The 70,949-nt window shown below is 47.4% G+C and overlaps 1 protein-coding gene across 13 annotated transcripts; it reads left to right on the forward strand.

The window, feature by feature from the left end:
• The first annotated feature begins 3,610 nt into the window (after nt 1-3,610).
• PTPDC1 (protein tyrosine phosphatase domain containing 1) lies at nt 3,611-56,973 on the forward strand. 13 transcript variants are annotated; one of them, XM_059141896.1, is made up of 11 exons: nt 3,611-3,697; nt 27,367-27,454; nt 39,917-40,088; nt 42,085-42,165; nt 42,384-42,502; nt 43,528-43,665; nt 46,006-47,246; nt 50,251-50,436; nt 52,506-52,616; nt 55,164-55,367; nt 56,787-56,973. In XM_059141896.1, the coding sequence occupies exons 2-10, from the start codon at nt 27,373-27,375 to the stop codon at nt 55,281-55,283; spliced, it is 2,250 nt and encodes a 749-aa protein (XP_058997879.1). In that variant the 5' UTR covers nt 3,611-3,697; nt 27,367-27,372; the 3' UTR covers nt 55,284-55,367; nt 56,787-56,973. The 13 variants fall into 13 exon arrangements, with proteins under 13 accessions (XP_058997879.1, XP_058997880.1, XP_058997873.1 ...); XM_059141897.1 differs by lacking the exon at nt 3,611-3,697 and adding an exon at nt 3,758-3,806; XM_059141894.1 differs by lacking the exons at nt 3,611-3,697; nt 27,367-27,454; nt 56,787-56,973 and adding exons at nt 38,391-39,463; nt 53,589-54,224 and having other exon boundaries at nt 50,322-50,436; nt 55,167-55,257.
• Nucleotides 56,974-70,949: the final 13,976 nt, after the last annotated feature.

Raw genomic sequence — 70,949 nt, forward strand, 5'->3', positions numbered from 1 at the left:
GAGGCTTCACCGACTGAGCCACCCAAGTGCCCCTAAACTGCTTTAATATTAACCAAAGAATGCATATGGCAGAAGGTTGCAAATATGGCTTAAAGATTCATACTTACATCAGAATTTTCTTATTAATGCTGTAATTCATCCACCAGGCTACTGACTTACTCCAGCCAATCACTAATTTTCAAAGATTCACATCTGGAAAGCAACAACAGCAACAACAACAAAACCCAAACAGCAGAAGTGGGGATTAAAATAAATGGAAATGCTAAAAAAAATGATCATTTTAATGTAATCTAATTTGCAACTTTTTTGATGCCCTAAGAAAAAGCATTATTTTGAAGGTGTCACCGGAGACACAGTATCACATATCAAAGCCAAATTAAAGAGTTTCCTTGCAAGTGGCTCTAATTAGTGGCCCTCCTGGAACTTAACCGAGCTGTGTCTTCATTCTGTACCACCCACGCTGTCGTCTTATCTCAACTTTACTGCTCTTTATCCGAGAGCACTGATAGGGCTCCCGTGTTTCAAAGTGAATACCCATTTGTCTGGGCAGGGTTTCCTCTTACAGAAGAATAATTAAGAAGCTTCACTGACGGATCATTAAGTCATTTTCACGCACACCAGGAAGTTGCTAGAGAGATGAGAAATAACCTTTTCATCTGCATCTTCAGAATTCTGTGTGTGATAGGCTTCTCACAAAGATACTTTTACTCTAGGGTAGCAGGGAAAAGGTAAGAAAGTGTATGTTAATGCATGTCAGTTCTAATCGACATTCACCATCAGAAAATGCATCTGCGCATAAAATCTACAACTTTATTTGCTGCGAAAGAATGACTCAGGCTCATGGGACTACATTGAGTTGATAACTAATTCTCTGATTGTGTTTTTCTTCCTTTATCAGTGTTTTGACTAGAAAGACGGCATTATTTGCTGAGAAATGTCAAAGTGCTTATAATCAGGGTTTGTATGTGGTAACCTATTATCTCACTTTTTAAAAAGTAGAATGTGCCTTGAATTTTAAGGCATCATAAGTGAAGTGCATGGACTCCAGCCTAGTTTCTGCGCCCACAGTCTCACCGGGGAGGACGAAGGACAGAGTGAGATCTTGCCATCCCTCTTCCAGCCCACTGAGGGGCGTCTTGGTGTGGTGGCCAAAGTGACCAGGCACACACGGTTTCCGGTCCATCGTCCTGGCTGCAGCTGTGGAAACTACTTCCCACATCCTCTCAAAGCTAGGTTCTCAGTGTAAATTAGGATTATGGGATTTGGAGGAGAAGAGAGCCTGGAGCACAGCTACCAGCTGTGTCTTGGAATCACAACCCTAGTGTGTCTCCAAGGTCGTTCTCCTGGACAGTTAGTTCTATTTCCTTCTGGGTGGGAGGCTGCAACCGTTTTAAGCCCTTAGAAATTTACAAACCTAAAGAATTTGTGGGTCATGTAAATAATGCAGTAGCCATGTTTCCACTAGAGAAACTTGCTTTTCCGTCGAAACCCGGGAAAAGTTGTCCAGAGAACATAGAATGAGGGTGAAATTGGATGGGACATTTGCACATATTGGTCAAAGAAAATTTTTGGTGGAACACCCCATCCGAATTGTCACAGAGAAATGATGTCTATGTAGTCCAGACTTTCCCTAACAGTGCTGATTTAAAATACTAAGTATTTAATTTTGGGTTGCAAAACATGATCAAAGTAAGTACATCTTTCCAAGGACTAAAAATATAGTCTTCATAGCCAGTCCTGAGATGTGAAAATGAACTGAGACTACAGGTTACTACTGAATGGGCTGAAGAAACAGCCCACACGATGCCTTACCCTCTGTGGTGCTCTCCATCCCAGTTTGTACACTTTTCATGAACCCATAAGGCAGCCCCCTCGCCTGCTCTCCAGTGGGGATGTTTCAACCCCTGACTCCCCATCCCACTACTTCCCCCTCTCACTTCTGGTCGACCATCCAACTAGCTTACCTTGAGTCAACTGCCCATCCATTGGCTGGGAGAGCAGAGAGTATCTCCATTAAGAATGCCACTAAGACTGCACACAAGGTAGAGTAACTCCCCCCAAAGCAAGGAGGGACCTACACTGGTGGCCATAGGAGGCAAACCCCTTAGCATACATGACCCATCATGACAGGGCACCATCTGACGCTTCAGGATGCCCTTCTAGTCCTCTGTTCATACCCAGCTGTCATATATGCGACACCCTTTCCCCTACATACTTTTGTACTATCATTCCCTACACTTAGCCTGTCCCCTCCAGTTCATTTTCAAGAACCCCATTCAGTTATCACCTCTTGCGGCCTTCTCTGATAACTCCCTCCTTGTCTCCCCTCTAGGATGGACACGTTCCCACACCATTCAGGGTTATCCTGATCAGTTCAGGTCCTCTGTGCTCCTAACTTTCTCCCCATAGACTGTGGGCTCCCTACAGGCAGGATAATGTCCAGCTTCCCCGACTAACCGCCAATGCTTACTGCAGCATCAAGTAGCGGAGAGCCATGGAAACCAGTCCTCTTGCTTATTAATAAACCCAGTATGGGTACTCTCCCTTGGACAGTGCTGAGAAAAAGCAAGCTCAGCCGTTCAACTCTCCTTCAGACCCTACTGTTTGTCCAAGACCATTCCTTTCACAATGTTACTATATTGTTTAGCCGTTGACCATATTTGTGAGGTCTGCTTCTTGAGCTAGAAGAGTGGCCTTGGCCTCATCTTGTTACCGTTGTCAGCCCTAGAGCTGCGTGGCCCTCCTCGATTTAGCCACAAAATTATATTCCCTGGTCTCTGTGCTTGTGACGCCGCACAGCAGCGGATACCGGGTCCCTCGGTAGATGTCAGAGCCCTCTGCGTTCTGGTTTGCCACCAGGTGTCTGCACCGCGGGGCTGGGAATGCCTGTCGCGGGCGTGTTGGGAGTTCATCAGGAAAACACACGTAAAGCAGCTAGTACGGGGTCAGCCCCAGAACACGCCCTCGCCCAGGACGGAATCCAGCACGTGCCGGGGAAGGGCTTGTGCGTGCTGAGCTGCGAGATCCGGGACCGAACAAGCTGCCCCACGAGACCCAGCGACCCGCTGCTCGTCTGTCGACCGCATCCTTCCCTGCTTTTCTGGAAGATCTCCCTGAGGGCAGACACGTGCTCGGACGCCCTTTCCCAGCTAAGTGGAGGCTGCCAGGCGGGGCTTCCGCAAGGCCGAGCTCCCAAGTCTCGCCCCAGATCCGCGGTGGGAAGCGCGGCCGCGAGGCCCGCGCGGAGACAGCCCGGGGCCCGGGGTCCGGGGGGCCCTGGCTGACCCTTCCTCTCAGGAGGGAGAGAGGCCGCCTTGCGGTAAGGCTCGGGCCGGGCGTCCCCGGGTTCTGTGCCACGGTCCCGCGTGTCAGCAGCAGGTGCGGGGCCGAAGCCCGGACCCCCGCCCCTTCCTTTCGGCCGCCGCCCCGCCGCCGCCGGCTTTGAAAGCGCGCAGAGTCGCTGGCGGCCTCCCGGGCCGCCTTGGGCTGCCATTGGCTGGTGAGTGTCACGTGCGGCGGTGCGCGGCGGCGATTGGCTCGGGGTGGCGGCGAGGGCGGGGCGGCGAGCGCGGCCCGGGAGCGACTCTCGGCCCTGGCGCCGGCGGCCGCGGGGGCGGGAGCGGGCGGTTGAGGGGGGAGCTGGGGGCGCGGCGCGGGGCGGCGGCGCCGGCGGCTGCGGAAGCGTCCTCTCTGCGCGGTGAGTGCGGCAGGGCGCGGAGGGCGGGCCGGTGGGCCTGGCGGGTCTCGGGAGAGATGGAGGTCGGCGCTGTGCCGCCCCGGCCGCGTCCGCCGCGGGTGGAAAGCGGGTGAGGAGCAGGGGGGGCTGACGTGGGGCGGGGGTCGTTCCGCCATCGGCTCCCGGCGAGCTGACGCCGGGATGGAAACCCAAGCCCGCCGTCTGCCGCCCCGGAGCACCCTGCGCGCGACCCCGCCGCGGGCGCCTTGGGACCGCGCCGCCCCTCGGCCCTGGTGCTGGGCCCTCACGTGCAGGGGCTCCCTGGTGTGGGTGTCCTCAGATGCGGGGGTCTCCGGTACGGAGGCTCCCCAGGTGTGGGTGTCCCCAGGTGTGGGTGTTCCCAGGTGCGGAGACCCCTACGTGTGGGTGTTCTTAGCTGCCGAGGTCCCCAGGAGCGGGGATCCCCAGGTGTGGGTGTCGCCAGGTGCAGGGTGCCCCCAGGTGTGGGTGTCCTCGGGTGCGGGGACTCTCCCCCTCGAGGGTCCCGAGGTGCAGGCACCCCAGAAGCGGGGACCTCCAGGTGCCCGCGGGGGTGCCACGCCGGCGCTCAGGGGCTGCATCTCTCCCCTGGCCTGGCGGGGACGCCGCCGCGGGCCTTGCGGGGGTCCTGAGAGGGCGCGCTAGGTCTGGGAAAGCGCTCTCGGGGTGCTCCCCGCCTCCCTTCCCTCCAGGGTGCGTGGCGCCTCCTTCCACGCTCCTCTGACCCTCACAGAAAAATCCAGGCCCCAGGCGGCTCTCTTCAAGTTCGCGTCAGACCGCAGCCCTGGAAGCCACTGCTCACCCGAGGCCGCCCGTCTGGCTCAGACATTTGCGCGCCCTGCCGCGTCGCTCTGCTGTAACCAACAGTCTCCTTCAGGGTCACAGGAGAGTGTCAGCCAGAAATCTGGAAACGGGGGCGCCTGCCTGGCTCAGTGGGTTGAGCCTCTGCCTTTGGCTCAGGTCATGACCTCAGGGTCCTGCGGGGAGCCTGCTTCCTCCTCTGCCTGCCTCTCTCCTACTTGTCATCTCTGTCAAATAAATGAATAAAATCTTAAAAAAAAAAAAAAAAAAAAGAAATTTGGAAATTATCCTGAGGACAGACACTAAATTACGGTTTTCTTTAAGGCACATCTCATCCTTTTTGCCAACGAAAAATGCCTCAGAATCGGAAGATTTTCTTTAGCTTTGAAGTAAGCTGTGCAGTAGGTGTGAAAATGTACACGTTGGGGTGTCTCTTCTCTAGTGGCTTCAGCTGTTCTTTCTCACATCGCTTCAGTCTTACCAAGAGATACATTGAATCATTTAGTCTACTCACCTTTTCTAAAAAGTTGAATAATCAAAATTTTTCTTTGCAGATATAAACTCTGTCTTTTAATGCGCTTAATGTGTTGTTACTGGAAAAAAAACAATAGGTTATTTTTTTCTGGTTCCTGTGAGGCAGCACGGAGTAGAGGAAATAATGCGGGTTTGGGTTTAAGGAAGAACTGATCTTCTAATCTCAGTTCCAACACTTGCTTGACTTTGGGCCTTGGAATGCCTGGAGGATTCTCACTTTGCTCATCTTGAAGATGGGGCAGTGTCTCCAGGGTTTTATCTGAGACAGTGGGTAGAAAACCCTTGGAGAATACTAAGACGACTGTTTTTCTACTGTTCTCTTTCTCCTTCACTGTTTTTAGGGCAGATTTGTGAGTTCCAATCGTGCTATAATATTCAATGTCATTTTCATTTTCAAAACATATGCAATTTATTTTTGAGAATCTACTCTGTGTGAGGCAGTAAAAAAATCCATAAAAATAATAAGGAGCCACCTTTTATATTTTTCATAAATTAGAGGGCATGGACTATTAAACTCCTAATCACTTTCCTTTCTATGACTAAAATCACCCATTTGTTAGTAAATACATAGGAACACTTTTTAGTATCTGGTCTTATGTTAAGTGGAGGGGATATATGGATGAGGAAGGCAAAGAAGGTCCCTGATCTTACAGAAATAGGGGGGAAAAACCAATAAAACAAGGTAATTGCAGATTGAACAATAAAACTGTACAGCCTCTGAATGTTAACATGAGGAGGAACTGTGTTTCTCACTGAGTTTAATTTGTAACAAAATAGTGGTTGGAAAATTCTAAAAACTCTTGAATCTCAATTAAGGTTGTAACAAGTACTTTGTGTGGGATGCCTGGGTGGCTCAGATGGTTAAATGTCTGCCTTAGGCTCAGGTCATGATCTCAGGATCTGGGATCTAGCCCCACGCTGGGCTCCCTGCTCAGAGGGGAGTCTGCTTCTCCCTCTCCCTCTGCCTCTCCCCTTGCTTGTGCTCTCTCTGTCTCTCTTTCTCTCTCAAATGAATAAAGTTTTAAAAATCTTTTTTAAAAATTGCAATTAAAAATATAAAAGTAGCTTTTGTGTTAGAAAATAGGAAACTCTAGGAAAATAAATGAGCACAACTGAAGATTTTTAGGTCTGAAGTATTTTTATAGTTGATCTAAGAGACGTAACTTATGCTTGTTCCATAAAAATGTCAATGCTTTGGGGCGCCTGGGTGGCTCAGTGGGTTAAGCCGCTGCCTTCGGCTCAGGTCATGATCCCAGGGTCCTGGGATCGAGTCCCGCATCGGGCTCTCTGCTTAGCAGGGAGCCTGCTTCCTCCTCTCTCTCTGCCTGCCTCTCCGTCTACTTGTGATTTCTGCCTGTCAAAAAAAAAAAAAAAAAAAAAAAAAAATGTCAATGCTTTGATAGTTCTTTGGCTTAATTTCTAAGAAGTTATAATGTTATTCTCTCTCGGAAATCATTTCCTTTAATGTCCATTAGAATGGACACCTAGAAAATTGTAACCCCAAAAATCTATCTTTGTGGTCTCTAAAATTATCTTTTTAAAAAAAAATATTTTATTTGTTTATTTAACAGAGATCGCAAGTAGGCAGAGATGCAGGCAGGCAGAGAGGAGGAAGCAGGCTCCCTGCTGAGCAGAGAGCCCGATGCGGGGGCTCTCCATCCCAGGACCCTGAGATCATGACCCGAGCCGAAGGCAGAGGCTTTAACCCACTGAGCCACCCAGGCGCCCTTCTAAAATTATCTTGTTAGAGGTTTATTTATTTATTTTAGAGAGCATGTGAGCAAGGGTAGGGGCAGAAGGAAAGGGAGAGAAGCAGGGTCTCTGGATCTTTTTACTGGAGAATGGTATTAAAATCCAGGATTTGCTCTGATGTGCTCATTGCTACTGGGCTGTCATTGTTTTTAGATCCTATGAGTGAGAAGAGCTAGGAAATAAACATATGTATATTTATTTACCTGTGTGTGCATACATTTCTATTATTTTTACTTTTACTCATCAGTTTCTGTAGTAAGCTAAATAGAAGTTCCCAATGATGTCTCAGACTCTCATTCAGAACTCCACAGTTCATTCTAGCCTTTGCCCCTTTACTTACCGGTTATCTGTAACCTCCCACTCCCAGCAGTGAAAAACCTGGCTTTTGCCATTCACCATGTTTTTACTTATTTTTTCAGCCCCATTATATGTGTTCACTATCAAAATCATTAACCAGCACCTCCATGAGAAACAGTGTTTCAACTCTAGTGGGAAGGTATAGTTCCTTTTGTTTTGTCTTTCAGTTTCCAGTCTTTTCCAAACTACACAGGTCCCTTTCTCCTGTGGGTTTATGTCATATATTTATATATTTGAAATACAATTAAATTCTTTTTTTAAAAAAGATGTATTCATTTATTTGAGAGAGAGAGAAAGCGAGCATGTGCACACATGAGCAAGGGAAGGGCAGGGCTGGAGAGAGAGAATCTGAAGCAGTCTCCACGCTGCATATGGAGCCTGACTCAGGTTCAATCCCATGGCCCTGAGACTGGCCTGAGCTGAAATCAGGAGCTGAACACTTAACTGACTGAGCCACCCGAGTGTCCCATAATACAATGAAATTCTTTTGTCATAGTCTGCCTTCCCCTTCTCTTCACTCCACAGTTGATTTTTTAATTTGCATTTTAAAATATTGCATTAAAGGGCGCCTGGGTGGCTCAGTGGGTTAAGCCGCTGCCTTCGGCTCAGGTCATGATCTCAGGGTCCTGGGATCGAGTCCCGCATCGGGTTCTCTGCTCAGCAGGGAGCCTGCTTCCCTCTCTCTCTCTCTCTGCCTGCCTCTCCATCTACTTGTGATTTCTCTCTGTCAAATAAATAAATAAAATCTTTAAAAAAAATAAAATAAAATATTGCATTAAAGTTTATTCTTCATGCTCTAAAATAGTTCTGGGGGTTTTGACAGATGGATAGCATCACGTATCCATCACTGTAGCTGCCTTCTGAATGGTACTACCGGGCCGCACTCATTCCCACCAGCAGGGAAAGAGGGTTCCTGTGGCTCTCCATCATGACAGCATTTGATATTGCTGGTTTTCTTGAGTTTTTGTTTTTTGTTATTCTAGTAGATGTATAATGGTATATCATTATGTTTTTAACTAGCTTCCCCGAAATGAGAATCTTTTTATATGCTTATTTTCATCTGTAGATCTTTAATAAGGTATCTGTTCAGATCTTTTGCCCATTTTTTTTGTTTCATTAAAGTAAAATAACAAGGTTTTATTTTTAATTTCAAAGTAAAGCTCAAACAATACAGAAGTGTATAAAGGAATAAAATAAGACAAACACTTGCTTTCTTGGTCCAAATGTAAATCTTTTAAAACTGGTGTTAGCCGATTGACCCGTGTGCTGCCAGTTTCGCCCTATGTTTCTAATTCACAAATGCATTTTTCTATCATTTTGAAAATTTGTAGTGATAAATGTAGCTAGACTAAAATTATTACCCTGCATTTGCTTTTGTTTTTTAACTTATCACTGTATTACAGTCAATTTTCCAGCTCAGTACATGTAAACCTAACTTGGTGGAAACATAACTGGTTTGTATTCCATGAGAAATATTAGAATGTGTTAGAATTTGCACAACCATTTCTTACTCTCAAAAGAATTCAAATTAATACCAGTTTCTTTTCTATAAGAAAAATACTACAGCAACCACAATTTATAAACACTGATGGCCTTTCAGGTTTTTGTCTTAAATAGAAATACTATATGTAGATACCTATATTATCTCTAATTACCCAACCAATATATGAGCAGGAAACAGTAGTAGTTAGTCCTCCTGCAAATGTTAAATTCATCTTCTCTCTATCCTGGAACCTGTCCTTCCTGCCACCATGTTCTCCTTCCCACCCCCGCCCTCTCCCCTTACCCTCTCTCTCATTGTGCCAATTTGGAAAAATTGAGTTTTCTTATTATTCAGCCTTAAAAGTTCTTGAAATATGCACTGGGTGCATGTCCTTTATCAAATGTGGGATTTGCAGATATTTTCTCCCAGTGTGTCTTCTCATCCTCTTCAGTGGCTTTCACAAAGTTCAGGGTTTTCATTTTAATTAAATCCAACTTGAAAGTTTCTTTGTTCATAAATTTGCTTTTGCTTTGTACTTAAAACTCATCACCAAACCCAAGATCATGCAGATTTCCCCCTGTGTTTTCTTCTAGAAATTTTATAGTGTCTGCATTTTACATATAGGTCAGTGATCTGTTTCGAGTTAATATTTGTGTGAGGTTTAGTTTCTTGCCTATGTACTTCCAGTGTCTGGCATCAATTGTTGAATGGCTGTTTTTTCTCTATTGATTTGTCTTGGCACCTTTGTCAAAATGGACTGTGTTTTTGTGGGTCTGTTTCTAAGCTCTGTTATGTACCGTTGATGGATGAGTCCATTCTTTTGCCCCTTTGTGGTCATTGCTTTATGTAAGTCCTGAAATCAGGTAGTATGAGTCCTCCAGCTTGGTTCTCCTTTTCTAGAATTGACTTGGCTGTTCTCATACCTTTACTTGTTCATATAAATGTTAGAATAAGGTTAAGTATGTTTCCAAAAAGCTGGCTGAGACTTCAGTAGGAATTGCATGAAGCTAAGGGAGAATTGACATCTTTAGTATGTTGGGTCTTCCGATTCAAGAACGCTGATTCTGTACATTATTTTGTTACCTCTGCACCTAGGAACTTCATTTTGGGGACTGCTATTATAAATGTGTTGTTTTTTAAAATTCATATTCCGGGGCACCTGGGTGGCTCAGTGGGTTAAGCCGCTGCCTTCGGCTCAGGTCATGATCCCAGGGTCCTGGGATCGAGCCCCACATCGGGCTTTCTGCTCTGCAGGTAGCCTGCTTCCTCCTCTCTCTCTGCCTGCCTCTCTGCCTACTTGTGATCTCTGTCAGATAAATAAAGAAAAAATCTTTAAAAAATAAATAAATAAATAAATAAAATAAAATTCATATTCCAAGTATTCATTGCTGGCATATAGAAAAGCAGTTGACTTTTAGATCACGATCATGTACTTTTCAACTTGGCTAAATTCACTTATTATGTACAGGAATTATTTGGTAGATTCTTTGGGGTTTTCTGCATAGACAGTTATGTTGTTTGTGAATAAAGACAGTTGTATTTCTTTTGTGTACCTCTTATTTTTTTTTTTCCTTGTGTGATTATACTAGCTAGGACTTTTATTATGAAGTTGAATTAGAAGTGGTGAGAGAGGACATCCTTGCCTCATTTAGGGAGAAAACTTACCTCACTATTTAATATGATGTTAGCTGTGATTTTTAAAAATAGTCTTAATATATTAAGGAAGTTCCCTTCTAAGTTTTTTGAGAGTTTTTATCATGAATGGGTTTTGAACTTTCTGCTGCATATATTAATATAATCCTATCTTTTTTATTTTTTAATTTTATTATTATTATTTTTAAAGATTTGATTTATTTGACAGAGAGCAGGAGAAAGCACAAGCAGGGGGAGGTGTGTGGGGGGCAGCGGGGAGGCACGCTCCCCAGGTCATGAGCTAAAGGCAGACACTTAACTGACTGAGCTGCAGAATCCCAATCCTGTCTTTTTTTCATTGAGTCCATTAATATGATGAATCACATTGATTGCTTTACAATGTTGAATCAGCCTTGCATTGGAATTAACCCCATGTGATCATGATGTTTTGCCCTTTTCATGTAGTCAGTTTGTTGGATTCAGCCTGAGCCAAAGGCACATGCTTAACCAACTGAGCCACCCAGGTGCCCCTCATTTCCCTCTTTTCATCGACATCTTTCCCCCAAAGCAGCGCTGGTTCCGAGTCAGGTTTTCTGTATTTAGTGGCTTTGTCCCTTGGTGCCAGGGAGGACTTTCCCTGGTTGTCCTGTCCTATATCAGAGGGAAGGTGCTTAGCATTTGGAAAGCACTTAAGGCCATAGTTGAGTAACAAGGAAGGTGAGGAGGGAGAAACTCTCAGGTATTTCCCATCTAAATTCTGTCTTCTCAAGGTTGTAAGTATTGGAAATCATCTTGAAGCATGAGCTAGTGTCACCTTATTGGGCACATCGTTTTTGCAAAAGTTTAACAGGCAATAAAAGGCAAAACTTGGGGCACCTGGCTCAGTTGGTGGAAGGTCCAACACTTGATCTCAGGACCTGATTTCAGGTTTGTGAGTTCAAGCCCTCATGTTGCATGTGGAACCTATTTTTAAAAATGCAAAACTTAAAAATAATTATACACAACAGAAAAAGTAATATGGCAACTACAAATTATATTATGGTCTCCACACATGTTCCCAGCAGAGACTCCGTGACACCATCAGTGAGTGCAACAAACTCTGAGCACTGAGGATGGTGGACACAGGGTAAGTGTCATAGCGCCCGCCGACAAGGCAGATCTGCTGAAGCTCCTGCCCAATAAAAGGGGTTCCCTGATGCGGGGACATTGGAGAGGGGTCCCCAGGTAGGGATTCTCTTTCTCACGGAATTTTAGCCACACGAGAAGCAGTGGCCTGTCTACAAGGGAATGTTTTGGTCCGGTGACCAAACATACAGACCACGACGGAAATGTCTGTCTGTCCCTGAGATAGGGAGGCTGCAGGGGATCCCCTTGGCAAACTGGAGTGGCCCAGCAGGTGCTCCAGAGTCTGGGAGCAGAGCAGTTTCCCCCGAACTGGGCTCGGAATGGGTGGGACAAGCAAAGTAGGCACTTTCTGTGGCCCTATTAGCTCTTCCCTCCCCAGTACTGGTTTGTGAATGCTGTTACGGTGTCAGGAGATCAGTGGTTTAAAGCATGTACAGTGGTAAGTACTGGGAATTTTGGAACTTCTGGTGGACAGATTGTTATTTGGCCCAAACCAGAGTTCTCCCTTTTAATCAAACCAACAATTATTAGATTTACAATATTGTTTTTCCTTTTCTGGGGCCAATTTTTGAGATCTTGGGTTAGTTTTTCCAAATTATCATTTATTATCAAATTAATTAGAATTATAATAATTATCAAATTATTCCTTTGGCCCATGATAGAGGTCTGCCTGTTGGTTTCCTTGAGAGCAGCTCCCCCTCACCCAAAATATAAGTGAGGTGGTTTCCTTTGGCCTCCAGGGAGTCATATGCAGAATGTCCAGGAATGTTAATAATGGCCAGAGCAGCCAGTGGAAATATGTCATGTAATAAATTTTGGATATAGCCATTTAAAATTTTATCTCCATTGAAGGTAAACCTCACTGTTTCTATAGTATTTCAAAGTCAAGAGTTGCTGGAAAGCATACCAGCTCTTGATGTAAATGCTTGTTATTTTACCCTTGGCTAGGGTATCAAGTCAGGGTATAATTCAGCCTGTTTGGCTGAAGTAGCCAAAGGTAAACGTGCTGCCTCAGTGACTTCAAAGGGAGTTCCCCTGGCCGACCCAGCACGATATTTAACAGTTTCCCTTTAAATAAGAACCATCAGTAACCCATTAAAAATCTGCATTTGATCTGCAGAGAAATTCCTGTAAATTGTCACAGGGTGTCAAAAGGTGATCTGTCAGCATTAAGCAGTCACGAGGGAGGGGAGAAGTGTAACAGGGTTAAGTCTATGCAGTGAGGAAGAGTAACATGGGCAGCATTTAGCAGGAGGATGTCAGGAGGTGAGGTGACGGGCTGAAAATCACTGAGTGTGAGGAGAATTCAGGAGGGCTTCTACTGCATGGGGCAGGTTAGAGGGGACCCTGTGACTGTTTCTGCAGTGGCCTTGACTACGAGGGCAGCGGCAGGAATGGCTGGGAGGCGAGGGGGGTTATACTCGAGCCATAGTCAGGGTCCCGTTGTTGGCTGTAATGCCCTACAGGGCGATGAGGGTCCCCAGTGGGGTGAGCGCTCCAGGGGGCATTCCTTCCTTCTCACAGACAAAGAGGAGAAAGGGAAGTTGATGGTTAAGATGTCCAAAGGCAGGGGCCTTATTAGGCTTTTCCTTGAAGTCGCAAAAGCTCTGTCATTCTGATCTTTCCAAATAACAGGGTCAGGTTTGTTGATTTTTCAGTAAAGCAATAGAGGTTGAGCTGTAGGAGAAAGTTTGGGATCCAGTGTTGACGGCAGTCAGCTAGTCCAAGAAAACCTCGTCATTGGGGTTCAGTTTTAGGTTTAGGCATGTTCAGGAAGCCTCAAGGTCTCCCTGGATCCAAATCTAGTCCTGGTCCCGAGATCAGGGGCTCTGAGTATCCAACCTGAGTTTGAACACACTGCAGTTTTTCTTCGGAGGTTTTATGTCCCTTTAAAGGCAAAAGTTTTAACAGATGAACATTCCCTTCCTGTGAAGAGTCTGAGAAGCGGAGCAGAAGAGCTGATCATTTCCATCCTGGAACAAAGTAGAGCCTGCAGAAAACCTTCTGTCGTCCGAATCAGCTTTTAAGGTTTATAACAGTAAGAAGGACTCTGAGAAGTCCCAGGGCATAACTGTCCAGATGGATCTTAATTCTTCCTAAGTGAAAGCAAAAAGATTTTGGCTATCCTTATCTACTAGAATACTAAAAAAATGCACTGCATAGATCAGTTACAGTGAACAATTTGGTTTCAGTGGGGTTGGGTGTCAGTATGTGAGGTATTAGAACAGCAGGGTGCTGAGGGATACCGGTGGTATTTGTTGCTCAGGTTCCTGACAGAGCTTCATCCTCAGCCACTGAGTGTTCTTACAGGTGAGCTAGAGATACTACAGGGTCTGGTGCCGGAGATAATGAGGCCCTGATCCTCGTGATCTTCTATGATGGACTTGATAACTTGAAGGGCTGCTTTACTTATGCAGTATTGGCTGGTTCTGGGGAGAGATTCGGAAGAAAGTACACTGTGGATTCTGCCAATATCTGTTGGAGATTTTGCCCGTAAGGAGAATGGCAGCTGATCTAATCGGGACAAATGGTTAGTGTCTTTGGAATCAGTTCCAATTAGCTCAGCGATGGAGCAGAGAAGAGATGCTGAAGGGGCATTTGATTTACTTCATGTAAATGGAGTTACCTGCATGTACTGTTCTCTGTCTGCCTTGTTTTCTTTAGTAATTTATTTTATCTTGCTTTTGCATCTTTGTCAAAAATCAGTTGTCCTGCAGGTGTGGGTGTATTTTTGGAGCTTCTTTTTTGTCCCATTGCTCCATTTATCTGGCTTTAAGCTCCTACTTCACTGTTTTTATTACTGCTGTTGGAAGTTAAGTAGTGTTAGATGGACAACTTTTTCTTCTTTTTCAGTGGTGTTTTGGCTACAGGGGATCCTTTGTATTTCCATATGTTTCGTGATTGGCTTTCAATTTCTACAAAAAGCTTTATGGGATTTTGGTTGGGATTGTGATGGCTCTCTTGGTCATTAGGGAGAAAACTGGTATCTTAACTAGTCTTCTGAACTATGAACACGGTAGATCGAGCCCCTCCCCACCCATTTTTCTTAGTAGTGCTTTATCGTTTTCAGTATACAAGCTTATCTCTTTTTTCGGATATATCCCTAAATACTTCATATTTTTCCATGCTAATGTGTGTTTTTAATTTTAATTTTGTTATTTGTCCTCATTGTATAAGAATGTGATCAATTTTTATATATTGATATGTATACCATAGCCCTGCTAAATTGGCTTACTATTTCTTTTTTTTTAAAGATTTTATTTGTTTATTTGACAGACAGAGATCACAAGTAGGCAGAGAGGCAGTCAGAGAGAGAAGGGGGAAAGCAGGCTCCCTGCTGAGCAGAGAGCCCAATGTGGGGCTCGATCCCAGGACCCTGAGATCATGACCTGAGCCGAAGGCAGAGGTTTTAACCTACTGAGCCACCCAGGTGCCCCTTGGCTTACTATTTCTAATAGGTTTTTTTGTGGATTGCATCAGATGTTCTATGTAGATAATATGTCATCCTTGAATAAACATAATTTTACTTTTTCCTTTCCAGTATGAAAGTCCTTTACTTTTTCTCGTATTATTGCTCTGGCCTCCATAGTGTGTTAAATAAAAGTGACAAGACTGGATGTGCTTGTCTTGGGGAAGATACATTGAGTTGAACAAAATCTCAACATATCAAAAATTTGTGGGCCTGGGGCGCCTGGGTGGCTCAGTGGGTTAATAAGCCTCTGCTTTCAGCTCAGGTCATGGTCTCAGGGTCCTGGGATTGAGCCCCACACCGGGCTCTCTGCTCAGCAGGGAGCCTGCTTCCCCCCACCTCTCTGCCTACTTGTCATCTCTGTCAAATAAATAAATAAATCTTTAAAAAAAATCTGTGGGCCCTCTAAAGCAGTGCTGAGAGAAGGTACGAGGATGGTTCAATATTTAAAAATCATTCAGAGTATCCACTGTGTCAACAGGTTAGAGACAAAAATCATATATGTATATCAATTGATGAAGAAAAGCATTTGGCGCAAACAGTGATACATTATTAAAAACTCTCAGAAAATTAGGAGTAGAGGGAACTGATTCAACTTGAAAAGAGCATTTTTAAACAGTTTGTAGAAATAAAACTATACTTTAATTCAAGCTACAGAAATGAAATTGGGTTTATGTATCAATCTTCTATCTTGCCAACTTGCTGAACCTGCTTATCAGTTCTGTATTTTTTTTCGTCAGTTCCTTAGAACTTTCTCAATACAACATCCTATCTACAAGTAGAAATAGTTTTACTTGTCAGTACAGAAGTCTTTCACTCCTTGTTCTTCCGTTATCGCACTGACTGAAGCGTCCATTACAATGTTCAGTAGATATGGTCAGAGTGCACATCCTTACCTTATTCATGATCTTGGGAAAAAGCCCTCCATCTTTCTGTGAATCATGATGTTAGTGGTGGATTTTTCATAGGTGCCCTTTATCAAGTTGAGGAAATTCCCCTCCTACTGCTAGTTTATTGAATATTTTTACTGTGAGAGAATGTTGGATTTTGTCAGGTGATTTTTCTGTCTGTTGAGATGATCGCATGGATTTTGTTTTTATTATTGATACATTACATTGATCTTAATATTGATATGTTACATTGATTTTTGAATGTTAAACTAACCTTGCATTCCTGAGATAAATTCCACTTGCTCATGGTGTGTATATATACTTTTCTATATGCTGTTGGATTCAGTTTGCTAACACTGAGGATTTTGCCTCTGTATTTAAAAGAGACATTGGTCAACAATTTCTTTTCCTGTGATAGCTTTCTCATTTTAGTATCAGTGTAATACTGTACTCATAAAATGAATTATGACATGTTCCCTCCTCTTCTATATTTTGGAAGAGTTTGAAAAGTGTTGGTATTAATTCTTTTTTAAATGTTTGGTAGAACTCACCAGTAAAACCGTCTGGGCTTGGTTTTTCTTTGTGTGAAGTTTTTGAAATTATTTAATTTCTTTACTTGTTATAGATCTGTTCAGATTTTTCTATTTCTTATTTTTTGGTAGTTTCTGTTTATGTAGTAATTTATTTCATCTTATGTTTTTTTTTTTTGCATAGTTTTCTTCATAGTATTTTCTTATCCTCTTTATTTCTATAAGGTTAGTTATAGTGTCCCTTTCTACTCTTTTTTTTTTTAATTTTTATTTATTTATTTGACAGAGAAAGATCACAAGTAGGCAGAGAGGCAGGCAGAGAGAGAGAGAGAAGGAAGCAGGCTCTCTGCCGAGCAGAGAGCCTGATGCGGGACTCGATCCCAGGACCCTGAGATCATGACCCGAGCCGAAGGCAGCGGCTTAACCCACTGAGCCACCCAGGCGCCCCAATGTCCCTTTCTACTCTTTAATAATGTTTCTTCTTGGTTAGTCTAGCTAAAAATTTGCCAATTTTCTTGATCTCTATTAAAAAACCAAATTTTGTTTTTTTAATAGATTTTACTTATTTGAGAGAGACTGAGCAAAAGAGAGAGAGAGAAGGAAGAGGGTGAGGGACAGAAGAGTAGAGAGAAGCAGACTCACTGTTGAGCAGGGAACCCAGCAAGGGGCTGGATCCCTGAACTCCAGGGTCATGACTTTAGCCAAAGGCAAGCACTGAGCCACCCAGGCACTCCTGGGAAGAATCAAATTTTGGGTTTGTTGATTGGCTCCATTATTTTTTGTCCTCTTTCTTTTATTTATTTCCTCTCTACTCTTTTTAATTTCCTACTTTCTGCTTACTTGGGTTCATTTTATTCTCTTTTTCCCGTTACTTAGGGTGAAATGGTAGATTATTGATTTAAGTTTTCTTCTTTCTTTCTAAGAAGGTACTTTGTATGTTTTAGTTCTTTTTAATTTGTCGAGGTTTGTTTTATGACTTAGCATATGGTCCACTATGAAGAATATTCTTTTTTTAAAAAAATACATACATATATAATTTTTTATAAACATATAATGTATTTTTATCCCCAGGGGTACAGGTCTGTGAATCGCCAGGTTTACACACTTAAAAAAAGGTGTCAAAATAGATACCAAGTAAGCAGTAACCTAAATAGAGCCAAGATGGCTATATACTGTATAGAATAGAGTAAGACAAAAATTGTTACTATAACCCCACCCCCCTCTCCCAAACCCCCTCCCCCCAGCAACCCTCAGTTTGTTTTGTGAGATTAAGATGAAGAATATTCTTTGTGCACTTGAGAAGAATGTGTATTCTGCTCTTGTTGGGCTTAAAGTGTTCTGTAGATGTCTGCTACAACGAGGTAGTTTATAGTATCCTTTAAGTCTTCTGTTTATTTGCTGGTCTGTTTGTTATTGAAAGTGGAATGCTGAAGTCTCCAGCTATTTCTGTTGCTCTGTGTATTGCTGTCTTCAGGTTTTCAGTTCTACTGTGTGTATTTTGGGGTTCTGTTCTTTTTCTTTTAAGGTTTTATTTGTTTGAGAGAAAGAGAAAGCACGAATGGGGGAAGGGGCAGAGGGAGAGGGAGAGGGAGAAGCGGACTCCCGGCTGAGCGGGGAGCCCAACACAGGCCTCCATCCCAGGACCCTGGGATCATGACCTGAGCTGAAGGTAGATGCTTAACCGACTGAGCCACCCAGGCGCCCTGGAGTTCTGTTCTTAGGTGTATGGATATTTAGTCATTATATCCTACTGGTGAATTGATTTCTAACCATTGTAAAATGTCCTTATTGTGTCTATAGTAACAATTTTTGTCTTACTCTATTCTATACAGTATATAGCCATCTTGGCTCTATTTAGGTTACTGCTTACTTGGTATCTATTTTGACACCTTTTTTTCTTTCAGCCTGTGTCATTGACTCTAAAGTGTGGTTTTGTAGACAGCATATATTCAGGTCATTTTTAGATTCAAATGGAATCCAATTTATATTTTTCTTTATGCTTTTGTGTCCATTTTTAAAAAGTCTTTATTTTTTTAGGGAAGTTTTAAGTTTACAGCAAACTAGAGAGGAAGGGACGGACATTACCCATATATCCCCTGCCCACACACATGCACATGTGATCAACCTCACGCACCAGAATGGTTCCTTCGTTACCAATGATGAACCTACATTGACACCTCATGGTTACCCAGACTGCTTACCTTAGAGATCACTCTTCATGTTCTGTGGATTTGGACATCCTGTAGATTTGGACAAATACATAATGACTTTATCCATCATTATAATACTCAGAACATTTTCACTGCCCTAAAAATCTCTGCTCTGCCTATTAATCGCTCCCTCCTTCCCCCAGCCCCACTGATCTTTTTATTGCCTCTGTAGTTTTGCCTCTTTCGGAATGTCATATATTTAAGTCATATATCATGTAGCCTTTTCAGATTGGCTTCTTTTACTTAGTGACAGGTTTTGAAGATTTCTCTGTCTTTTCATGGCTTGGTAGCTCACTTTTTTTAGTGCTGAATAATATTGTATTATTTTAACGTACCATAGTTTATCTATTCACCCATTGAAGAGAATCTTAGCTGCTTCCAAGTTTTATGAATAAAGCTGCTGTGAACATCTATGTGCAAGTTTTTGTGTGGACATAGTTTTCAACTCCTTTGGAAAAATAGAAATGCAATTGCTGGATTGTAGAGTATATTTAGTTTTCTAAGAAACCACCAAACTGCCTTCCAAAGTGACTGTACCAGTCTGCATTCTCACCCACAGTGTATGAGAATTCCTGTCGGCTCCACATCCTCATCAGCATTTGGTGTTGTCTTTGCTCCACAGTTTTGTTGTTCCAGTAGGTGTGAAGCTGTATCTCAGTGTTTTCATTTGCATCCTGGTGGCATATTATGTGAAGCATCTTTTCACATGCTTATTTTCCATCTGTATATCTTCTTTGGTGAGGTGTCTGTTACGGTCTTGGGCCCATTTCTGCAATTAGGTTGTTTGTTCTCTTACTGTTGAATTTTAAGAGGTTTTTTTTTGTATATTTTGGATAACAAGTCATTATCAGATTTGTCTTTTGCAAATATTTTCTCCCAGTCTCTGGCTTATCTTCTCATTCTCTTGACATTGTCTTTGCAGAGCAGAATTTTTAAATCAAGTCCAGCTTATTAATTATTTTCTTCATAGGTTGTGCCTTTGGTGTTGTATCTAAATGGGCATTACTACACACAGGGTCATCACAGTTTCTCCTGGGTTACCTTCTAGGAGATTTGCAGTCTTACATTTTATGGTTAAGTCTGCCATCCATTTGAGTTAATTTTCATCAAGAGCGTAAGGTCTGTGTCTAGTTTATTTTTTATGTGGGTGTCCAGTTGTTCCAGCACCATTTGTTGAAGAGACTGTCTTTGCTCCATTGTGTTGCTTTTGTCTTTGATCATTTGACTTTGTTTATGCGGGTTTATTTCTGGGCTGTCTGTTCTACAAACGTATATTTTTGTGCTTTGGCCAATTCTACACTTGGTTACTGTAGTTTTGTAGTAAGTCTTGAAGTTGGTTAGTGTCAGTCCTCCAGCTTTGTTCTCCTGAAGTATCGTGTTGGCCGTTCTAGGTCTTTCCCCTCTCCATATGAATTTCAGAATCATTTTCATGGTGCCTATAAAAGAACTTGAACTACCTGTAATTGAAAAAATTTTTTAAATAATATGTCATAGAAATGTATTTAAATGTGAACATAATTATGTATCCACAATATTTATATACTTAGTAAAAGGAATAATTAACAAATATTTGTTGGTTGAGATTCCAAATTATGCTGTCCAAAAGGGTGTGGTATCTGGTGCTTGACCCAAAAGTAGCTGCTGTAGGGAGTCTTTCTTCCTGCTGATCCCACCTGCAGAGCAGTGACCTGATTCCAGGTGATCACTTGGTCCAAAATAGGATTTGGGGAGCAACATTAGTACCCAGGTCTCACCCAGGAATATGAAGCTTTTTCTAGGTTTGATTGATGATGTGGGGCTTCTTAATGCATTCTGGGATTTTGTGAGGATCGACTAAGAAATTGTAAAAGGCAGGTTTTATTATTTGCCAGCTGAAGAGAACCCAGGAGACACACCTTCACAGTGACCTGTATGAACATTGGCTGTTAGTTAAATGCAAATGGCTTGCCTAATACAGCAGTTCTCAAAGCATCACTGGAAAGCAGGTAGAAATGCAGATTCTCAGCCCCACCTAGATCTACTAAGTGGAAATTCTGTGAGTAAGGCCCAGCAGTCTGGTTTTTTAAGAAAACCCTTTTGATGGGTGTTGAATCAGTAACTGTTGACATCTTGATGAGTTCGAAGGATCTGTGGTGGTGACACTGATGTGGGGTGGGTTCAGATCTGTAGGAATGAGCCTCGGTGGCTGTGGGGAGAGCACAGGGATGGTGGAAACCTTGCTTGCAAAAATCTGCTACCCCTACTGTTAACATTTTACCCATTTGTTCTATCATAATGTGTTTTCTGAAGACTCTGAACCAAACAACACGTTTCTTTAAATGATGAAAAAGAAGATCCTGCTCTGGTGTTGTTTTTCCCTGATCTGTGATGAGTCTCCTGAGAGCCCAGGGGCCTTCCCTGAGGTGCATTCAAGGTGTGAGATCACAGAAGCGGTGAAGTTCATAGCAAACTGTCAGACATCAGTATATAGAAGGCAGCCCTTAGTCCTTTCTGTGAGGACTTAGCTTGCTAGAAAGGCTGGAGTGATGTCAAGAAAGAAAAAGCATTTTTAAAAAATATTGCCTGCCTGCCCCCAGGGGTGATTTCAGGAGGAAAAGAATTTTATCTGGTTTCCTCATTTATTTTTGAGGTGCAGATTCAGAAGGGAGGATGTTTCCATTTAAAAGATATTTGCGGGGGGAGGGGGGTTTGCCTGGGTGGATCAGTTGGTTAAGCATCTGCCTTCAGCTTAGTTCTTGGTCCCAGGGTCCTGGGGTGGTCGAGCCCTGTGTTGGGTCCCTGCTCAGGAGGGGTGTTAGCTTCTTCCTCTCCCTCTGCCTCTGCTCATGTGCTCTCCGGCTTACTCTTTCTCTCAAGTAAATAAATAAAATCTTAAAAAAAGAAAAAAGAAATTTTTAAAAAAGAAAAATTGGGCTTTTTGTTTGTTTATTTTTTTATTATTTTTTTAAAAGATTTTATTTATGTATTTGACAGACAGAGATCACAAGCAGGCAGAGAGGCAGGCAGAGAGAGAGGAGGAAGCAGGCTCCCCGCTGAGCAGAGAGCCCGATGCGAGGCTCTATCCCAGGACCCTGAGATCATGACCTGAGCCGAAGGTAGAGGCTTTAACCACCCAGGAGCCCTGTTTTTTTATTACATGTGGAATCGTAAAGATTCCTTAAGGACAAAAACTAGTGTGTTATCAGGAAGCTAGGTTTTATAACACCGGAGCCACTAGGTAAATCTTTAGTCAGCCCTACATGATAAGGGGATGTAAGAGAATGGATAATTGGTATTAGGGAAGCCATCCTAAAGCAGAGAAAATCTGGGCAGAGTTGAAATTAAACAGACCCACCCCTCAGTGAATTAGAAGGAGCACACGTCTGTCAGGTTGAAGACCTGCAAGAAGTTGGAGATACACATATGATCAGAAACATTAAGATAAGGAACGTACCACTCCTTGCCTTCGCATGGTGGTGCCGTCGTGTCATTCCGTGGTCTCAGCAATAGCCTTGGCATAGGGAAGGCATGCTTACTGCTTCCCCTTTGCAGATGAAAAGGCTGAGGTTTGGTGAGATTAAACAGTGGGTGGTAGCGGCAGCTGCCTGGACTGAACAGGAATTTGTGCATTCCTTCCGCACCTCTTTACTGAGGACCTGCCGTGTGCCAGGCCCTGTTTTATACAGAAGCTGACAAAGTAGACAAAACTCTATGCCTTCCTGGAGCTGACCTTCTGGTCATGGAAGGCAGACAATAAAAGGGATAAATCAGTAAATTATGTGCCATGTTAGATGTGTTTTCTTCAAAAGTCCTGAGGGGCACAATGAAACAGGGAAGGGGAGCTGGTTTGAATTAGAAACAGGTTGGCTAGATGGGTTTTGAAGAGAGGGGGAGCATGACCTGGCTACAGTTAACAAGGACACTCTGGCTGCTCTGTTGAGGAGGGACTGAATTCCATTACGGTCAGGCCCAGAATGAGTCTGTGCGCGGGCTTGCAGGTCACCTTTGCAATGACTGTGGGCAGATGTGAGGCTCGGAGATGTTGGCAAATGTGCTTAAGATCATAGAGCTGGTAAGTGCCAACTGCTCTGTCCATGTGTGTGTGGATTCATGACCATACAGTCGGACCAGCTGCATTTCTGTTAGAAGGAGGAGGCCAAAATGTGTAAAGGGAGTTTGTTCTTGACTCTTGTCTTTGGGGCAGCAGTGACTTAAGATTTGGATAAAGGATTAACAAAGTGCACAAAGCAGAACAAATTTTAAAATCTTGCTGTGGATAGAGAGGCCTGAAAAGTTTCTTGCAAGCTAAGGAATTATCAGTGTAGCAGAGTTAAAATGCATACAGTGATACTGAAATTTCTTTTATCCAGTTTGAGTCTTTCCTGTTGAGAGGCTGTGTGTGTGGTGGTGGAGAGCACAGATTCCGGAGTGAATGGTGTGAATTCAGAGCCCAGCTCTGCTATCTAACAGCTGTGTGACTGTAGGCAAATTATCTAACTTCTCTTTGCCTTCATTTTCTAATCCATAAAATGGGAATAATGTATGAAACTAACCACATTTTTAGCACATGGTTCAGCAGTCATACTCCGTGGTGTTCTCGTAAGAGCTGAAAGACCTATGCACACGACACCCGCACGTGAGTATGCATGGCAGCTTCATTCACAACTGCAAAGCCTTGGAAGCAAGTTTGATGTCTTTCAGCAAGTGACTGGTAACTAAACTGTGATTCCTCTAGATAATAGACTATTATCCAGCACTAAGAAGAAATTGACTGCCAGGCCATGAAGATGTGTAGAAACCTTAAATGTATATCACTAAGTGAAAGGTGCTAATCTGAAAAGGTGACATGCCATGATGCCGCTAATTTGACATTCTGGAAAAGGCCAATCTGTGGAGACAGTGAACAGATCAGGAGTTGTTGGCTTGGGACAGAGAAGGGGGTGACTGAGCAGCAGAAATTCTCTGTGTGATCCTGTGATGGCAGGTGCATATCTTTATACATTTATCCACATCCCATAGAGCTCCAGCACCAAGAGTGCTCCCTAAGGTGAACTGCGGACTGTGGGTGATGACAAATGTGTCTGTGTGGGCTCATCCACTGTGTCCAGTGTCCTGGCGGGTGCGGGGGTTGATGGTGAGGGGGTCTGTGCGTGTTGGGGTGGGACAAAGGGTACAGAGGAATCCTCTGTACTTTCCACTTAGTTTTGCTATGAACCTAAAACTGCTCTAAAAATACACTGTCTGTTTTCTTTTTTAATTGGAATAATAATAGTACTCCCCACACGGCGGTGTGGTGAGGATTGAGTAAGGCAGAGAAGGGACTTGGAACACTGCCTGGCATGGAGTAAGCTTATGTGTTTTAGTTATTATTAATGTATTATTTGTGGACATAAAAGTATATAGCTTTCGTAAGTTCACTCACATACTTGGAGATCTCTATTTTTGCCCACACAAACTTAAATTTTTCAACCTCAAATTCTTCTACCACGATTGCCATGGAGAAAGCAATCCCGTTGGACTGTATCTTTAATGTGGGCAGAGGGCCTCTTGCAGCGGGAGGAGGTGGAGGGCAGGTTGACTCCTTCCCAGATGTCCCACTCAGACATCTTGAGCCTGATGGCCGCGGAGCGCAAGTGATCTGCACACCGCGGAAGGAGGCTGCTGCGCGCCTCCCTGCAGGCCCGTCTAGCACGGTCCCCACCCACTACGCCCAAAAGTACACGTGCAGGCTTTTTGTCTGGAAGGGGGAAGGGAAGGCAGTGTCCTCAGAACTCTTCAGGTCACTGCAGAGCCTGTCTCTCATGTGCAATGGCTTTTTTATGAAGGAGAACATTCTTTTTGTCAGACTCTTACTTCGTGATGACTCTACAGTATGAGTGATCGTCCATTCCTGTTCTGAGTTTTAAGTATTGGGTACTAATTAGTGAGCCTGTGATTAATCCTAAATGTTGAGTCATTTTGAGGAACATCTTGGGATGAAAGCAAATTGTAGGATAGAGCGAGCAAAATATCTGTCATTAGCAGCAGGAAATGAAATTAAAGATGATCGTGCAGTGAAATGACAGGATTACTGTTCAAACCCCGTTTCTCCTGACTCTGCAACCAGGCACATGAAATGAATTCAGTTGTGAATGAAGTTGATGTTTCGTAAATCTTCTTGAGAAAGTCAACCATTACTACCAGCAGGACTGTTTTCTAGGTAGTCAAGGGACTACTTTACAGTCTTACAAAATACTCTGATGCTGGTTTGCAAATCAAAATAGCAGTAATATATTGGATACATGTATGCCAGACATTGTGCTAGAAATACACACGCAATTGTTCTTTATCCTCACAAGAAGCTGAGAAGGATACGATAATCCTCATTTTACAGAAAAGAAAATTGAAGCTCAAAATGGTTCATACAGCTGGCAATGAACAGAGTCAAGGTTTAAACGCAGAACTTCTGACTGTACGATACGGCTCTAGCCTAGCGGAACCACGTGTACTCGGTCCGTTACCCACAGCTGGACGACACATCCCTACTTTCACGCAGAGTCAATGCGCAGAGAACACTCGCAGACTTCCCGTGGATGCCAGTTATGCAGAGGCGGCCAAGGGGGTTTCTGCTTCCAACCACAGGGAAATCGCAGAGACCAGGGTTACACTTTTGCCTTAAACAACTAGAAAACCAGATAAAATATATAAAAATGGGGTTTTGCACAGTGGAAAGCAGGCAACTTAGGACAGTGATCCCTGAGAGGAGAGAAAAGACATGGTGAGCCCCAGACTGCACTGTCTGCCTCCCTGGAAGCAGTTTGCACTGCCGCGTGGGAGGACACCTAGAAGGAGCCTCAGATGCGCCGAGAGCCAGGGTGAGATGAAGGGCACCGGGGAGAAGAGGGTGGCACCGGAGGGCCGTGGACACACGCAGAGGGCCTGCAGTCTCCGCCGGCCTTGGAGTTTGACTGAGGGCTGGTCTGTCACACTACTCAAGCCGGGGACAGACGCACGGGAGAGTGGACAGTCCCATTCTCAGGGCTCTCAGAGGGGTGGGAGTGGCTCATGTTCCCACCAGCCAGAGAAGAAAGGCCTCGTGGTCCGCAGAGAGGCAGGTAGAAGCCTTGGAAAGATGTCACGTTAGTGATGGGACTAAATCCGCTTACAGGGAAGGCTGCTGTCGAGCTGCCGTGCCACACTGGCCACAGAGTTAGTCTGAGGAGACAAGGCAGAGAGTCAGTGGTCGAGGTCTACTGGCTGAGGAGTGGGGGTTTCCCGGAGGAAGCTGGAATGGGCCGCGGGACAGGAAGGGGACTGGCGCTTGGTCAAAGCGGAGGGCTGTTTACTGTGTCGGGCAGTGGAGCTGGGGGGCTGCGACACTGTTTAGATCAAAGCCGGTGGTGACACCTGCAAGGAGTAGGAAGAGGAGCCCGCACTGATGCTTTCGAGTTGTTGTTTTAACTCGGAGACTTTGAAAGGTCTGGAAGTCCCGCTTCCCAAACCGATGTTTATGAGATGTCACAGATCTTTGAAAATGAATAGTTTAACTCTAAGCATATATTAACTCTCAGGTAATTAGACCATTAAAGAAAACTCCATTTTCCACTGTTTTCTTAGTGTAGAAGAATTACTGTTTCATAAAAAGCATGTATTCGTGTTATTTTATTAAATTAAAATTTAATATTTAAACAATACAAATGTAAATGCTTTACAAATAAACATAGCTTTTACTATTTTTAAGATGACTTTTATAGTAGTATAGTCATATTTGGATACATATGATTATTTTTTAAGATTTTATTTATTTATTTGACAGAGAGAGAGAGATCACAAGCAGGCAGTCAGGCAGAAGGAGAAAGAGAGGGAAGCGGGCTCCCTGCTGAGCAGAGAGCCTGATGTGGGGCTCGATCCCAGGACCCTGAGATCATGACCTGAGCCGAAGGCAGCGGCTTAACCCACTGAGCCACCCAGGCTCCTCTACATATGATATTCTTTGAAGATGGGCCATCTTTAATTTTGTAGATTAACTATTATGTTTTAGCAATACTGTCAGCCTGCAACAAAGGGATGGCATTTATCTATTACCTATTATTAAATTGGGATTTACATGTTACTTTGGAGAAACTCTCCTTTTTAAAAAAATATATATTTTTTTATTTTTATTTTATTTTTAAAAAGATTTTATTTATTTGACACAGAGAGAGAGAAATCATAAGTAGGCAGAGAGGCAGGCAGAGAGAGGGGGGGAAGCAGGGTCCCCACTGAGCAGACAGCCCAATGCAGGGCTCGATCCCAGAACCTCGAGATCATGACCTGAGCCCGAAGGCAGAGGCTTAACCCACTGAGCCACCTCAGTGGCTTTTTTTTAAAGATTTTATTTATTTGTCAAAGCGAGAACAAGCAGGGGGAGTGGCAGGCAGAAGCAGGCTCCCCACTGAGCAATGAGCCCGATGTGGGACTCGATCCCAGGACCCTGACTGTGATCATGACCTGAGCTAAAGGCAGACACTTAACTGACTGAGCCACCAGGTGCCCTAGTAAGTTTTAAATTTTAATTCCAATAGTTAACACACAGTGTTATATTAGTTTCAAGTGTACAATACAGTGATTCAACACTTCCATGCATCACCCAGTGCTCATCATGACAAGGGCAGTCCTTACTCCCCATCACCTGTTACCCCATCCCTCCCCCATGTCCCCTCGGTACCACCAGCGTGATGTCTGTAGTTAAGAGACTGTTTCTTGGTTTGTCTCTCTCTTTTTCTTTGCTCTTTGTTTCTTAATTTCGGCACAAGATCGCATTCTTTTTAATGGCTGGATAGTACTCCACTGTGTGTGTGTGTGTGTTCATAAATGAACATCCCATAGGCAAACTCTCAGAAGCTACTCTTTTTTTTTTTTCCCCAACAGACTACCATGCCTGCAGGAATCGTACCTGGAAATGAAGAACCGTATTCCACTTTAGTGAGTAGCAGTGCATATGCTGCAAACATGAAAGGTGAGAGTGCTTTGACAAACTTGTTGCTTCTTTGTGCAAAGCGCCATCTAATACAATGGTGTGAGTAGACATGACAGAAGGCTCGAGGCCTTATACTGGGAACCCAAGTGCATCTGCTGTTTATGGCTTTTGTTTATTTCTGCCTCCCTGTTTTGACCTGTTGGAATTCCTTTTCAAAATCTGGAATAACGGGTCTCTTGAGAAGGAATGTTGCAAACAGTGTCTCCTGCATCGTCCTCTCAGACTGAAATGATCTGTTCCTGTCATCCAGCACCTCCTTGTGAGTCACGCTTTCCTTTCTTTCCTCTCTCCTTCCTCGCAAATGTCACTAGACGCCCATGCAGAGGCGTGGAACCCTGTGCCTCCCGGTCTGTTTTCTCTCCTCTGCCCCATCCCGGGGTTTTGGTCTTTTCATGGTAGCCCCGGGAAGGGAGGGTGCTGACTGGGGCTCTTGCTGCCACACGTGCCCTCACTCCTTCGCGCTGCCACAGGTGCTAAACTGGGGGCACACCCTGACTTCCTGCCACGTTGGCCCCGCTGGTCCTGCTGCTACCACCAGCAGTGAGCCAGATGTTGAGTCATTTTTCTTGGCAGTGCCCTTTGCATGATTTTCCTGCTGCCTCCTCTAGGTTTTCGCTGTTCACTTCAGTGTTCCTGTGCAGGGAACTTTGACGGACTGACCCCCGAAGTGGCATTAGATGATGTGAGGATCTGAAGATAGTAACTGGCACTGGGTGGCTTGTGCTCTTGTAAAAATCCAGCCACACCACCAGGGGGAGCTGTCGTTTTACCAGGAAAAGGAGTGTCTCCTGAGACCTTGCCCAAATGCCAGGTCCTCGCAGGTCCTCCTTCATCTGTCCCTGCTGTGCCTGACTCTGGGGGCACCAGGGCGACTGTTGACTGCCTTTTGTGGACAGCGTCTGTGTGCCAGACTTACCGTGTGTCAGCTTCCGTGGTTTGAGAAGGAAGCACTGTCTAAAACCAGTGCAGGAACAGTGCCGACTTGCTGCTTCCTTTGTAGAGTGATGTGTTTTCTCCTAAGGGACTCTCCAGCTAGCGAGCCTAACAGTCAGACAAACCTTTCCGCCTCTCCCTTCTTCTGTTGAAATGTCCCCTCTTAGCCGGGGTTTCCCACCAGGGATTCTCTTGGCTTCTGAAGCAGGGAAGTCTTCAGTGTACAGGAGAGCGCCGGGTGCAGCAGACAGCATCCCTGCATCCCCCGTGGCATCCAGTCGTGCCCCAGACTGCAGTGACCGCCAGTGAGCCTGACACGCTTCCAGATGCCCAGGGAGGGCTGTACCGCCTGGGTGCGGTCCTCTCACTGAGCCGTTTTACCTTTCCTAAAACCGTCTTTGTCATTGAAATTTTCCCATTGTATTCATGTAGCAAATTTTTAATTAGGAAAAATCTGAAAAAATAAGAAACTTTACATCTAACTTTTTTTTTTTTAAGATTTTATTTGTTTATTTGACAGACAGAAATCACAAGTAGGCAGACAGGCAGGCGGGGGCGGGGGGAGGAGCAAGCTCCCCGCCGAGCAGAGAGCCCAATGCAGGGCTGGATCCCAGGAGCCCAGGAGCATGACCTGAGCTGAAGGCAGAGGCTTAACCCACTGAGCCACCCAGGCACCCCTGCATCTAACTTTTTTAGAGTGAGTCTCCTCTATAAAGGTAGTCAGTTATACTCTATTGGGTTAACATTGGGATGGGAAGTATTTTGTTATTATTGGCTAATGAATCTTGGAGAAATTAGGGGATATGTAAGTAAAGTTTTTAAATTATTTGTAAAGGAAAGTGGAAAACTCAGCAGGAACTATCTTTGGAATGAGACAAACCTAGATTTAAATCTTGGTTCTACTTTTCGAAAAAAAAATTGCGGGGAGGCAGAATTTCAAACATTCATGAAACTATATAGAATACTATATGTGGAGGTCCTGATCTTTTTGGAGGTACCACCCCCACACGTGGGTGCCATCCCCCATGGAGGTGCCACCCTGCCACCGAGGTCCCCTTCCCTCCCATGTGCCGTCTCCCAGCTTTAACATTTCTGCTCACTCACTTCCTCCCCTCCTTTCCCGACTTCCTATTACTTCATTTCATTCCTTAACCATATCACCATTACCATAATTTTAAAAATTTAACACTTGCTTAGCATTATCAGTATCTAAACATTGCGCAAATTTCTCTCTCATAGATGTGTGTAGTTTTGTTCACTTCAGACCCCAATAGAAGTCAGTATTTTAGAATTGGTTGGTATGTATCTTACATCTCTCTTGCATGAGGGTTTCTCATTCTTTCCTTTAATTTATTTGTTAAAGAAACCAGGGGTTTTTTGCCCTATGGAGTTTGCCGCAATCTGTATTTTGTTGATTATATTCACACGTTGTTTCCTATAAACTGAACCGGCAGAGGGACATAGAGTCTAATCAAGTTTTCTTTACTTACAAGAGTCTAATCAAGTTTTCTTTACTTACAACCATATTTGATGAAAGGTCTATATTCTTCCATCAGAATGCCCGTGGTGTCTGGTTGTCTCTCTTGTGACGTTAGTTCTTTTGAAATAATTTCAAAATCACAGAAAAGCATAAAAAAATTTCCCATATACTGTTTACCCAGAGACCCTCATTCAAGTTTTATAAACTGTCCCAATAATATCCTTTAATAGCAAGAGGACACTTGTCATGTGTTTTCAGTTCCTTGCAGTGATCGGATGCTGCTGGTTCTCTCTGGACCTTCAGGAAAATTCCAGGCCAGTTCTGTTGCGGTATGTTGCTCACTTGGCGTTTGTCGGCTCTTACACTGTAGTAACATTAAGATCATACATTTTTGGCAGAAGCATCCCAGAAGTGATCTCGCTGCATCCCATCGGGAGACCCAGACAGTCCCTGGAGGCGTTAAGTTTGATCACTCAGAACAGTGGCGTCTGCTGAGATTTATGCGTTATGAATCGTGCTTTTTCGCTCACAGCTCCTATTTTGTGGCAAGGTCTTGGAGAGTGTCACCACCCCACTTTGTCCAGCTCTTGCTCGGCGCTTTGAGGCTCCTCCTGAATTAACCATCCTGATGGTAGATAATGAAGTGGGGCGTTCCTGATTCTGGCATTGCTTCTGTGTGTCTCAGGCGGCACTTTCCTGTAGGGAGGAACTTTGTCCTCCCCTTTCTGGGTCCAGTTGTTTCTCCATTGCAGTGTGGATTTGTGTTCTGGTCAGGGAAATGGATCAGTTACTGTCGTTTGTTTTCATGTTCAGCTGTACCACACTTGGCCCGGAAGAGCCCCTCCCGGCAGAGCCGTCTCTGCGTGCCTGCTTCCTGGCCCAGCTCCCTGTCCTTTCCCTGTCCTAGCCCTGAAGTCACCTCTATCTGCAAGGAGCTCTGGTCCTTTCAGTGGGGAAACCCACAATTTGCTCACTGCTGCAAGGACGTTGTGGTTGCCGTGCTCCCTGGGGGACAGAGCTAGGAAGTGTGTGTTGGTGAGTGTGCACAGATGTCTGCCTGCTTTTACATGTGTATTTGTTTGCATGTGGTGGAAACTCTGAGTTCGTTCTGGTACTTCCCATTCTCTTCCGACACTATACCATCATCCTACCCTTTCCCATTAGTAAGTTTATAACTCCCTTCTTCAGGAATGAGAAACCTCATTGTCATTAGCCCCAGCTTCCTTCTTTCCTCAGGCCTCCTTCTCTTGAGCAGTCTCCCTGCCATGGCTTGCCTCAGCTCGCCCGCACAGTCTGCAGCCCGCCAGGCTGCGTGCCGTACTCTGCGGCGGTTGACCTTTGGGCACATGGGGGTGGGGAGCACTGACTGCAGTGCGGAGGCAAAGCCACAGATAGCTTCTGGCGGCCCAAGAACTTACCTACTAACAGCTGCCTGCTGACTGGGAGCCTTACTGATAACCACTGATTAACACACATTTTGTGTATCACATACTGTATTTTTACAATAAAGTGGAGAAAAAATATTAAGGAAATCACAGGGAAGAGAAAATACATTTACGACACTGCACTGTATTTACCCATAGACGTGCGTATAGGTGGACATGTGCAGTTCACACCCGAATCGCACAAGGGTCGCCTGTAGTTACCTTCCTTGTGTTGGGGCTGCCCTCTGGTACATGGCCCTCACTTAGGCCTGCCTCAGAGCTGTTTTTGTTTTGACTATGTATACACTTTTAATTAAAATTTTGAGATAATGGTACAGTCACATGCAATTGTCAGTCATAGTAAAGACCCTTCACTCAGTTCCCACGACTAGTAACATCTTGCAGATCTCTAGTGCCATATCACAGCCAGGATGTCGATGTTATTTCAGTGAAGATACAGGACAGCACTTTGGGGGGCCCAGTCAGTTACGTGTCTGATTCTTGGTTTCAGCTCAGGTCATGGGATCGAACCCCATGTCGGGCTCTGTGCTGGGCATGGAACCTGCTTGCAGTTCTTTCTCCCTCTCCCTCTGCCCCTGCTCACTCATCACTCAGACATTCTCCCTCCCTGTCTTCAAAAAAAAAAAAAAAAAAAAAAAGGATATGCAACAGCACTGTTGATACAAGGAGCCCTCCTGTTGCCCTTTTATTGCCGGACCCATTTCTGCCTGTGAGTCGGGCCCCTAACAAGTACTGTGACAGCAAAAGTACAATCAACACAAGAAAAAAAGAGATAAATCTGACTTCATCAAAATCTAAAACTTTTCTGCATCAAGAGATGCCATCAGCAGAAAGGAAAGTCATTCTGCAGAATGGGAGAAACTGTTTGCAAGTCACATATCCATCTAATTAGGGGCTAATTTCCAGAATATAAAGACAATCCTAGAACGCAGTGAGCAAACACAACCTGATCCAGAAATGACCGGAGTAGATGCTTCTCTGAAAGGACCCAGAGAGGTCCAATATGGACCTGAGAAGCTTATTTTAACCATTGTAAACTTGCAGACCAAAACCACGATAAGATTCCACTGCCTACCCGTTTGGATGGCTGTTACCAAACAACCAGACCAGAAAGAACAATGTTGGGAAGTAGGTGGAGAAACCAGAGTCCTAGTATGTTGCTTGGCATAAATGATGCAGCCACTGTGGAAAACAATATGGCAGTTTCTCAAAAAATTTAATAAAGAATTACTCTGGGGATGCCTGGGTGGCTCAGTCAGTTAAGTGTCTGCCTTTAGTTCCAGTCATCCCAGGATCCTGGGATCAAGCCCCGCGTTGGGCTCCTTGCTGCACAGGAAGCCTGTTTCTCCCTCTGCCTGCCTCTTCCCCTGGTTCTGCTCTCTCTCCCCACCCTTGCTGACAAATAAATAAAATCTAGAAAGAAAGAAAGAAAGGAAGGAAGGAAAGAAAGAAAACAAAAAAATAATTACTCCATGACCCAGCGGTTCTACTTCTGGGTATATACCGTAGGACAGAAAGTGGGGACACATGCCAGTGTCTGTGCACCCACATTCATAGCAGCATTCGCAATAGCCGAAAGTGGGAACCAGTGCACAGAGGTGGGCACATACGTGCAGTGGTTAGGATTCAGCTCAAAGAAGCCGGACGCCTGCTTCAGCGTGGAGGGACCTTGAGGACACTACGCCGAGTGAGATTAGCCAAACACAAAAGGATAAATACTACATGAGCCCACGTCTGTAAAGGACCCAAACGGTCAGATTCATAGGGACAGAAAGTGAAGGAGTGGGTGCCAGGTACTGGGTCGGGGAGAGATGGAGAGTTAGTATTTAATGGGGCCAGAGTTTGGGTTTAGGAAGATGAAAAAGTTCTGGAGATGGACAGTGGGGATGTACTCATAATGCCAGTTAAAGTACTGTACACTTAAACTTGGCTAAAATGGCCTATTTTAAGTCATATATATTTTACCACAATTAACAAAAGGGAAAAGGAAGGCGCTTTCTCATCTTTTTCTTTTCCCTTTCTTTCCTGAACAAGTCAGTCCCAGGCCACGGGCAGGGCCACAGGAAGTAGGCGCGCACACCAGTGGGTGAGCGAGGCTACAGTGCTGGAGGCCGGCAGAGTGACCAGGACAGCCGTCATGAGGCCGCACGGGACAGCGGGTGTGCAAGGCTGGCCCCACTCGGGTGTTAGAGCCCTCAGGGTATCGGAACACAGGCAGGGCATCCACACAGGTCGTGGCAACAGCAGCCTGGCTGGGCTTTTAGAGCCCACATTGGGAGGGAATCCATATGGAGGAGGGGGCAACAGCAGTGTGGGGACATCAGTCACATAGAGGGGCCCAGGTAAAGGTGACGGTAGCAGGGTTCTCACCATTACAAAAAGATGGGGGACCCGTGTTTGTTGGGTTGGAATTGGTAGTGTAGGGTGAACTCTTGGTTTTCTGTTTGTATGTATATGCGTGCATGTAGAAATAAACATGGACGTGAACATGTGGAATGTGCATGTGCGTGTCTACGGCGCACATGTCCTTTAGCTGTGTCTGTTGAGGAGGGCTCCCGGCAGCAGCGTGCTCAGAGCCACGAGCACACCTGGTTCCCAGACTTCCTTCCCTGGGGCCATTCGGCCACGAACACCTGGGCTTCTTGGGTCTCATCATGCGGAAACAGATACATTCTGCAAAATAACGGGCCTGCACCCTTCAGGAGTCCAGGGAAGACCGAAGAGCTTGCTCTGGAGTGAATGAGTGAGACACGAGGCACCCAGTACAACATGTGGCTCTGACGGTGTGGCACGATTCACCATGAGGAGCTCTGAGACCATCAGGGAAGCTCGAGCGAGGGCTGAGGGACAGAAGAGACTGGTCACTATCAGCCATCGTCTTCTGATTTGGGGGAGTCTAGAGGATGTCTTTATGGGAAATAAATGTTAAATTATTTGAAGTTAACAGGGCAGCGTGTCTGCATCTTATTCTCAGATGGTTCAAGAAAAAATATCTTTTTCTGTAAGTTTGAGATAGCTTCAAAATAGAGGGTAAATTCTTTTCCAAAAATTTTTTTAAACTAGACCAAATTGTCTAACCATGTTGCATGCTGCTAAGTGGTCCACCAAAACAGAAACTCTCCGGAGGCCATCAGAGATCATGGAGCAGTTGCCGGTGGGTGATGGAGGCAAGGACACAGGTTGGGCTGAGACAGGTGAGGTGCCAGTGGCCACTGCCGTCGCTGTTCAGAGGTGTTGCTGTGAAGGGGGACCAAGGGCTCTCTGAAGCAGGGACTGCGGTGAGGGGCGTGGAGACAATGGTGTATGCAGGAATGCTTGGACAGTTAAGAAGCTATAGCCCAGGGGCTCCTGGGTGGCTCAGTGGGTTAAAGCCTCTGCCTTTGGCTCAGGTCATGATCCCAGTGTCCTGGGATTGAGCCCCACATCCGACTGTCTGCACAGCGGGGAGCCTCCTCCCCCTCCCCCCGCCTGCCTCTCTGCCTACTTGTGATCTCTCTCTCTCTCTCAAATAAAATAAAATCTTTAAAAAGAAGAAGAAGAAGAAGAAGCTATAGCCCAAGTAGGGCGAGTTGTGGAGAAGTTCTGTCTTCAGATATTTGAAGATCTTGCAAAGTCAAAGAGATGCTTCGGTTTAGTTTTCGGAGGAAAGAAGAGCCAGTGTCTACAGAGCAAGGGGCTCTGACTAACGCGTTGAGCCATCCAGCAACGGAGTGGTTGGTGGCCTTGCATGAAATGAACTCCTGTCACAATCAGTGGCAAGCAGAAGCTGCTGCTCCTGGAAGGGACTCCTCTGGTGACATAGGGTTGAGGCCAGGTGGACCTCCAGCTCCCTCTGCACGCTCGGGCCCATGGTCACGGTCACCTGGGTTTGTTCAAATAGGAAGTTCCCAGCCCTTTTCAAAATCTTGAGTCTAAGCGGAAATGACCGGTGCTTGGGGTTCTACATCTGCTCTTACCACCGCGTGTGGGGCTTAAGGAGGAAAAGACTGAGCTGTTGGCGTCCTCTCAGTGGATTTCTTTGTTGCTTGCTGCGCTTACCACAGGGGTGGACAGTCTCACGCTTGCAGTGACCAGGGAACCCCTTGGATCCTTAAACATGATTTTGAATTGGGGAAGGTCCAATTGCTGCCTGCAGTCAGGCCAGTGGCCATGAAGGTGTCAGGGCATGGAAGCCGGAGCACAGTCAGGCCAGTGGCCATGAAGGTGTCAGGACATGGAAGCCGGAGCACAGTGCCCTCCTCCTTTGTGCTTCCAGGGGCCCTTTGTGTGTTGTTGGTGACAGGATTGGTCACAAGGATTATCCTTTGTATTATTTTCCTGCTTTTTCTTGGAGCCTGGTTTCTTTGTAGAGACCGTATATTTGGAAGTGAGAAGGGTAAGCACAGTAGCAGGGTAGCGCACCCCTGAGTTTGCATTCGTGGGACGGAGAAAGCGGGCATTTGTCTTCTTATGTATCTCGAAGACTGTGTTGTCAGAGGAGTGAGAAACAGTTGAGTTATTAGCAGGTAAGTGGGAAGATAGCAGTAGTGTGGATTTGTGTGGACCACAGATATATTTATAACTGTGGAGGGACAAGGAATTTAGGAAACTGACGTTCTTTCTGTAGCTGCCAGAAAAAATACTCTACCTTTTAAGTGTCTGCAAAAGCATGACCCTTCACAAAATTACTCTAACTCTGGAACACTCCATTTTATGTTTCACAATATCACATGAGATAGGAATTAAAATAGTATTGTGGCTCCTGTTTATCTGAAGAGAAGGCCTCTACTTTTTTTATCCTGCTGGTAATTTATGTATTAAAATATTACTTGTAAGAGTCTGAACAACTCATCATTAGCAACCTGTAACTCATCCCAACTTAAATTTTATAGTGGATTTTTAGGTTGTTCTACAAATTTGCTTTCTTAACGAATACAGAAAGACCAGTTTGGTACAAATATAATATCTTCTTTTCTGAGAATTTGAAAATAATCTCTTTAAAGTTATTTCATGATTGTTTTCTGGCAACATTCTGTGAACAAAAACATGGTTTTCGAAGGCCACAAACTGAGGAGATGTGAGATTTTGGAGGTCAGGGAGGTTGAAACAAAGCTTCTTGCCGATAGCTTTTCTCAATCTTTATTTTAATGCTATATTTCTCTATGAACTCAGGAAAAAAACCTGTGTTGAGTTTTTTAAAAATATTACCTCTTTTAGCGTCTTCGTACATAGTTGTTGAAACCTGTAAAGACTCACCGCTATGAAAATATGAGATTTGAAAATTCTGCTTGCAGCCACCTCAGCCCTAGGAATTTGCTGAAGAAGAAATGTGGATATGAAGATTTGGGTTCTGAGATGTTTAATGTCTTTTTTTTTTAAGATTTTTTTTTTTAATTTGACAGAGATCACAAGTAGGCAGAGAGGCAGTCAGAGAGAGAGAGAGGAGGAAGCAGGCTCCCTGCTGAGCAGAGAGTCCAACACGGGGCTCGATCCCAGGATCCTGGGATCATGACCTGACCTGAAGGCAGAGGCTTTAACCCACTGAGCCACCCAGGCGCCCCTAATGTCTTATTTTTAAATAAGCTCATGGTTTATGGCCTAAATGTCCAATAGCAAGGGAATGAGGACACCAGTTTAGGTGCACCCGCTTATGCGTGAGGATCCTCGTGCATCCATTAGAGGAGAATTGTGAGACACAGAGCAAACGGGAAGGTGTGGCATCTGCTCAGAAAAGCAGGAAGACATGTTCACAGAAAGTCCACATGTCTGCAGACAAAAGCAGGAAGAGAGGTCAGTGCCATCTTAGGGGTGGGACTAAAGGCACACTTCCCTGTTGGAAAGCCAGTTAGCATCAGTGAAAACTGGCTTTCAGAGGTGGATTTGGCCACAATTCGGGCATTTTGCCAGTGAGTAGTCTGGAGCCTAAGACTGGGTGACAGTCCTGCCATGGCTGGGGGAAGGAGGCATCCATCCCGCCTGTCGTGCCCACACCCGCAGGTGGACAGGGCTCCTCTTGAGCAGCAGGTGTGCCCCCGCACTCTCGAGTCAGGGGTGAGCACTCGAGGGAGGGTACAGCTGCCTTTCAGACTCCTGTCCGCCTTTGGCGCCACTTCCCTGAAGACCTGCACTCAGGGTCCCTAAGCGTCCAGTGATGGAGTCCACGGAGTGGTTCTAGGTGTATGGGAGGTCAGCCCCGTGTTTAAGATTCTATAGCAGAAATTGTTCTTGAGATGATACATAGCCAGCCCTTCCTCAGCATCAGCACACAAGGCTGACTGCCATCAAATTTATTTTAATTCTCGGAGCCTTTGAGAGCAATGCCACTTGGGCCCTGGGCCATGGACGTCCTTAGAGCTGCGGTCGTGGGGCATCTCCCACTCGCTGGTGGAGACTTTCCGGCCGCTGCCTTACATGCTTCTCAGCTCCGCTGGAGCTCGCTTGCCGGGTTTCTCCACGGGCTGAGTGAACCAGCTTCAGACAGCTTGTTAGCGCCCTGGCTGCCATCTGTCCACTCCTGCACTGTCTCACACCTCGATTAAATCCATTCACACCGGCACTGTCCCAGCAGACCCCGGTCCCTGGCTCCCAGCCCATGAGCCGCCGCTCAGAGACTTGCTTGGAACTCCTGCCCCACATAGCAGATGCGGACCCCCGAGTTGGAGTACTCAGGGCCGTCGGCCTCCAGGCACCTGCTTGCCCTTGGTGTGGCATCTTCTACTCCTCTCTCTCCTGTGAAGCTCTGTGGAAGCTTGGCTTTCTGGATTGTAACATCAAACAAAATGTTTTCCATCACAGTATGTGAACAAGGACATGCCCCAGGGCTCAGGTAGGAATTTAGGCACCAAATGAGCTTCTCTGTCTGTCTTATCTGACAGAGCCTGTTCAGTTGGGATTGCATTTTCAATGTAGCGTTACTGATGATTAAAATAAAACTGAGCAGACAAAAACGAGCCGTACCTGTGGCAGGAGGTTGTTTCTGTCTGCACATGGCTGAAACACTGTTTGGAGAGACTGAGAGAGACATGGAGACACAGAGACGGGGTGGGGCGAGCCTGACATTCACGAGGGAGGAGGCGGACGTCAGTGTTAGATTTTCTGTGTTCTTTGTGTCCTTTATCCTCGAGTCGCAGCCGCCTCCTCATCCAGCTCCTGAGAAGAATGTGACACTTAGTGCATTTTTTCCACATGCCTCCACTAAGACATTCCTGAAGCTTCGTTTCCCCCACAGGCAGTGACAAAGGGCACAGAATTGCATCTTTGAGTGAGAGGCACGGCCGGAATCTGTGTTTTCACACTCTGAAGGCAAAAGTATGGAAGCCCGTGTCTTCTGATTGGATCAGCCCTCCAGATGTCTTTATGTGTTCTGTCCAAGTATTTTTTTAGAATAGTTCTGTCGGGAAAATCATAGGGGACTTTCTGGTTTTGAAGAGCTGAGTGGTGTTTTAATACTGTTATGAGGTGTGCTACACATTCTGCTTCATTACAGTTCACTTCCTGTCCACCCTGGTCCAGGGAGGAGTAGAAAGAGAAGTTTTTTCGGACTGTTCAGAGAATAGATATGAAAGGAATAACAATTGAAACCTTTCAACATGTGTATAAAAGACACAAAATGTGTCATAAACACATTTTTCTAAATTCATTACAGTGCGTTACGTGTCATTCTTTGAGCTGGCAGATCTTTCAGCTGTGTATGAGAAACATAACAGAGTAGTTGCAATTTAGTATAATCTGTTTAAAATACATGTTCCTCCCTCTCTTTGAACAATCTGTCCAAAATGCAATCCATTCATGTGGGATTTTGCCTGTACAGCCCTGAGTGGGAATCAGTAGTTTCTTTGTTCGTCACTATGGAAACAAGTCAGCCTATCCCCGACGGCTGTCAGATCTCGCAGGCTGCCGCTGCCATCCACTCGGCCACAGCTCTTCCCGCTGGGAGCCCAGCCATGCAGGACCTGCCCCGGCGGTGCTCGGCCCTGCCCTTCCTCAGCGCCTTCTTCCAGGGCCGCCGGCACTCATCCTCGGACCCCATCCCGCAGCAGGGCCGGCGCGGCTCGGCCGCCCAGACGCTCTCCTCGGCCTCCCTCCAGGTGATGGTGGCAGTGGCCTCTGTCAGCTGTGCCGAAAGAAACCCAACTTGCCTCCAGAGAAAAAGTAAAAGCCTTTTTCCTCCTTAAAGATTCCCGCAGCTTTGAGTTTAAATTCAGGCTGTTGACAGTTCATTCTACATCGTACTTTTTACTGTCTGTTATACTAAGAGCTCCAGTAGACATGTTATAGGAGATAAAGTGATTGAATGTTTTGTGCTTTTGCATTGAAAATGTAATTTTTGAAAAAACTCATTTCGTTGTAAAAGATGTGCTTTTATAGTTTCTTCTTCTACACCACCTGTATGACATTGTAGAGATTACTGTGCATGAAAGCCTTTTCTGTATTAAGAGATCATGCACTCAGATGAGAAGGAAAGAGTTTTATTTCTGACAAAATGAAGGGAATGTAGCACCAGCTCGTCCTCTACAGTCCTGAGAGAATATGGAAGCTGTTTCTCATGTTATTATTCCACACGGAGAGTGGAATTTTGAATCCTCCCGTCCTCGTGTGTTCTAGGAAATTCAGGACGTCCGACACCGAAGTATACAAAAGTCGGAGAGCGTTTGCGGCATGTGATTCCTGGACACATGGCCTGCTCCATGGCGTGCGGTGGCAGAGCGTGCAAGTATGAAAACCCGGCCCGCTGGAGTGAGCAGGAGCAGGCCATTAAGGGGGTCTACTCGTCATGGTAAGTGCCATTAAGGGGGTCTACTCGTCATGGTCAGTGAGTCCGCGGCAGGGAGTGGCTGTGGAGGAGGGAGTGTGGGGGGCTGCAGTCCCACCCAGGACCCCACACCCCGCACCCGGCCTTGTGGTTTGATGAGCTCACTCAGGTACTCAGACCCTCATCTGTAAAGTGGAAATAACAAAACCAACCCACAGGGGTTTTTTAATTAAGTGAAATGATTACGTAGAGTACCTTAAAGAAATGGTGGTGAGATAGCTCTTAAATATCAGCAGTCACCAGAAATAATCTAAGAAGGCAGGAGGTTCATACGTGGTTTGTCAGCGTCACACAGGTACACGTCAGCCTCATTTTTCTGTTCCCGTCTTGTGTATGAAAGGGCATGCTTCCCCGCAGATACACCGCCCGCGTGCCTCAGTAGAGAGCCGTGCGCGTTGTTGGCTCAGCAGACAGCATAAGGTGCCTGCGTGGTTGGTGGGACACAGATGTGACTCCTGTGGTGAATCCTTCTGCTTCTTGTTATTCGTAGTAAACTGTCAAGTAGACCTCTTTTGATGCAGTGATATCTCTGATGAATTCTGATAATCAAGCTAAATCACCTTTGTTTGTTTTGTTTTTTCAAGATTTTTCATTTTTTCAAGATGGCACAAGTGGTGGGGGCGGGGGGAGGAGCAGAGAGAGAGGGAGGAGCAGACTCCCTACTGAGCAAGAAGCTCAATGTGGGGCTCAATGCGGGGCTCGGTCCCAGGACCCTGAGATCATGGCCTGAGCTGAAGGCAGAGGCTTAACCGACTGAACCACCTGGGCATCCTCCCAAATCACCTTGGAAACCCACAAAGTGGAATTCATGGTTTGAAGAACTCTAGTAGTGAATCATTTTCTGTAGCAAGAATCCATTTCCAAGCTAGACTTTTGTCGACCGGCCTACCTAACTTGAAGCCTGTGCGTGGTGTTAGAGTTGGGGTCTGTGGTCCCAGCCATTCCCCATAGATCGTATTCTAGTCTAAAGAGTATTGTGCGAAATCAAGCAGTAGGCCTGAGGTGTGGTCAGACTGTAAATTACGTATAATATAGCTTAAGATCACAATAATATGTTTGGTTTATTGTTGACCAAACATCTGAGTCTTTTTCATCTGTCATGGTTTCATGGTACTTCTCTCCTCATCTTATGCTAAGTACTACTGAATCTGGGGGAGTCCCCAGCGGGGGGCGTGATATCTTTGGATTGTGCTCTGCTCAGCTGATGTCTCTGTTACTCGTCAGGCTCATGTGACCCATAGCTCCTGACAGACTGCCTGACATGTCTTTCACCAGACTCCTGAGGAGGGGCAGCTGTCTGTTGGGGGGCCTCTGTCCATTTGTCCTCAGGCCAGGCACTGTGCTAGACACTGTCAAATTATTATGTCATCTTCATAAAGCTCCTGGAAAGCAGACGTGGTTTATGTCATCTGTTGATGAAGGAATTGAGGTCCAGAGAGACTAAGTAACCTACTATCCAGCCAGAAGTAGAAAAGCCAATATTTGAAACCAGTAATGATTCCAAAGCCCATATGTTTTGCCGAATTAGAATAACTCAGCATTTATTCATCACCATATGCCAAGATTTGTGCTAAAGGCTTACACCCACATTGTGTTGAATTCTCATGCCAGCCCTGTGAGGAAGGCGTTACCCCTACTTGACATAATAGGTAACTGAGGGGCAGAATTACCTTTGGTGCCCAACGAGGTTCCTCCACCATACCCACTAGAGTCTCTTGAGAGTCCTTGAAATCACACTGCCAGAGTCCATGAATACTTTATATCCTGGAATTTTTCCCAGAGATTCAGGAGCCTTAGAGCCCTCATGATGCAAAATTGAAGCCAGAATCTGTATAAGAAAATTGTGTCTAGAATTGTTAAAATCAAAGAAAAAGTAGGGACTTGATATCTCATTCTCTTAGTTTTTAGAACTGGAACATTCCAAGTTTTGTGCGTCTCACCAGCCCCTCCCCCCTCCTAGGGTCACTGAGAATATCCTGGCCATGGCTCGCCCGTCCACAGAGCTCCTCGAGAAGTATGGCCTCATTGAGCAGTTCCAAAGGTAAATGCCATGTCGTTGACACACTCGCTAAGCCAGTTCTTGTTTTCTAGTCCGTTGCTTTTGACTCCAAATAGTCGAACAATAGGCTGTGGAGAGCTTATTTCAGTTAGGAAATTGAGGTTTTAAGAGTGATTAATAATGTTTATTAATGCCAAAAATGCTTGATTTTTTTAAACATGTGCTCTCAGTATGATGACTTTTTTCTTTTCTCCTGTAAGTCATGGCATAAAAACAGTCATCAACCTGCAGCGCCCTGGCGAGCATGCCAGCTGTGGGAACCCTCTGGAACAAGAGAGTGGCTTCACATACCTTCCTGAAGCTTTCATGGAGGCTGGCAGTAAGTCCCTCCACCTCCCCTCCATGAGGTACCAAGAAGGGCCCCCAGACTTGTCGGCTCAGCTCTTTCATCACAGGGTGATAGAATGACCACTTTTGGGGGCTGGGAGGGCACAGTGGGGGCGGCGGGCTCCCTCCAGGGAAGATGAGCTGACTGATTCTAGATAATGCCACCGTTCTTCTCGTTCTTCTCGGGTGGTGCTGCTCAAAGTACAGGATTTCTTTTGTCCTGGGAGAGGGATCTCGGGAGGAGCCCCATAGAAACAATGCCCGCATTAGTTACCATAACAGGACACTGGCCCTGCTGCTCGGGCCCCCCCACCTCCAGGAGTCCCTGTTTTTGCTTCACACATGGGCCTCGCACGCTTAGCGAGTTCCCACTTGTCCGGGTCACACAGCGTACACCCAGCAGCAGGATTGGAACACAGGACTCACTCGTGCTTTCCCTGCTGCCCAGCTCTGATTCTGGGCAGAACACGGGGACTTTTCATGCAGCAGCTCCAGAAGTCCCCGTCTTGGGAGCCTGGGACCGAGCCACCGAACATGTGCCATTCAGAACCAGGCTGGGAGGGACCAACCCTGGCCGCTTTTACAACTTGTTTTTAAGAACTGTGTGTTTAGCTCTTTTTGTCTCTGCTGGTGGGAAGTCTGAGTGTACCCACCTTGTGCCATTTATCAGTCCTTTGAACGCATTTCCATGCTTGAACAAAGTGCCATGCTTTCTCTCTGTAGCTGAGTCATTTGGGCCAAGGTCATGGACTTTATTAATTTGCAATCCTGTTTCACCTTAATTCTTTCTGGCTGAGTTTTAGCAGGAAATATCTTAAGTAATATAGAGTGTGCTTTGTAAGAAATGTTAACAATGAACTTACTGGAAATATAAAAACCCTATTATTTTAGGCCTCTGCAACTAGTCTTACAGCTTTACACTTTTCATGAATTCACTCACCTTCTTCAGATGGCTATGCAAGTACTTTTCCTGTATGTTCATTGTTTTTTCCTGTTTTCTTTTTTTTCATTGCCCAGTTTATTTCTACAATTTTGGATGGAAGGATTATGGTGTAGCATCACTCACCACCATCTTGGATATGGTGAAGGTGATGACATTTGCCTTACAAGAAGGAAAAGTAGCGGTCCATTGTCATGCAGGGCTTGGTCGAACAGGTAAATAAATTCTAGGAAGTAGATGTATTGTCTTGTAGAATATTTAAACATGTAAAGAATAGTATTTCATAATTCTAGAGGATAATATTTTTCAGAATCCTATCAAAGTTTTGGAGTCAAATGGTAGAAGCCACTGAAAAAAATTGGAAATATCTTAAATAAGTAGTTGCAGTGATCCTTTATTTGTGAGAGTGTTTTTGAGAGACTTAAGCCAGAAAAGTCGTCATATTTACTGAACAGATGGATTTTTACAACCTCACCAAGTGACCACCCTGGTTTTTCTTCTTTGAAGGAAACAACCCTAACGCTTTATTTATACTAGGTAATGTCTTATAAAAATGTAATTTTCCTTAACCAAAATAATGAAAATAGAAAGCATTGTTTTAGTTGTTGTGTTCTAAGCACTTTACACTCGCTGGTTTTTTTTTTAAGTCTTTAACAACGTGAGTTTTGAAGGAGGTTAAGTAATTTGCTACATTGAGTAAGTGACAGAGCCAAGATTTAAATTCACGGCTGGAAGGATTTTATTTGTGGAGGGAATCTCTCTGTGCCTAAAATTCTATATAAAAATCCATGAGTTTACTTACAAATACAGCACGTCTCAGTGCAGTGCTGATACAGGGACAAAAATAAATATCATGAGGTTAGAATATAAATTGTTATCGGGTGCAGCCAGACTCCTGAGCTCAACACTGCCCACAGTGTACCTGTGTACCTGCTTCCAGGCCTCCCACCTGCTTGGGAGTGTGTTTGGGGCCGGGGCTCAGTTCTGCCCGAGAACAACAGCTCTTAGGGTCCAGCGAAAACCTCACTATTCCTGGCGATTCCACGTGACAGCACTGCGGATACTTCTTACACCAAAGTGCCAAGTCCTGGTGAGAAAGATTTGTGGCACGATGCCCCTGCTGGGAACCGTGCAGTTTGCAGAGGTCCTGATTTTCATGTGTAACGTGATGAACAAACTTGGTGAATCACACAGATGTCTGCTGATTTGCCTTTCATCTTGATATTAGTTAACTGTCAAAGTTGGGTTAATTGATTAATCATCACCATTATGTTATTCATTTTAATTTAATATTAATTAACAAGAATAATGTTTATAACATTAAGGTTGTCTCCTTTAGTAAAAAGTATTTATAGAATAAAGTTATATCTTGGTCTGGAGAAAAGCACTGTTAGTATAGATAAAAGTCCAGAAATAAACTTCAATATGAATAATCCCCAAAGAAAAAAATGCCTGAAAAGGAAGAATGCCAGGCTGGGAATGTGGCAACAATTCTGCAAAGATGGCAGAAGTGGAAAGTAAGTGTGCAGTCAGGGCCGGTAATGGAGTGAACTGTGCTCGGGCTCCTTGTCCTCTTTAGACCAACTTTAACAGGGGTGAAAGCAAATCCTGCTCTATTTCCTGCTCTGAATTGCTTTTAAAATATTCCTTCCAGTCAATCCATACCTTCCCCTAACCCCCTTTCACTCCCTCAGGCCCTCACCCCACTTTCTGTCTCATCGCCTCACCACACTCCTTCCTTCAACACCTCACCATGTCCTCTCCCGCATCCCTTCACCACACTCTCTCCCTCAACTTCACCATACTCTCCCTCTTCCCCTCACCCCTGCTCACCCCTCATCCCCCTCACCACACTCTCTCCCTCATCTGCCTCACCCACATACTTTCCCTCATCCCCCTCAGCACACTCTCTCCCTCACCACTCTCTCTCTCTCCCCCACCCCCTCACCTCCTCTTACTCCCTCATCCCCTCACCATACTCTCTCCCTCAGCACTTCACCACACTCTCCCTCATCCCCCTTACCCACATTCATTTCCTCATCCCCTCACCCCTGCTCACTCCCTCATCCCCCTCACTACTCTCCAATCCCTTCACCACACTCCCTCATCCCCCTCACCTTATTCCTTCCCTCATCCCCCCACACCCTCTCTCTCAACACTTCACCACACTCTCTCCCTCGTCCCCCTCAGCACACTCTCCCTCATTCCCTCACCACTCTCTCCCTCATCCCCCTCACCCCTGCCCACTCCCTCATCCCCCTCACCACACTACCATTGCCTTACCCCCTCTGACTCCCTCATCCCCCTCACTACTCTCCAGTCCCTTCACCACACTCACTCCCTCTCAGGGTACAGAGATAACTGTGGGTTCTCGGGGGAGAAGGGACATATAGACAAGTGAATAAACACTTGTACAAGAAGTCAGTAAGTTATAATTGTCCTTAAAATGGTCCTTTATATGGTTTCCTAATGCATATTCAAAATTTAAATCTTAGAGAGTGGTAAATAAGTAAGTTATAACTTTTTCATACCAGTCTTCTCTTCTTCACCCCTAGGCGTTTTAATAGCATGTTACTTGGTTTTTGCAACAAGAATGACCGCTGACCAAGCAATTATATTTGTTCGGGCAAAGCGACCCAATTCCATACAAACTCGAGGACAGCTGCTCTGCGTCAGGGAGTTTACTCAGTTTCTGATTCCTCTTCGCAATATATTCTCTTGCTGCGACCCCAAAGCGCATGCCGTGACTTTAGCACAGTATCTTATTCGCCAGCGGCATCTGCTTCACGGGTATGAGGCCCGACTCCTGAAACACGTACCCAAAATTATCCACCTCGTCTGCAAATTGCTGCTGGACTTAGCCGAGAACAGGCCAGTGGTGACGGCAGAGGTGGCAGAAGTGCCCAGCCTGTCCGCTGAGATTGAGAAGACGGTTTCTGAGATGATCACCCTGCAGCTGGATAAGGAGTTGCTGAGGCAGGGCAGCGACGCATCCGACTGCTTCCCCGCCACCGCGGTGGCCACGGATTTTGAGAATCAGGATGTGATTCTTTCCAGCGAGCAAGGGATTGACCCTCTCTGGAAGAGGCGGAATGTCGAGTGCCTTCAGCCCCTGACTCACCTGAAGAGGCGACTCAGCTACAGTGACTCAGATTTAAAGAGGGCCGAGACGCTTCTGGAACACGGGGAGACTCCGTGGACGGGGCCTGCCCAGGCCTTGCTTGGCCGTAACCCCAGGCCGCAGAAGCCCGTAAGCCACTGTTACACCCCCCAGTCTCCACAGCTTGAGCCAAGTAAGGAAACACTTGTCCGAAATACATTCTCTTTCTGGAATCAGGCGAAATTTGGAGGCCTGGAAGGACTCAAAGATGAGGAGTCACCGCTTTTCCATAGGGAGACTGTTGCAAAGGAAGTACAGCGGAGTCGAACCTTCTCTTCGGGTGTTTCAGGTTTATACAACCCTAGGGAGCCAGTTACACCGAACCTTGCAGATACCCCGACGGAATCAGACAGTTCTCCCCAGCAAGTGCCCCGCTGTCAGTATGAAACTCCCACTGGTTGCTGCTCCGACACGCCCCGCAGGCCCCTGGACTGTGGCTTCAGCCCCAAAGCACCCTTTTCCGGCGGACGCAGCCAAGCCCAGGACAGCAGAGATGTGTCCGCAGCTGCTGCACACAGTGTTGTGCAGTCTGGACTGAGTGCCGAAGCCAGGAGAGTACTGGCAGCCAAAGCCCTGGCAAGCTTAGATGAGTTGGCAGAGAAGGAGGAGGTGAAGAGGAAGGTAGAAATGTGGCAGGTACTTGTATCTCATTTAATTATGCATGGGGGGTACTTATGTCAGAGCAAAAACGGAATACGTTTTACCAAATTGAAGGGTTGTGGGAATTTGAAGACCTGTTTTGGTAATACCTGACTTCGGAACCTCAGGTTTCTCAGTGTCTGTGTGAAAGAGAGCACGCAGTGCTTGGCACTTAGCCGGGTCCTCCGAGCAGGGCACTGATGCCCAGGCCTGTGGCGGCTTCTTGCTTTCCTGCTGGCTTTGTGGGACAGACAGACCACAGCAGACAGCTTTAGGAACTGACTTGAGCATCTCTAACCTGGATCTGGGGTGGGGGCCATACTTGGAGAATCACTGACAGAGAGACATGAGTAAAATCAGAGAAAACTCTTGTCCAAAGTCTCCAACGCAAGTGTTGAGTAAGGTCAGGATGCGCGATGGCTGCTGTCTGCTCGGCTCCCCTTCCTGCAGACCTCCCGGCGCTCCCGTGTGGCCACGGTCAGATTCCACAAAGCACTGGGAGCGAGCCGCAGAGTACCTTTGTGTCGTTAGTTTTCTTAAAGAGATGTTATTTATTTATATAGCGCGAACGAGAGAGGTGTGGGGGCAGGGGCAGAGCGAGGGAAAGGGTCCCAGACTCCGCGCCACGCCTGACCTGGGGCTCCGTCTCATGAGCCTGAGCGCACAACCTGAGCCGAAATGGAGTCAGAAACTGAACTGTCTGAGCCACCCAGGCACCCCTGTGCCATTTGTTTTACCCAAAGTTGTGTCTTTGGGGTCCATTCCTGGGCTTTTACTTACATTAGAATGTACAGTTGTAAATTTTAACCCCTCTTTATGGTATATTTTCATTAGAAACAGTCTTAAATCAGTTGTGCTCTTCACCCTGAATGAACAACTGGTGTACACTAAAGGTCTTAACCACCTAGTTACCAGAAACTAGTCAACTCTCCAAATGGTGGGGCTGACCTGGGCAGGCCTGGCTCAGTGAAATCTGGACTCGTCGGTCTGTAATGTCCTGCGAATTATCTATGTGGCTGCTCCTCTGTATTCTTCATTAATTAAGCAAGATGTGTACACTTTTTAGGAGGGTCAGAACCTTCCAGATGCAGAGATGGGAAAACTAGGCCAGAGCCTTGCACCCACCTACAGCTGTGGGACTGCAGAGCACGTGCACGTCTGTCAGAACTGCAGGTGTTCGCTGAGCAAATACGTAGAGATACTGACTTCCCACAACGTGAAGTATTTTTTCTTATTCCAAACGGAACAGGACTTTGGGTCCTTCTGGCTGCTCAGTCTGCGAGCCCTTCCCTTGCAACACCGTAGCCAGGAGAGCTAGTGGTCGGACCCCTCAGAGGTCAGCCTAGTGGGTGGGACTGTTGGAGCACAAAATACAAAAGCATTTTCCAGAGGTGAACATGACCCTTTTGTTTGGATAGGCTTGCCCTTTGCTACACTGTCTGGATTTTATTATGAGTCTTTCAGCAGTAAAACAACCTCGCTGAGTTCTGGAAGGAGTCCAGAGCTATGATTTGGGCGGCACCGCGCTGCCTGTGCTCCTGCTGGGACCTCTCTTGGCTGCTCCGTCACCTGCTCTCACGGTGACCTGGAGGGCAGAGGATACCCTAAGATTCTTCCTTAATCTTCACAACCCTTATGAATTAAGGATCACAGATAGGGAAGCTGAGGGTCACAGGGGTCAAGACACGTGCTCAGGATCATGTGGCCTGAATGTGGCTGGGCGGGGATGCAGCTCATGGGTTTAACGGTTTGCTCAGCCCCCTGGAGGATTTCAGAAAACAGAGTAACCAGCATTTTCCTTGGAGGGCCTTAGTTGTGCTGCTCTGCCGAGCTTCTGGTTACTGCAGAGCCGATCGGCTGTTGTGTGACCCATGGGGACCGGGGCCTCCACACAGCTAAACACAGTGGCTTCTTTATGAGAGAATAAAGAGGAACCAGAGGAACCCAGAGCCAGAGGACCCTGGCAGCAGGGCAGGACCATCACGACAGGGGTCAAGCAAAACCCAGGGAACGCCGCCTGCACTGTGCTGCTTTGGGCTCCTGGCCAGGTTCCCTCTTCCCTGGGCCCGCACTTCTGCCGTCAGGGCCCTGCTGCGGGTGCTGTAGGAATTGGATCGGCCGCCTGCTACAGGCTGTCCCGGTCTGAGTCTTATGAACGACCCGAAGCGTGAGTGAATGAATGTGCAATTCTGATGCTTATTCCTGTAGCACACATACACTTTATTTAGAAGTTATTAGAAGAAGTTAGAATTCTTCCTGTTTGCTGCTCTCTGCGAGGTAAACTGTTAGGGCCTCCTGCTTTTAACTTGTCTCGAGCATTTGGGACATGGGCCAGACTCGCTCGTCCCCTCTGCTGTCCAGGCTCAGGGTGTGGGGCTGACTCTGTGTCCGGGCCTGCATGTGACTGTGGAAAGGAACGTGAGACAGGTGTGTCTGCCACAGTGGCAGACTTCAGCACTTTTCTGGGGCCCGTTTTGAAGGTTTAGTCAGCTTTTCCTCGTCCGAGGGTAATTTGTGAATGTTGCTGTATATATGCCTTCTCGTCTGCCGTTCTGCTTCCTCACAGTATGTCTGTTTTTGTTCCACGGAACCTAAAAACGAAGGCTCCCTCTTCCTGAACAGTATCTGTGGTTTCAGAGTGGGGAGAAAGCTTAGCATTTAGGCCAGCTGAGCCCCCTCTCTGAGGGAGCTTTAATGCACACGTGGGGCCGGGGTCAGCTTCACAGAGGGAAACTGAGGCTTGGAGAGACTCAGCATCTCAGCCTATGTGCCACCTGGAGGTTGGGGGCACTGGGAGGGGTCCCTGTCCATGCTGAGCCTAAGACTGTCACTCGTGGACAGCCTGAGGGCCATCAAACCTCAAATGGTGCTGCCTCCCTGCCCCCCCCCCGCTCACCCCTCCCCCTTCTCCGTGCCCTCCCCCTCCTCCTCCCTCCGTCTCCCCTTTTCCTCCCCTCCCCGCTCCCGCTCTCCCTTTTCCTTTTTCTTCCCTTCTTTGTAGAAAGAACTAAATTCCCGAGATGGAGCTTGGGAAAGAATATGTGGCGAAAGGGACCCTTTCGTCCTGTGCAGTCTCATGTGGTCCTGGGTGGAGCAGCTGAAGGAGCCCGTGATCACCAAACAGGACGTGGACACGCTGCTCGGCAGCCGCGCGGACACCGCGGACGCGCTGTCTCTGCTAGAGAAGGTAAAGAGGCTGTGGGGCGGCTACCGTTAGCCACGGGCCTTAGCACAGGCTTCGTGCACAGAAGTCCATTCTAAAGAAGGGGACTGGGGCGGAATCCCGTGTCTGGGCCTGATTTAGGTTCTTCCAAGGTAAGAAGAAATGCACGCCCAGCATCACATGTTGAAGATACAAAGCCAGATGAGAACACCCGTAAGCCCAGCGGCCCCACCGTGAACATCTGCAAGTCCTTTCTGTCAAACTTAGTGCATTTGTTACTATGGTCAAGGAGAACCATATACTTCATTTTTTTTAATGATTTATTATTTTTTATTGACATATAATGTATTATTGGTCCCAGGGGTGCAGGTCTGTGAATCGCCAGGTTTACACACTTCACAGCACTCACCATAGCCCATGCCCTCCCCGGTGTCCATAACCCCACCACCCCCCCCCCTCCTTCTGGCTACCCTCAGTTTGTTTTGTGAGATGAAGAGTCTCTGATGGTTTGTCTCCCTCCCCGATCCCATCTTGTTTCATTGATTCCTTTCCTACCTCCCCAACCCCCCATGTTGCCTCTCAACTTCCTCCTATCAGGGAAATTATATGATAATTGTAATTGTCTTTCTCTGACTTATTTCACTTAGCGTAATACCCTCTAGTTCCATCTAAGTCGTCGCAAATGGCAAGATTTCATTTCTTTTTTTTTTTTTTTAACATTTTTGTTATTTATTTGACAGAGAGAGATCACAAGTAGGCAGAGAGGCAGGCAGAGAGGAGGAAGCAGGCTCCCTACTGAGCAGAGCGCCCAATGCAGGGCTCAATCCCAGGATCCTGGGATCATGACCTGAGCTGAAAGCAGAGGCTTTTAACCCACTGAGCTACCCAGGCGCCCCAAGATTTCATTTCTTTTGATGGCTGCATAGTATTCCATTACATATATATACCACATCTTCTTTATCCATTCATCTGTTGATGGACATCTAGGTTCTTTCCATAGTTTGGCTGTTGTGGACATTGCCGCTATAAACATTCGGGTGCACGTGCCCCTTCGGATCACTACATTTCATATACTTCATTTTTTTAGACACAGACACGGATGCTCGTACACATGCACACGTGCCTTCACAGATGAGGATGTCCTGGATCCAGAGTCTGTTTCGTAGTCTGCCTTCTTGCCCCTGTGTGAGGGAATGAGAGAGGTCACCCCTGGGGCAGCGGCCAGGCCCTCGTCAGGTCATAATTTCTGTTTTCCCTTCCGTTTATCTCCACGGCCCAGGATGAGGCCCTCTCTCAGGAAAGGCAGGCAGAGTGTGTGAGAGAAGGACTCGAACTCCGGTGGCTCTGCATGCAGCTCGCACCCGTCTGGCACAAGGCGCCCACCGCACCTTCCCCATCCTTTACCCCGACCCCCACACGTGGGGTGTTTTCATCATTTCAGCTTTTTACTCTGGTAGCCATCCCTGGAGTGACCACTTGTGCTTGCAGGTTTTCTGCGTTTCCGGTTAGGCCCTCAGAGTAGATTCCCAGAAACATAGTCAGTGGTGCTTGGGCGAGTGTGCCAACACGTGGTGGCTCCAGAGGTGAAGGGTTTCTTCTGCTTCTCTAAATCAGCACAGGGAGTCGAGTCGGACACGTTCCTCGGGCACCTTTCCCTGAAGTTCTGTCCTCCCTCTGCAGCTCTTGCCATAGGCAGGGCGTGCCCGTACCGACGCTGGCCACCCGCCACTAGTCCGTGTACCGCCGTGGCACGTCAGCATCCGTCAGCGGACCCGAAACAGTGTGTACAGAAACGAGTGGGTCCTCTCATCAGTTCACTGCAAGGAAGACGTTTGGTTTGAGATTGCACTTGTGTTCGTATCCAGTTATGCCTTATGTACCAACTCAGCAGCTTTGATTGTATCTCCCCGAAAGCTTTTCAGATTGTATGAACACGTAACAGGAAGCATTGGCGGAACCCTTGGTAGAGAGTTTGGTGTTTGTGGTTACGCGTACTTGGTTGCACATCAGCTCCTGGCTATGCAGTTCCTTTGAGCTTATGTCTTGAGGCATTTTTCAAACCACTTGTTTGATTTTAATTTCTGCAAACACAGGGCCAGCACCAGACCATTCTCTGCGTGCTGCACTGCATTGTGAGCCTGCAGGCGATCCCTGCTGACGTGGAGGAAGCCATCCTCACCCGCGCCATTAAAGCCTTCACCAAGGTGGGTCACATGCTGCTGTCGGCATAAGCACAAATCAGAATCCAGAGGCCCCTCACCTGCTCTAAAATAAAATTCAGTATGTTTTTCCATAATGGAAATGTGTTGGACACTTCTCAAACGTAGTCGTAGACATTGGCCAAAAAATAGTAGTTTCTCAACAGTGATATTAGAAAAAACTGAACTGTGGGGGTTTTGAAGGAGAACATTGAAACAAAGAGCTTTCATACAGAAACAAGTGGATGTGGAGAAAATGATTTGAAATCATGTGCCAAGTAGGAGAGATTCTTTTCTGGGTGAGCCCATTCTACTTTGGGCCTAAACACATAACTGACCCCTGAGAACTCAGCATCAGTGACCCGGGACCCTGCCCTAGTTGGCAAATCAAAGCAGAAGGTAATAAAAGAGTTTCTTTTCTGTGCACACCTTTTGGCTTGCAGCAGTCCGTCCTGGCTGAAGCAAGAACCAGGGCTGTGCCGGGAGAAAAGGCTCTGGTCAGCCTTTCAGTCTGGTTCCTCTCATAGGGAACGTGACCCTGTCCTGAGGCCCAGAGCCCAGCTTCTCCCCATCTGCGGTAAACAGGAGTGAGGCTGCCACTTACTGTTCGTGCAGCTGGCTGCGGCTCCCCCAAGCGCTCCAGAGCGTGCCCTTGCAGGCGTCCGGCAAGCGTCGGGGTCACTCTCGGGAGCTTTGCGGCTCCAGGTCTCTCCTCAGCAGTTTCCACAGCCAGCAGCTCAGTTGTCCTCTGCACCTTACCCGGATGTCGTCACAGACCGCGAGGCCACCAGCCCTTGGGGAGGGTTGCAGTTGGGTGCTTAGTAAAGTGAACGATTCACACCATTATTAATGTTAATGAGAGGTTTTTCAGGTAGGATAAACAATGTAGTGAAATTTCTGAATTTAATTGAAAAACTCCTTAGTATTGGTTTCTCTGAATGTGGTAGGAATTCTTTTTCATTTCTGTTGGCCTTTTAGGGGGATCCTGATAGAAAGTTCAACCTAGCAGTTGTCCAAATCCAGCTTTGAAAAGGTTGGGAGACATTTATGGCCATTTGCCCTGTACACATCTTATGAACAGAGAGCCTGGCCACTCTCGTTCTGCGCCAGCTCTTCAAGGAGGCTGTACAGCAGCTGCTTCCAGTGTGACAAGGGTCCTGTTTCCCTTCAGCCAGAGCTTCCCAGGCCTGCGACCCCTCAGCAAACACTGGGGTCACCTGCACTCGGAAAGACTAGCTAGGATGCAGAGCCCCTGCTTGTGTGGCCCACAACTCTTTGGGGGACGGGGGGCTTGGAGGGCGAGGACAACCGTGTGATTGTGACACACATGCTGTCTGGTGTCATAGAGTTTTTTGTCTCTGACCCGGCTGTCTTGTGTCCACAAACATGTTGGCCAGGCCCAGACCCTCTGCAGCACTGCCCAGGGAGCCACAGTTTCTGTTGGAGTGGGAGTGGGCAGACGAGTGGGAATTGCTCTGCTTCTCTGTCCTCCTGTCACTCGACCCTGCAGCCTGCTGAACTTGGGCCAACAGCCCAAATACAGGGACTCAGTGTGTCCCCACTCTAGAGCAAAGCAACGAACTTCCATGAAAGATCTCTTTGGCCAGCAAACACGTGAGCCTCTCATGTTCACAGCTCCCAGAAACGCCAAGGCGGTGGGCATTGTGATGTGCACGTCACAGAGGTTGGGTGTGAACCGGGCTGGCGGAAAGCAGGGCTCCGGGCGGGGGTTGCCACAGGGCAGCCCTTACAGCTGGTGAGTGTTGTTTTGATAGATGCCTTCCCTTGTGCCCGCGGCCGTTAGTCTCCAGACTCGACACTCTGCCCTCACAGCTGCCTGGCTTCATGACGACCTATGAGGACACATGTCCAGGCTGGGGGTTTCAGTTTTTGAGTTTTCGTTCATGAGTTTGGTATTGACATGATTGGCAGTTCTAATATAGTCTTTCAATTAGTGTTAATGTGTGAGCTGTGTTGTGTATGCTGTGCGTTGTATATAATTGTGTTTGGAAGTCAGAGTTTTTCTCCACCTTCCTTTCTTTTTTTCTTTTTTTTTTTTTTTTAATTTAAGATTTTATTTATTTATTTGAGAAAGAGCATGAGAAGAGAGAGGTCAGTGGGAGAAGCAGACACCCTGCCTAGCAGGGAGCCCGACATGGGACTCGGTCCCAGGACTCTAGGATCATGACCTGAGCCAAAGGCAGTCGCTTGACCCACTGAGCCACCCAGGCGCCCCTCCACCGTCCTTTCTCTTCTCCCCAAATCAGCTGATTAAAATTCTGCTACTGTGGGGCGCCTGGGTGGCTCAGTGGGTTAAGCCGTTGCCTTCGGCTCAGGTCATGATCCCAGGGTCCTGGGATCGAGTTCCGCATCGGGCTCTCTGCTCAGCAGGGAGCCTGCTTCCCCCACTCACTCTCTCTCTCTCTCTCTCACTCTCTCTCGCTCTGCCTGCCTTTCCATCTGCTTGTGATATCTCTCTGTCAAATAAATAAATAAAATCTTAAAAAAAAAAAAATCTGCTACTGTGTCCTGAGTCTATTCATTCTTTGTCAGCAGGTTAATTTTGACTCTGAAAATGGACCAGTAGTTTACAACACCCTAAAGAAAATATTTAAGCACACACTGGAAGAAAACAGGAAAATGATGAAAGCTGGCCCTCAGCCTGATGTTTAGTGACGCTTCCCGGCGCTTCCCTGGTGGCTGGCGGACACCTCAGACCCGGGGACCCAGATGGCTTTTCTGCGCACAGATGAGCAGGTTGGAGCCTGGAGCCACTTCGTCTCATAGCACTTTATCTCAGACGCTCTTGGTTTGGTTTGCTGGAAGCAACTATTTATTTTAAAATATCCTCAAGCTACATTTTTGTGCTGAAAAATTGCCGTAACGTTGGTGCCACTTTTTTATATTTATTTAACTGAATTAATATTGTTTTATTAATATGTAAGTATGTGGTGTTTACATCTTTATTCTTTTTGACATTTTGGAAACTGTTGTAACTCTTTTTTTCCAAAACAGTTATTTTGTCAATGTAATCCTTGCTGGAGCTTTTTACCAAATAGGTGATTCTGGTAGTAAAACCTCACTGTGGATCCATCCCCCTGATCCAGGACCTAAGGACGTCACAAAGTGTCTTAAGCTGTTTTGTATTTGTTAATAAGAAGGCTATTGATACGACATTTTTTAAGGATTTTTTTTTAATTTACAGATTTTTTGTTTTTTCTTTTTATAAACACATCATAGGATTTCTCAGAGTGATTTAATGATTTAGTTTTGTGTTGAAGGTTGACTGAGGTGGTGGGATTTTTTACGACAGGAAGTAGACTTGCTCTTGGTTAGGCTTCCAGACCCCCGTGCCGACCCCCACTGTCACAGGAAGCAGGAGTGCCTCTGAGCACCTCCAGCCCGATGGCCACCAAACAGTATCTTCACAGAGGAACAGGGGCCACAGTGGGCGGTGTGGGCAGCTGCTTCGACTCCGCAGGGAGGACCAGTGGGCGGGGACAGGCTCAGTGCAGCAGTGTGACCACCAGCCCACACCTCCCACATCTGCCCTTCAGGGACCCCGTGATCTCAGGGCCCTGTCTGCGGCCACTTGTCACTCGGAGAACTAAGAGTCTTAAACTAAATGTGGTACATGTAGACCGCACTCACCCTTGGGCCCGAGATAAGAAACAAGTGAACTAGTTACAGCCTAACTAGTTCTCTGTGGACTGAACCGTCTTTCAGCAGTGGAAGCTGTGATGAGTGTGTGCAGTGCCAGAGGTTAGGTCACAAGGAGGGCCCTCATTTTTCCCAGTAAATGTGATACTCATCTAACTGATTTCATACTAAGGCAATGACTTAATTTTAGAGACAGAATTTCGGGGGAAGCGAGCCTAACCACGGATGAGTCTGCCCACCTCCTGCACCTCCTAATCAGGCGCTGGCGCATCAGGAATATCGTCATCCTTGGCGGTCTTACGAACTCTGGTGGCAAGTGCTGTTGCCTCCCACACTGTTTCAGTTTTCTTAGGAAACCAGATCCAGTGAATTTTAATGAACCGGTTACCCGTTCCTGAAATGTCTCATTTTTAAGTGCCTGAAAGGGAAAGGAAGAAAAGATTACATTTTATCCAAAGGTACATTACAAAAAATGGGTTTTTTACCCAAAAAGATATTTACTGTCATTTCTGTCAGTCTCACATGGGCAGGTGCCAGCACGGCTCATTGGACAAGTGGCTGTTGGCCTGTGTGTCTGAGATGGTCCCATGCAGCCCCGATGTGACCATGGCATTGCGCCAGACTGAGGAAGAGAGCTGGTGGGAGAAGCGAATCGGCTGTCTGCAGGCTTTGTATGTATTGGAATAAAAGTGAAAAGAACAACCCACAGCCCTCGTATATCTTTAGCTTGGAGCTCCTGATGACACAGTTGTGGCTGGTGACGGGACGGTCCTGATGGGCGGACTGGGTCATGGGCTGGACGTCAGCCAGGCTCTGGTCGGTCCCAGCTCTGTTGTCCAGATGAGCAGGCGGGGACGGGAGGAGGGAGGAGAGCTCAGGAGGAGCGGGTGCGCGGAGTCTGTAAGGCCCGCAGGGTTCCTGCCTTTCTACATTTGAGTGGGTGAGTTCTCTGCAGCCCAAAGGATAGTTCCACTGACCAGAAGAACTTCGGGATTCAGCTCAACAGAAGTGTGAGGGGTCAGGAGCACACACTCAGAACTGATGGCCATGGGCGTGCCTGTGCATTGTCTGGGTTCCTTCCGTACCGGCGAGAAGTATTGTTCATACGTGCCTATTGAAGGAGTCCCAGACTGACGACTCCAGTCCTGCCTGTCTCCCTCCCAAGCCACCTGCCTGTCTCTGGTGCTCCCGACAGAGGGCCCAGCTGGGACAATGGGCCCTGTCACTCTTGGGCTCTGTGGTGGCTCCCTAGAGCATCGTGTTCTTTGTCACTTAGTGAAAGTACCCATCTTCTCTGTCCTCTGGAGCTGGCTGAGCTGCTGTGTTACTGTCGCATGATCTCAACCTGTCTCACTTAGGAAGTGCAGGACTTGAGGCCACTTACGGTTTTCCTTCTATCTGAGAGCTCGCCGATGCCCTCTGCGCCAAAGTGCTGCTGACTTTGAGGTTGCTTTATCTGTTTGCAGAGCTCAGAAACGCCCTGTGATATAGTTGGTCGTGTCTTCAGCCAGCTCCCCAGTCTTATCTCGGGAAGCGCGTGTGCTTCCATCATGCCAGAGTCCATGCAAAACAACGTGTCATGCTTCAGAGAAGTTTCTGCTTTCTCGTAAATGGAGGACTCCTGCTCATGAGCTTGCCTGCGGTTTCAACCAGTTCTCTAGACATCTGAGGACATCTCTGGAGACGATATGCTGCAGAAAGAGTGCACACCCCAAGTTCCCAATATCTGAAGGTGATTTTCGGGATCGATTAAATCTGACAGTTTACTTAGGACATCTTTGTTCTTGCTTCACATGAACAAGGGTTGATATATTTTCGGTGCAAGTAAATCAAGAATGACATTCCCTTTGGTGCTTTTTATGAATATGGCTCAAGAGTATCACCTTTTCTAAAGGAACCTACTCGGGACGCCTGAGTGGCTCAGTCAGTCGTTAAGCGTCTGCGTTCAGCTCAGGTCATGACCCTGGAATCCCAGGATCGAGCCCCGTGTCAGGCTTCCTGTTCAGCAGGGAGTCTGCTGCTCCCTCTCCCTCTGCCCCGTCTATTTCTCTCTCTCTTGCTCACTCTCCCTCTCTCTTAAGTAGATAAATTTGAAAGAAGATAAAGGAGCCTTCTCAATGCTAGATGGTTGAAAATTGTTTACAGATAATGTGGCAGGAGAAAAATTTAACAAATCCTGGGACGCAGTTGTATGTTCTGTTTTAGTTATGCTTTTCGGCATGAGCTGGCCTCTGACTAGCGCAATACTGGCCGTAAAACTGACTTGTGAGCGATCATGATGGAGGCCTTGAGCAACGTGGCTTGGGTAAACCTTAGCTGTCAGCCATCTCTGAAAACATCCAGTCGTGCAAGACCATGTCCAAACCAGACTTTACGATCATAAGGCCTTGTTGTGCACTGGAAATAAAAGTTTCCTGTGTCCATGGCCTTGTTGTGCACTGGAAATAAAAGTTTCCTGTGTCCACGGCAGCTCATATCACAACAAAAGGCTGGTATGTGCTTGCCTCCTGGCTTTGTTGATTAAACTGAAAAGACTTTTTTGACCCTTAAGAGTGCCTGTTTTGGGGAGAAGTTATATTTTTGGAATAGTTTCCTATTTACATGGCCATTTGATTACAGCCTGAAAATACTCCTTGGCTTTGATTGAGTGAGCTGCTTTCTCGTTTTCTTCCTTCTCTTAAAAATAAATTAAATTAAAATTACTCAGACATTGAATTAAACTGAACCATGTGAAATAACCTGCAGGTCAAAAATGATCAAATGTTGAAGGAGATCATATGATAGTTGTCTTTCTCTGCTTGACTTATTTCGCTAAGCATGATACGCTCTAGTTCCATCCATGTTGTCGCAAATGGCAAGATTTCATTTCTTTTGATGGCTGCATAGTATTCCATTGTGTATATATACCACATCTTCTTGATCCATTCATCTGTTGATGGACATCTAGGTTTTTTCCATAGTTTGGCTATTGTGGACATTGCTGCTATAAACATTCGGGTGCACGTGCCCCTTTGGATCACTACGTTTGTATCTTTAGGGTAAATACCCAATAGTGCAATTGCTGGGTCATAGGGCATTCTATTTTCAACATTTTGAGGAACCTCCATGCTGTTTACCAGAGTGGCTGCACCAGCTTGCATTCCCACCAACAGTGTAGGAGTGTTCCCCTTTCTCCGCATCCTCGCCAGCATCTGTCATTACCTGACTTGTTGATTTTAGCCATTCTGACTGGTGTGAGGTGATATCTCATTGTGGTTTTGATTTGTATTTCCCTGATGCCAAGTGATATGGAGCACTTTTTCATGTGTCTGTTGGCCATCTGGATGTCTTCTTTGCAGAACTGTCTGTTCATGTCCTCTGCCCATTTCTTGATTGGATTATTTGTTCTTTGGGTGTTGAGTTTGCTAAATTCTTTATAGATTCTGGACACTAGTCCTTTGTCTGATATGTCGTTTGCAAATATCTTCTCCCATTCTGTCAGTTGTCTTTTGATTTTGTTAACTGTTTCCTTTGCTGTGCAAAAGATCGGGGGGCTTAAGTGGGTAGGAGAAGAATCAATGAAACAAGATGGGATTGGGAGGGAGACAAATCATAAGTGACGCTTGATCACACAAAACAAACTGAGGGTTGCTGGGGGGAGGGGGTTTGGGAGAATGGGGTGCGATTATGGACATTGGGGAGGGTATGTGCTTTGGTGAGTGCTGTGAAGTGTGTAAACCTGGTGATTCACAGACCTGTACCCCTGGGGATAAAAATATATGTTTATAAAAAATAAAAAATTATTAAAAAAAATTATCAAATGTGGCCATTTTCTGTGGTCCAACCTAATATTAAATTTAATGCTCCTGAGACAAGTAGGTGACAGTTCCTGAATTACTTTAACAAAGTTTTAATTAGGTGACCAGTTATTGTCTAACAATATTCTATATGCTCATAGTGGGCTTCAAAACAAGTGGAAGAGACCAACACGAAATTCCTTTCAGCAGGCAAGGCCGTGCCTCCTCTGTGTGTGGTGCTCCACTGATGCTGGGACACACAGGGTCCTTTTTTCAGTCATTCGTCCTCTGTCAGGACCCAAGTTTAGCACATGCTTAGAACTAGTACTGGAATCCTAATTCTCAACATTGTCACTCACTTAATTCTGAACACCCTTCAAAACTCATCTCTAATTCCTTGGAACAGAATGTGTTAATTGTAGTCAAATTCAGCTACTTGACATACAGCCCAAGGAGATAGAGGGGTATTACAGGCTGGATTAGGTCCTGCAATTCATGTTGAAGTTCTGACCTCTGATACCCTATAGTGTGACTATATTTGGAGATGGGGTCATTGCAGATGGAAGATGAGGTCACTAGGGTGGCCCTAATCCAGCATGACCAGTGTCCCTCTGAAGAAGAGGAGATGAAAACACAGACATGCACAGGACCATGACCACATGAGGACACAGGGAAGATGGCCATCTACCTGCCAGGAGAGAGGCCTCAGGGAAACCTCTCCTGCCCACACCTGGACCTCACCCATTTCCAGGGCCATGAGAACATAAATTTCTATTGGGTCAGCCTGGGCTGTGGTGTTTGTTAGAGCAGCCCGAGTGGACCAGTGCAGTCCTCAGTGCTTCCGCCATCCCTTGTGTGTGTTTCTCTGTCACATCACCTCAAACAGCACAGTGCTTGGGTTTGCATGTCTCTCAACATCATACAGATTGCAGAACGCAGTGTGTGTTCTGTGACTTGCTCACATTTGTCCCTGTTGGATAACGTTTACCCCTCCCCGTCTCATGCTCTGGGGACTAGGACACAGACCTAATGGAGCAGGGGGAAGGAGGGTGGCGTGATTCCACTCACCACACCTACATATGAAAACTACAAAATATTTCCAAGAGAGACTTAAAAAGATGGAGAGATACACCTGTCCGTGAGTTGGAGGAGTCAAGATTGTTAATATGCCAGTTTCTTTCAGATTGATCTCTAGAGTCCATACAATCCTAATCAAAGTCCAAGCGAGTTTTTCTTGAAGAAACTGACAAACCGATTCTGAAATTCCGTATGGAGAGGCAAGTGACCTAGAACAGCCAAAAGAACTTCGAAAAAGAACAAAGTTGGCAGGGTAACACTACTTGATTTTGAGAATTATTATAAATCTGGACTAGCCAAAACTGTGTGATTCTAATACAACAATAAGCAGACACATCAGTGGCACAGGATAGTCCAGAGAGAGACCCCCACACACATGGATTCCTGAGTTTGGACAAAGGTTGAAAAGGCAATGAGGAGAAAGGACAGTCTTTCAACAAATGGTGCTGGAACAACTGGACAGTTATAAGCAAAATAATAATGGAAAATCCTTGGATCCATATGTTGCCTTATCTACAAAAGTCAACTTTTAAATGTAAAGTCTAAAATTATAAAATTTCTAAGAGAAAATATATGTGACCTTAAGTTAATCAGAAGTTTGTTGGATACAACACCAAAAGGACAGTCCATTAAAGAACAAGCTGATAATCTGAGCTATATCAGGATTAAAAACCTTCGCTCTTCAAAAGACACCGTGAAGAAAATGAAGGCAAGCCATAGACTAGGGGAGACTCTTTCTCAAAGCATGTGTCTGATAACAGACTATCTGAACCCTCTCAAAACTCAACAAGATAAAAGAAAAGTAGTCCAAACTTACAAAACTGCCAAAGATCTGAATACCCACCAAAATTACAGGATTGACAAATATGTGAATGAAAAGATACTAAGCAATATTAGTCATAGAGGGCGCCTGGGTGGCTCATTCTGTTGGGCATCTGCCTTCAGCTCAGGTCATGATCCCAGGGTCCTGGGATAGAGCCTCACATCAGACTCCCTGCTTAGTGAGGAGCCTGCCTCTTCCTCTCCCTCTGCTGCTTTGCCTGCTTGCGCTCTCACACTCTCTCTTTCAAATAAAATCTTTAAAAAATATTAGTCATAGAAAGCCAAATGAATCTGCACAGTGAAGGAAACAAAAACTAAAAGACAACTACAGAATGGGAGAAGATATTTGTAAATGACATATCTGATAAAGGGTTAGTATCTAAAGTGTATGAAGAATTTATATAACTCAACAGCAAAACAATCCAATTTTAAAATGGACAAAAAATAGACACATGAAAAGATGCTCAACATCTCTTGACATCAGGGAAATACAAATCAAAACCACAATGATACCATCTCACACGTTTCAGAATGGCTAAAATCAACACAAGAAACAGCAAGTGTTGGCGAGGATGCGAAGAAAGGGGAACACTCTTACACTGACGGTGGGAATGCAAACAAACTGGGGCAGCCACTCTGGAAAACAGTATGGAGGTTGCTCAAAAAATTGAAAATAGAGCTACTCTACAACCCAGAAGTTGCATTACTAAGTATTTACCCACAGAACACAACACTAATTCAGAGGGGTATGTGCATCCCTATGTTCATAGAATCACCATTCACAATAGCCAAATTCTGGAAAGAACCCAACTGTCCATCGACTGATGAATGGATAAAGAAGATGTGGCGTACATATCCAATGGAATATTACTCAGCCATCAACAAGAACAAAATCTTACCATTTGCAACGACATGGATGGATCTAGAGAGTATTATTCTAAGTGAAATAAGTCAGAGAAAGACAAATACCATACGATTTCACTCATATGGAATTTAAGAAACAAAACCAAAGGACAAAGGAAAAAAAGACAAACCAAGAAATAGACTCTTCACTACAAAGAACACACTGCTGGTGTGGTCACCGGGTAGGTGAAACGGGTGACGGGGAGTAAGGAAGCACTTGTGATGAGCACTAGTTGACGTAAGGAAGTGTGGAATCACTTTATGGTACTCCTGAAACTAGCAGAATACCCTATGTCAATTGTACTAGAATTAAAAGAAATGCAAATGAAAACCACAAAGAGAGAACACTACACACCTTGTAAGATGCTGACAGTGCAGAAGCCGGGGTACCCCAGGTGTTGGTAGGGATACGGAGAAGTGGGAGCTCGCACTGTGAGTGGGGACATATAGTGGGGCGCACTTTGGAAGCAGTTTGGCTGCAGCTTCAGCGGGGGGTGACCCAGCCATTCCGTTCCCACACGTGTGCATCCCAACAAAGACTGGTACAGCAGTGTCTGTAGCAGCTGCGTGTGGAATACCCAGAAACTGCGACGGCACAAATGTCCATGAACAGGAAGGTGGAAAACCCCATCGTGGCAGATCCACACGTGGAACGCCATGTGGCAATACAATGAGCGGACTCTGATTCACGCGACAGCAGGAATGACTCAGCCTCACGGCTCTGAGCGGAAGAAGCCGCACGGAAGGAGTAGGTGCCATGTGACCTCCTGTACACAAAACTAGGGAATGCAGAGCAGTGTGTCGTGACCAGGCACAGATCCGGCCGCCCAGGGCCCGGGGTGGCCCGGGAGTGTGGGGGGATGTACCTCGTCACGGTGGTGACTGCGCCCCTGGGTTCGTGGGTGAAGTTCATGGTTTCATGTCAGAAGGTATCAAGTTGCACACTTTAAATACTGTGTGCCAATTTTTCTGTTCCAGAAAATAGACTACGTTTGTACAAGAGGAAACAGTGCCTTGGAAGGAGGAACACTGGAGTGGTCATGCGCGTTTTCTCTGGGAGGGGACAGGCGGGCCATCACGTTCCAGGGGCACGGGAGCTCTGACTGTACTTGAATTTCTATAACACGAGTTTGCTCACAGCGTAACCGTGCTGCGTTTTCCACGTGAGAAAGCAGCGGCTCGCTCCCAGCTGGTCTCTGGCGCTCGCCGAGCTGGACCCGAGAGCCTCGGAGTTGCCATGTTTTTGCAGGGGGAGCTCTGTTTCTGCAACCTGAAACTAGCTTTGCATGAAGTGAAATGCGTTTCTCGTGTTAAATGCTGGTTTCCTGAAGATTTCTAAAGGACTGATTTGGGGAAATCTGCTCTTTGACAGATGTCCCACACTCCCTGCTGCGCGGCTGCACGCCGAAGGCCGCTCTCGCCTGACTCCAGCTCCGGCATGGACTTCGGCCGCCGCCCCTTCGGAGCGCTCTCTCCTGCCAGATGTTTGTCTTCCTGCTCTCTCTGGGTGAAGGTTCAGAGGAGCCTTCGCAGCCCTAGCCACGTAATTACTTTTTCAACAGTTAAGAGCTTTGGCAGCTGGCATCCGCAAACTGGTGTGAAGACGCGGAACCCGCAGTTTAACCACAGAGCTTCCGAAGCCTCTGGAGCGGGTTCGGGCCGCTGCCCACCGCCTCCCCCCCCACAAGGGCACTGCCGGTGCCCCGGGAAGTCGCCCCCGGGAATTCTGACAGCCTCCTGGCCGCCGCCCAGGGACTGTGAGTCATGAAGAAACCCCGTGTGCAAAAGAAACCGCTGGCAGACAAGAAATGGCTCCTGAGAAGGTCTGTGTCTGCGCGGGAGAGGAGGAAGTTGAATTCAACACGGGACCGTGTTCATTCTTCCCCCTGCCATCCCTCACGCCGGCCTCCCCGCGGCCCCTTCCAGCCCTGGCCCTGGTGACACGGATCCAAGGCCGTCCCCCTGAGGATGCAGGTGGCCCCGGGAGGCAGGACCGACTCTTTCTGGGGAGCGGTGGGCCCTCGGAGCCAAATTTCTCTGGGAAGAGGGAGGACACGGGCTTGGCCTACGGCAAGTTGGGAAATGGAGGGACAGGAATTCTGGACAAGGTGGCAGGGTGCAGAGGTGCTTCTGGCCCGTTGTTCTGAGAACAAACCCTTCTTTATCCCTGGACTGTTGGAGGGTCTGGGGTCATTCTGCTGCCAAATTTCAAAGGGTCTCCCCCACCCTGTCCAGTATTTTAAATCCACAAGCACAGGGGAGCACAAACAGCCTATCTCTTGACTTTCTTTCCTCAGTGTGGCCTCCAGGCCCTCGTCTTCCCCAGGCTGGGCCCCTGACTGTGCCCAAGGTCCTGGAGAGGCCTGGGCCCCCTGCGCCCCACCCCCAGCTGCCACAGGGGCTCCGCAAGCCTGGAGCAGGCACATGTCTCCCCTGAAGATACTGAAGTGTGTCCTGGAGGCCGGCCCCTCGCCAGCAGGCAGGGCGCTGCTGTCCGGCCAGGCCAGGGCACGTCCCTCTCCGAGGAACCGGGGAATCCAGATGGACGGGGGTGAGTGATGTGGAGCGGGACTCCAGGCAGGTGGGGCCTGTCTTCTCACTTGGGATCCTCCCTTGACCCCGAGCCGAGGCTAGCTAAGGAGGTGGCTCTTGGCACTCGGGGGAGAGGGGTGGGGCAGGAACCATGGCCCGCCTTGCTGAGGATGTTATGGGCTTGGAGCGCTGACAGGGTGACCAGAGGAGATGGAGCACCAGGGTGTGTCCCTGCCCAGCTCCCAGGGCCAAGCCGGTCTGGAGGAGCCCCTCCCCGACATCCCCAAGAGCTGGGCCTGGTGGTCCAGCCCCTCCTCAGCTCCGTAGCTCGACCACCTCCCCCGACCCAGGGACTGCTTGTTTTAAAGGCAGGTATATTGAGATGAAGTAGTCAAATGCCCTTTCACATTCTGAGTTTTGCAAACACACAGTCCTGTGGCCACCACCACGGTGGTGGCTGGTGCAGGAGGTCCCCGCTGTCCCCCACACAGCTCACCGCTCTGTCCTCCGGCTTTGCCTTCTTAGCCGTCACACAGAAGCAGGCTCTGAGCCCCCACCGATGTGCCTGTGCCACTGCGTGTATCGGCAGTGGCTCCCATCTGTGGCTCAGAAGCTCCTGCTGCATGAACCGGCCACGGCCTTGGGTCCATTCTCCCAGGAACCCTCAGGTTGGTGCCAGTTTGGGCGATTGTGACTAGGACACGATGCCCTAGCCAAGCCCCAGCAGGCTCTCCTGGGAGCTCAGCCTGGATTTCTGTTGGTGAAAAGTCGGGGCTTTGGCTCCCTCTGTGGCCCCTGCCTCGCTCCTCGTCCACAACCACCATCCATTTCCTCTCCGGCCTGTGGCCCGTGTGGTGTGCTCCATCCTCTGGTGCCCGTCCCCACACACTCAGCCTTTCTAAAGAAAGTCTCATCACATCCTCTGCGTCGCCCACACCGCTGAGTCCCTCCTTCCTTCTTCCAGTGACATTTATCCTCCTGGGCCCATCCCAGGGACCCCCACCCCAACTCCTTGCATAGCTTCCCAGGCTCCAGGCCGAGTGGCCTCTGGACCGGTTCTCCTAGGACAACACTCATGGCTGCGGCAAGGCCTGGGGGTCTGCGTGTTGGTGCCCCCACTAGACTCTGGGGTCTTGGAAAGCAGGGCACCTTCTGATTGAAATCTGACTCCCAGACCAGCAGGCACCTGGGGAACACAGAGAAGTCTATGCCACAGAAAGGGGCTGGTGTACCGAAGGGGCAGAGGGAAACCCCACAAGCCAGAATGCCTCGAGGCAGGAGGAAGGACAGAGGGGCAGAAAGGTGTTGGCCTTTCTTAGGTTGGCACCTGGGCCTGTCCCCACAGTGCACACTCTTGCTGCTGGCCTCCACGCACCATGCACCCCAGAGGCAGCATGGACCCCTGCCCTCTCTCCTCGGTGCTCTGTCTCCCCGACCCTGCCTGCCCGGACGGGCTCACTCTGCTGCACCCACACCCTCCAGCCCCCAGGATGCCCCCTGAGTGACTCGGCCCTGGAGGCTGTCCAGCCTTCTCCACACACTGTTCCGTGGGGAACAGTTTCAGTTTGGGAAGACGGGACAGCCCTGGAGACAGATGGTGTGGATGGCTGTGCACTTACAAATGGCCCAAACGGCCACTTCAGGGGCACCTGGTGGCTTAGTTGGTGAGCATCCTGACTCTTGGTTTTGGCTCAGGTGATGATCTGAGGGTCGTGGGATCCAGCCCTGCGGATCCGTGCTAGGCACAGAGTCTGCTTGAGGTTCTCTTTCCCTCTGCCCTCCCCCACCTCAAATAAATAATTTTTTTCATTTTTAAAATTTAAATTCAATTAACATATACTGTATTATTGGCTTCAGAGGCAGAGCTTGTTGATTCATCGGTCTTCTGTAACACGCAGTGCTCGTCACATCCCGTGCCCTCTTCATGCCCTCACGGTTCCCCCATCCCCCCCCACCCACCGCCCCTCCACAACCCTCCGTTTGTTTCCTGGAGCTAAGAGTCACTTAATGTTGGCCTCCCTCTCTGGTTTCATCTTGTTTTTCCCTCCATTCCCCTTCTGTTTTGTTTCTTAAATTTTAAATTTCTTAAAAATTAAATTTCTTGACCCATTTAACAAATAAATCTTTAAGGGCTGAAGGCAGAGGAGTGGCAGGAGAAAGGAGAGCCCGCAGAGTGGCAGCACCATGGAGCCCACATGGCCGTCACATGTCTGCGTGTTGGGTGCCAGCTCTGTGCCTGTCGAATGAAGGCCAAGGGCTTACGGTGGGTTTCCATGGCTTTCTCCCCGCTGCCTGTGGTCCTGCAAGCACGCTCAGGAGTGGGAGAAGGCCGTGCATCTCCCCGGGAACGCCCCCGTCTGCAGGCCCTCACTCGTGAGCAGTGCAGCCTGTCAGAGGGCAGGGGAAAGCCTGCCCGGGACCCCAGCAGCCGGAGCCAGAGCAAGCAGCCGTGCACACGAGGTGGGGTATGTCCCGCGGTGTTCTTCTGCATCAGAGAGGTCCACAGATTCACTAAAGAGCTAAAAGTAAGGACTTTAGACTTTGCAGGCCACATATGGTCTCCGTTACATAGTGTGTGCTCCTGTTTTTGTTTCTTATTGTGTCTTAAAAATACAAAATGCACCTGCGTCCAGTGAGCTATACAGTAGGAAGCTGCAGGTGGGCTACGGTTTGCCCCCGATACGTGCTGGTGCCCTTGGCGTCTGGGGGACAGCCCTGGAGGAAGCCTGGCATGTGCATGGTGATGTGTCTCTCATGGCTGTGTCCGTGGCCTGATGTAGAGGCCTGGTGGGGCAGGCCCCGGGCGCCGTGCTGTGTGTGCGTGCCGCTGCTTACACCTGTGCTGCTCCTCCTCGGCTCCCACAGGCGGGTACCAGGGCACAGTCTGTGGTCCTGGGGTCAGAGAGACGAAGGTGTGGGGCCCTCAGTGGACTCTGTATTTTGTCCTGTGGGCAGTGGGGAGCCAGCAGTGTGGACCTGGGAACCATAATCCACGCCACACATCCGGTGGGACCCGATCTTCGTCTCTCCCCCGAGCTGGAGCACAGGAGCCACGACTGGGGCTTGTCCAGATCTCTTCGGTATTTGTGGAGGGAAGGAAGGAAGAAAGGCAGATGGAACGGATCACCCGTGAGCAGAGGGTGACCTATTGCAGACGGGGGCCGGCCCTCAGTAGTCATCAGTCGGGCATGGGGGAGGGGTCGAGGTTGCCGGCCAGGGCAGTGGTTGCAAAGCACCAGATGCTTGGATTTATTTATGCTTTTCATTTTTCAACTTGGAATTTTCACTTATTTTGTATTTGTTTTAAAGCTCTCTCAAAGTAGCACATATCAGGCTGAAGAGTCAACCTTAGAAAAGATGGAGCGCAAAAGCCATGGCCTCTGCTCTACCTTCCCCCATCCAGGCATCCCCTTGGAACTTGTTCTAGAGAGTTCTTCCTGTGGTACCTCATAGTACTAAATAGTGTGCTCAGTCCTTAATGTCCCACACCCCCAGCTGTGGGCATGGCTGGTGCTGGCTTCCTCTGCCAGCTGAGCGCCCGTCTGGGAGGCTTCACACCACCTCTGGTCCTGCCGGTGTGGGACTAAGCCACACGCTGAACAGTAGGGACAAAGGGATTCCCTGTAAAACAAGGTTTCGCCGATGTTTGTCCACCAGACTCTGGAAGATCGAGGGTGCTCACGCTGGGCCTGGGTGTGGGATGTCCCCCAGAGGAAAGCATGGGAGCAGGGCTAGCCCAGACGGCCGGGGCATGCTCATGTGTTATGTCTAACTAGTTTCTTCCACGCAGCGTCTTTCTCGGCTTCTTTGTGCTATGTCTCAGCCGTTCCTCTTCCCGCTGCCGGGCCCCCGTGCGCGCACACCTACTACCCACTGGCCTCCTGACTCGAGCTCCCCCCGACCCCGGGCTCAGTTACTGCATCTCCTCCAGTGAGACGCAGATGCACATACTCGCTCACGCCAACTCCCAAGTGGCACAGGTGGGAAGAGCAGCTTTGCTGGTCTGGCTGGAGACCCGAGGGTGGCTGTGTGGCATGTGTGTCCTCCTCAGCGTTCAGAGCCCTGCCCCGAGGGGGACCAGGTTGACTGTCCCCTCCCCTCTCACTCCCCATATAGCCCACCTGAGGGAAAGTGTGCTGAGCAGGTGGATTCTGAGATGCTGGACTGTGACGGTGGCACTGGCTCGTCTGTTGTGCTTCAAAACCTGTTTTATTACTAGTCAGGGGGCAGGTGGCAGGAGGCCATCAGATCAGAAGGTAGCTCGCTACCCACAGTCCCCTGAGGGGTGACTTTGCCACGGGGGGCCACATGGTGAAACGCTGGCGTCAGCCAGTGAGTTACCTTATTTCCACGGGAAGGAGCAGGCAAGGCAGAGTGCAGTAGGTCTGGGATTAGTGGGTGAATGACCTCAGCGGGCTCTGGGCCCAGGGGCTGGTGACCCTGGGTGACCAGGGCAGGCGCACTGACTGGGGGGTGAGCGCTGACCGAGGCTGTGGTGTGGCTCCGTGTGGGCTGGTCTGCACGTGGAGGCAGCCCCGAGGTGCGCCCTCCACCATCCCCATGCATGGCCCGTCTCTCCAGGGTCTGCCAGACCGAACGTGGCAAATGAGAGATGCAGTTAATACACTTGGGTCCTCGGTGCCTAGTTGAGGCGCCCTCTCCTCAAGGCTGCAGCCCTGGTCTTCGCGGTCACCCCAGGAGACCCACTTCCTCCCTACCCATGCTCCCCTGTGCGTCATCGTCACCTGGGAGCATCCCCAGCAACAGGTGGGGCACAGGCTACCCAGGAGAGGGCTGGAGGGCAGTGTCCCCTCCCCATAGTGACATCACAGTTGGTGATGGGCACTTGCCACAGGCTTGCGCCTCTGTGTGTTAGCTCGTCTCTCTGAAGGAAAGGGGAGGAAAAGAGTCGCAGAGGGACATGCTGGCTGGAAACGTGCAGGGCAGGTCTGAGGAGGGGCCAGAGACAGTCCCCACCATGGAGCACAGCCAGCTCGCTCCAGTGTGCCAAGAGCATGGGGACGCCACCATCCCGGTGCCCAGTTACAACTTTATTCTTGCCAAGGTGCCCAATGGCCAAAATCGCTCAGCAGCCTTACAGCTGAAATCAGGTGTTTGCTGAGGAGTATGGCATCAGATTCCTTTCCAGAAACATTCCACACCCGCGCGGACGACCCTTCGCTCCTCACACTGAGCCCAGGGACGGGATGCGCATGTCATTCTGCCACGCATCCCACGGCAGGATTTAGGGGACCACAGAGAGCGGGGCTCAAGCAGTTGGTCTGACGTTCGGAGGATTTGGCTGCCCCTCGTCATCCCAGTGACAGAGGGTGGGGGAGGGGGGCCAGCGAATCCGCCAGTCCTCCTGCTGCTTCCGATCCTCTTGGAGAGCTGAGCATGTTGTTCATAGCGGCCGGCACGGAGCCCTCGCTGTATTCCGTACAACACCCAGAACATCATGCGCTTATGCGCACGTGTCTGCACACAACCCAGGCAAAACTCTGTGTCCTCTGCATCCCAGATCCCAGTCAAGGGACCTTAAAGGTAATTCGATGCATGTGGTCTTCCC

Source organism: Mustela lutreola, chromosome 12 (assembly GCF_030435805.1).
Source record: "Mustela lutreola isolate mMusLut2 chromosome 12, mMusLut2.pri, whole genome shotgun sequence".
Classification (NCBI taxonomy): domain Eukaryota; kingdom Metazoa; phylum Chordata; class Mammalia; order Carnivora; family Mustelidae; genus Mustela; species Mustela lutreola.

Bases quoted from the DNA above. Each gene is read 5' to 3' on its own strand.
- PTPDC1 (XM_059141884.1), top strand. From the start codon at position 39,088: ATGCAATCCATTCATGTGGGATTTTGCCTGTACAGCCCTGAGTGGGAA. The intron at 47,247-50,250 runs GTACTTGTATCT...CCTTCTTTGTAG, and splicing joins GGAAGGTAGAAATGTGGCAG to AAAGAACTAAATTCCCGAGA. The intron at 50,437-52,505 runs GTAAAGAGGCTG...CTGCAAACACAG, and splicing joins CGCTGTCTCTGCTAGAGAAG to GGCCAGCACCAGACCATTCT.